Below are 72,089 nucleotides of genomic sequence, written 5' to 3'. Positions count from 1 at the left end.
GCTGATTTAAATGATCCCTACTCATTCTGTGATAAGTTTGACTACATCCCTTATAACTTGAAAGTGATGAAGAGTTTCCACAAATTGAGAGTAGACCTTAAAGAAATAAAAATTGAGTCTACATCAGAAAGGAAAAATGCACAATAATCATTGAAATCTATTTTATCTGAAATAAATCACTCTACTTCTGTTAAATCAGTTAACAAGAAGAAAGTACCCAACACTGCTTGGGTCACTAAACACACCTGAATCTCATTGTGTGCAGGGGAAAGTGAAGAAAGGCATATGGATCATTGACAGTGGATGTTCCTGACATATGACAGGTGATAAGGCCCTGATATAACAGTTTGAGGAGAAAGTTGGCCCTTTGGTGACCTTTGGAGATAACATCAAAGGATTCATAATGGAATATGGCAAGATTGTTTCCGGAAATATTGTCATTGATGATGTAGCATTGGTAGCTGGTCTTGAAGTAAATCTTCTCAGTGTTAGCCAATTTGCAGACAAAGGCTTTGAAGTTTAATTTAACAATGAAGAATGCACCTTTATCAGCAAGAAAACTGGTGAAGTTGCTCTGAAAGGAGCAAAGAAAGGAAGCTTGTTTCTTGCAGACTTGGAATTAATAAATAAGGATGGTATTTGCTGCTTCTACATCAAGGCATCAGAAGAACAAAACAAGCTACGACATAAGAAGCAGTCTCACTTGAATTTCAAGGCAATTAACAACTTAGTCAAAAAGGAGTTAGTGAGAGACATGCCCAAACTGGAATTTACTCAAGTTGAAGTTTATGAAGCTTATAAGAAAGGAAAGATGAAAAGATCTAGTCACAAGTAAAAAATTATGAATTCTATAAGTGCACCCTTGCAACTTATTCACATGGACTTATTTGGGCTAGTGAATGTCTTATCAATTTCAAGGAACAGATATGCACTTGTGATGGTGGATGACTTCTCAAGATACACCTGGGTAGAGTTCATGTACTCTAAAGATGAAACTCCATACATCATAATTGAGCACATCAAGAAGATAGAAAAATAGGCTGAAGATTACAATTGTGTGAAAAGACTGAGAATTGACAATAGAACAGAATTCAGAAATGTTACATTAAGTGAATTCTGCAAAGGCAAAGGCACTGTTCAAGAATACTCAGCTTCCAGAATACCTCAACAAAATGGAGTAGTTGAGAGAAAGAATAGAACATTGGTTGAAGCTGCTAGAACAATGTTGCAAGATGCCAAGTTGCCAACAAGTTTCTGGGAAGAGGCTGTCAACACTGCATGCTATACTCAGAACATTTATCTCATTAACAAGGCACATGGAAAGTCACCCTACTCAATCATGTCTAAGATAAAGCCTACTGTAAAATATCTTCATGTGTTTGGAAGCAAGTGTTACATTTTCAAAGACAACTCTAAATATGTGAGAAAATTTGACTCATAGGTTTTTGAAGCATTTTTTCTAGGATATTCACTGGAAAGAACAACCTACAAAGTTTATGTGATTGATCAAAAGAAGATCATGGAAAGCACATATGTGACCTTTGATGATGACAAGTGTCCAGGCTTGGAATGCCTTGATGATAATGAAGCTGAAGCCCTTGCATTTGAAAACCTCAACATTGATAGTGATTCTGATGGAGAAGATGAAGTTAATGCACAACAGTTGATGAATGTGGAGACTACTGAACAGGAAAATCATGGGAATGGAAGCTCATCTCAAACACCTGAATTTGATAGCACAAACTCAGGGGGAGAAAGAGAAGGAGGATCTACCAGTCATACCAATAATGAAGAAAATGATGAAGGCACAAGTCAACAAACTCACACAAGGAAGTGGGATAGAAGTCACTCTAGAGAAGCAATTATTGGTGATCCTACTACTGGTGTGAGGACTAGAAGTGCAACTACTAATGAGTGCCTACATGCATGTTTTCTGTCTCAAGTAGAACCTAAGAAAATTGATGAAGCTCTACTGGATCCTGACTGGATATCTGCTATGCAGGAAGAGCTGAATCAGTTTGAAAGAAGCAAAGTCTGGAAGTTAGTTCCTGCACCAAAGAATAGAAACATTATTGGAATAAAATAGGTGTTCAGGAATAAAATGGATGAAAATGGTATAGTTACCAGAAATAAAGCAATGTTGGTTGCAAAAGGCTATTCACAAAAAGAAGGGATTGATTATGATGAAACTTTTGCTCCTGTTGCAAGACTTGAAGCTATAAGAATTTTCCTAGAATTTGCTGCACATTCAAACTTTAAAGTGTATCAAATGGATGTCAAAAGTGCCTTTCTAAATGGTGAGCTAGAAGAAGAAGTTTATGTGCAACAGCCTCCTGTCTTTGAGGATCCAAAATTTCCAAATTTTGTGTACAAGTTACTCAAGGCTCTATATGAACTAAAACAGGCACCTAGAGCTTGGTATGACACCCTATCAGATTTCATACTAAAGCATGGTTTTACTAGAAGAACCATAAACAAGACTCTCTTCTACAAGAAACATGGTGAATATATGATCCTAGTTCATATCTATGTGGATGATATCATTTTTGGTTCTACTAATGAGAAGCTTTGCCAAAGATTCTCCAAGCTTATGCAAAGTGAATATGAAATGAGTATGATGGGGGAACTGAGTTACTTCCTTAGACTTCAAGTCAGCCAAAGAAGTGATGGTATCTTCATTAGCCAAACTAAATATGTCAAGGATCTATTGAAAAAGTTTGGAATGGTTGATTGTTCACCTGCATCTACACCTATGTCTACTGCAACAAAGTTGGATGAGGATAAAAGGGCAAGAGTGTAGATATCTCAAGCTATAGAGGGATGATTGGATCATTGCTTTACTTAACAGCAAGTAGACAAGACATCATGTTTGCAACATGTCTATATGCAAGATTTCAAGGCAATCCAAAAGAATCACATTTGATGGATGTAAAGAGGATTTTCAAATACTTGAAGGAACTCTAAAATTGGGATTATGGTATCCTAAGGGAACTGGTTTTAAAATTGTTGGTTACACATATGCAGATTTTGCTGGATGCACGGTTGACAGAAAGAGTACCAGTGGAAGCTGTCAATTTCTTGGACAAAGACTTGTATCCTGGTATAGCAAGAAACAACAATCTGTATCAACTTTTACAATTGAAGCTGAATACATAGCTGCAAGAAGTTGTTGTTCTCAAGTGCTTTGGATTAGAAATCAGCTAAAATATTATGGCCTAGTGTTACACAAAATTCCTATTAAAGATCACTGGAGATAATAATATCATTAGTGTCTCTGATCAAAACATGAAGCAAACCAATGGACATCTGATTTGAGGAGGATATTAATGAACTGTTATTTTAAAGTAATCAGTTAAGCTTGGGGCCAACCCTAAGTAAGTTGTATTGTTATCTTAATCTGTATTTTGTACTTGTAACACTTAAAGTCTGTAAAAATGCAAAGGAGCAGACTGGAGTCTTTTTCCTGAAACAGTATCAAGCCTAAGGATTCTATCTGGAAGAAGATGAAGAAGATCATGCCTCAGAAGAATTGTGAAGAAGCTTGGAGTTGAATAAATCAGTTTGGAGAAAAATATTCTAAGTCAAGATATCTACAAGTCACAGATTTAATGTTATAGAGAAGTCATTCGAGTTGCAGAGAGTACCGACGGATGAGGAACATCCATCGGGATAGTAGTTTGGCTAGCCGACAGATGACTGCTGTTAGGCACATCCGTCGGGATACAATCACTACTCGACGGATGAGCAATATTCACCGGGATAGAAGACATGAATGAATTTGGAGTGGAAAAGTCAGGAAAGCTACTAGAGAACTCAGGAATATATCGAAAAGCCAAATTGAAGAACTGAAGAGTGGAGATATCGACAAGTCATTCCTTCACTAGAGAACTCAGAGTTATTGACAAGTCTACATTCAGTAGAGGACTCTGAGTTATCGATAAGTCAAGTTCTATTAGAGAACTCAGAGATATCGATAAGTCAAAGTGAAAATGTGAAGACTAGAAAAATCGACAATCCTAAGATCTCTTATAGAGAACTGAAGACCTCTACAAGCCAAACTAAACATAGAATACTGGAGAGCTCGATAAGTCAATATACTTTTCGAGATGTCAAGTGTTTTATAAACCTAAACGGGAGATCTCGATGTACAGTCTCAAAGTACAAGATTGCAGATCAGTTCAATATCCAAGATAAACAATCAACAAACAATCCAACAGCTGGATTGACAAGTCTACAAAAAAAAGCAGCTTGAAGAGTGTGCAAGATCAATGGCGAAAATTAACTGACAGAGGAAGATTAATGTAAAAATGGGATGCTAAAATATGCTAAGCCAGAAATGGAAGATCTGCTTTTCTATAAATAGAAATGACAAGTGACAGTTTAGAAAAGCTAATAGCATATTTTATTATCCATTGTGTAAACCAGCAGTTAACTGAGTAATAAAGTTAACACTGGTCCTTAGTCAGTTGTAACAATTTAGATCAAATCTCTTGTATCACTCTCAAGAAGAAGCTGAGCTCTTTAACATTAAAGAGCTTAGAAATTTTGTAGCAAAACAGTCTTAATTTTAATATAAAATTAAGTGAGTTTTAAAGATCTATGTTCTTTATTTTCTGCAAGTTTAAATTCTTCATGAACACTTTTCTCTACAAGATTTAATTTACTTTGTTCAACCATTAACCTTCAAGAAAAGCCTAAAAACAATAAAACACATTCACCCCCCCCTATGTGTGTTATTCATTACCTAACAATGGTAATGCTTCTTTGTTCTCAAAATCCTGTTTAACAGGCTGCCACATTTCTTTTGCAAACACCCGACACATGTGACTATGTTGTCACTATCAACAACTATTTTGAATATGATCATCCGTCGGGATTATGTTGAACATCCGTCGGGAATATGTCGATCATCCGTCGGGAGCCTTGTAGATCATCCGTCGGGAGTCTATCTGTCAATCTCCATTTCACTTATACAGAATTACAAGACATCTCATATTTACAATTAGCCAACCTATTCTGCATATCAATCTAGTAGTCAACATGACTTAGAGAATCCTACAAAATCTACTAGACTAAAACAAGTTATTTGCAGAAATGTGCTACAGTCCTTATTTGTTACATAAGTTACACTCTCGATGGATGTTGAATTGTCATCCGTCGGGACTATAAAGTTCATCCGTCAGGACTATATTAGAACATCCGTCGAGAGTTACAAAATTCACTAAGTTAAATCTACTAAGGTGTTTTGTTTAACTTATCATCAAGTTCACAACATATTTCTAACAGTATATAAATGTAAAGGTGCGCCTGATTACCACTCCCTCTATTTTCAAATAATTATCTTTGACTTTTTAACACACATTTTTATTTAAAAAAATTGTGAATAAAAGTATTGAAATGATATTTTATTCAGTTTTTTAAAAATATATGATCAAAATCCTAAAAGTGTGTGCTAAAAAAATCAAGTGTCAATTATTTGAAACCGGGGGAGTAATAAAGATCGTACGAAGCAAGACTTTTTTCCTTCCCAACACATAAATAAAAATGCAAAATATTCTTAAAATTTATTAAAGAGTATGCTGCAGAGATATGTAAACATATTATCTTGGAGTACCCCCGTGATTCATCAAATATAAGGATATCAGGACTTTTAAAAGCATATGAGATAATCACAAGACTCTTGATGGTAACTTTCCACTGAGTGCATAGTTAGCCCTTTAACAATGTATAATTTAGTAGACTTGTCCTTACAAGATGAGTTTTGAGATATAACAGTCATCCAAGATAATAATGTCTTTTATCTAATGTCATTTAAAATCTTCCAGCCGATTTTTCATATTAAAAATTCAACATAATAAAGTTTTATCGATAAAATATTCATGTGTTCCCAGCCTTCCGGCCAAGTAACAATAGTATAAAACTATCATATGCATTTTGTTGTAGATGAAACACATACATAAATTAGTTTTCTATGTCCGTTTTACCCTCCACATACACATAGATAGCCAAAAAATGATATTTATGCTTTTATTGAGGTACAATATGCATGTAGGCTGTTTTATTAGTACATTAATCATACATATCTATCCCATTTAATATCAACGTAGAAAGATCAATAATATATGTATGTCAGTATGTGTACTTAAAATAGACGTATACAATTCATTTACAAAAATTGTAATATATTATTGATATACGTACATCCGATTTCCCCTATATTCCTTTAAATCTATACGAGTTGTTATATTACTAATAGTACAAAACTTAATCTAATCAATGATTGTAGTCCTATCAAATTACATTCAAGTCATTCAAGCAATTAACTATATCTCCAATAAGCATTGATTAAAGCCCCAATTTATATGCGGGGAAGTCACGCGAGCCGACATAAAAGACCTAATTTTCAATTATCGATCCAGTATGAGAAATTTAGGGGAATGTAAGTCACAGTTTTCATGACGCCCTCAAATCCGGGGTCTACATTTGGGAGTCACTAACCGATAAACAATACTATCTTATGCATAACGAAATGAAATAATAAATATGACCCCTTGCATGGAATTGGATCGATCACATGTTATAGTTTGGAGCGAGCACTACTACAAACCAAATGTTATCGCAACCCATTAGTCTATTTAGTTTTACAAATTATTTAGATTTTATTACAAACCTCTAGACTAGTCAAGCTTCCCAAAATAGTCTACCTGAAAGACACGCCAAACTATTTACAGGCACGCGACTCCTGATCAAAACTGGAACTCAGTCCTGCTGAAAGATCAGAATAATAAACAAGTATGAGCGAAAGAAATTCTCAGCAGGCAATATATAACTTATGCTTGAAACAACAACATCAATATATTTGAAGAATGAAACTGAACAAAAAAATTTCAGTAAAACCAAAAGCTATTATAAGCTTTAATGATAAACAATACTTTTTAATATTTTAGATTGGAATCCTCGAACGACGGTGTGTAGCCGCCGGTGATCAGCCGCGGAGCAACTCCGGTATGCCGAAGCATAGCCAGCTAAAGAAAGGGGTACCCAAGGAACACATTATCCTAGAAAGGTATTATAACCACATATAATACATAGCTCATACTGGACCGCCGCCACGGCCTCTTACGCAACCATCAAATTCATAAAAATATTTTTAATTAAAGGAGTCGAATCAAACGACATCCTTAACAATATAACTCCCTACTTCACATGGTTCGGAGTAACCTCAACAACTGATGGCGAGATAACTAGAATAAATAGTTATTCACTAATCTCACAACAAAGTTCACTGTATAGAGTATACCGGGATAGTATAGTTATTCACTAACTATAAAGTAGCAGATTTGTTCTAGCAGAATGATTACTAGAATAAAAGGATTTCAATAATCCACTGAATGTTTGTATCTAATGCACTACAAGAATATTTATAACCAATTCTAATATTTTGAATATGTTAAATATTAAACTATTTTGGAATTAGAATAGTATATGGATACTTGCATCTGATATAAGAATAAATAAAGCAATTCACTATTCTAAATTTAGAATATGGGAGAAAACTTTCCTGGTATGCACACTAACTCTTCACTATAACCTCACCTTATAACCACTGGCTACCAACTCAGTCTAACACCTGAATGTGCTCCTTACCACTCGATTCTATAAACAAAAATACAATTTCTAATTAACAAAACGAAACTCAATCGATGTAACTATACGTCTCGACGTCTACCCGATCGTTTATATCTAATCATGGTAATTAAAACAGTAAACAAATAGCATGCATATCACATAGCATGTAATCATGTTATTTCTATAACACGTAATCACATAATTCATGTAACACATAAGCCACATCGTCAAAAGATAGGACTCATTACTTTTAAAATTGAAATTAGTTCAAAAATAAGAGTTACGGATCAATATCCAACTCGGAACGACTCGTAAAATAAGAGACCTCTTGATACAAAATAATTTAGGTCTCGAAAGTATTTTTATTGGAAGCGGAATATTTTTCTGAGTCTAGACGCGTTCGTTTCGTATTAAACTGATGAACGGTCTATTTATTACGAATAAAATAAGAATAAATCAATTAATAATAAAAAAATTACTTGATTTTTAAATACCTAAATGTATATTTAAAAAATCAATATAATTTTTTAGGAATTATTTGAATTAATTATAAATAATTATATTTTATTTAACTATATATAAATAAAATTAATTGATTAAATGAATTAATTAATTAATTAAATTCATAAACAATTAATTAAAATAAATAATAAATAATTAAATCAAATTTGGATTTTTGAAAATAATAAAAGAAAATAATTTTTGAAATTTAAAATAATGTAGTGAATTATTTAAAATAATTAACTAAACTAATTTTGGAAATTAAAATCAATTTTTGGGAAAAAATAAATTTTGAAAAAAAATAAAAAGAAATGCAGAAACGGTTTATTAAAACCGTTTTGCAACAGGACAGGTCAAACAAAAGATTAAGTGAAGAAGACGACCGAAATTTTTTGAAGAAATCGCCGGAAATTTTGCAGAATCCGGCGAGTTTCAAAAACTCAAGTAACATCCGATTTAACCCCAAAACAACCCGTTTCTTACATTTTCTCCCCAAAATCCATGCTTGCACATCCAACATCGCAACTACGGCCATATCAGCCCGTAAACATTGTCACAATCACGATTCCGATCAAAACTGAAATCCGGTTCAGTTTTAAATCCATACATGCTTCCCCTTAATTTCACCATTTTTGAATTTGCAATATTGAATGGTATGTCGCATTTTATTGTAATAAGAACATTTATAATATGGTGATTCGGGTGAAATCTTTATTGGTGATACAAATCTCCGAGTATTTTCTTTAGGAGGAGAATTCTTATTATATTCCAAACCTTCATGATTATATGAGGTTTTTGTATGCACCATTTGATCCAACATCTTATTGCCTTTTGTAAATCTTTGAATGACTTTTTCAAGATTTTCATTTTCTTTCTTTAAGGCATCAATCTTGTTGTTAAGGATTCTTTCTTGATTCTTAACTTGAGCTATGAGTTTATAATTTTCTTCTTTTAACCTTAGAGCTTCATTTTTAAGCTCATTGGTTTCTAATAGCTCTTTTTCTTTATTAAGATTGTTTTTATAAGATGTTTCTATATCTTGAACATTTGATTCATTTAGAATCTTTAAGTTCAATAGATCAACGTGAAGTTTACAAATATTATCATTCAATTGTATCTTTTCACGTTCCATCTCTTCGTCTTTGAGAATTAAAGATATATTCTCCGTTTCAAGATTGAGTATGTTTTCTTGAAGTTTATTTACCTCAATCTTGATGAGATGGTTTTGATCTTTTAGAGATGTAATCTCATTCTCATCTTGGACTTTTGAGTCCATCATCCGAGTATATTCTTTATTTTAAGTATGATGAATTTCCTCAATTTTCATCTTCTCGGACCATAACAAATGAAACCTGTGTTCAACATCTTTATATTTATTCTTATAATTTACTACAAGTTCAATTAAATCATGCTTATTCATATCTACGAGAGATAAATTAGATTCATCTAATAAAGATTTAATTGAGACATAGTTAGATGTTACCTCTTGATTTGAAGAGGAGATTTCCGTTGAGGTGGTTTCATCTCCGAGAGCCATCAAGCATAGATTGACCACTTCTTCACTAGCTTCCGGAGCTTCTTCATCTTCACTTAGATCCCAACCATTTTCGGCCACGAGACTTCGTCCCTTTGAAAGTTTAGGACATTCTCTTTTATAATGACCGGGTTGTTTACACTCGAAACACACATCTTGTGTTTCCTCCGGAGATGATTCTTTGGGTTTTGGAGGAGTGTAAACCGGATGGTTTGTAGAGGCATTGGCATTGCTATATGTATTTATATTATGATTGCTTTTGCCTTTATTGTAGCTCGTTGACGGATAATTACTCTTATAATTGGAAGAATAATTTTGAGAGTAATTTGGCCTTCCATTTGAGTTAAAAACTCTTTGTTGATTATTTGATTTTAGGAAGCCCTTTCCGTATCTTTGAGCTTTGCTTTGAAGCACACGACGAAGTTTCTCGTGAGTAGAGCAATTTCACTCTCATCGAGATTTTGGAGTTCCTCGTTTAACTCTTCGTCGTTTTCATCTTCATCAATTAATATGGCCTTTAGAGCCATATTTTCCTTTTTATCCTCCATCTTTGGAGCAACCTTTTCCGGAATATTATTCTTCTTCGTAAACACGAAGATTTCCAAATAGGTTATCAATCTTATACTCATTTAAGTTGTGCATCTCTTTTATAGTAGTGACTTTAACCTTCCAACTAGGAGGTAGAGATTTGAGCACTCTTCTATTCTTTTCATTTTGAATATAATTCTTTCCAAGTTGAGATAACTCATCGATTATACAGGTAAATCTTGTTTCCATATCGATGATATTTTCTCCTTCTTGGAGTTTAAAGTTCTCATATTCTTGGATTAATGTATCCATCCGAGAATCTTTTATATCAGTGGTTCCTTCATAGGTTACCACTAATTTGTTCCATATTTCTTCTGCCGACTTGCAATTATTTACTCTTTTATATTCTTTTTCTGCAAGTGCACTTGTGAGAACCATTTCCGCCTTTGCGGCTATATTCATTGTGGCTTCTTCCTCTAAGTTGTATTCACTAACCTTCTTTTCGACGATGGTGTCATCGATAGTTTTGGTAGGAATGCGAACACCGTCTTCGATAGCCATCCAAACTTTGACTCCTTAAGATCTAGCATAAATGCGAAACCTTGTTTTCCATGTTGCAAAGTTGGTGCCGTCAAATAGAGGAGGTCGTGAGCTAGATAGACCTTCACCACATCCAACGGGATTAATATACGCCATTCCGGATCACTTTTTGTTGTGCCTGTAAATGTAAGGTCCTGTCTGAGGGCTATTTTAAGCTAGAAGGGGGGTTGAATAGCTTAATTACCAATTTTAAAAATTGTTGTGGCGTTTTAAAAATATTTTATCCCTTTTTAAAACTTTATCGAGTGGTTATGCAGTTTATATGTGCGGAAGATAAAGTGCAAGGAAAGAAAATACCACACGGTGATTTTATCCTGGTTCGCGATGATGGCGCACCCTCTAATAGATTCACTCACCCCTATTCCAGTCCCCGAGCTCCTCTCCCGGACTCGGGATTTTCCCTTATAATAAACTCGCTCCTTTAATAGGCGGAGAAGCCTTTACACCCTTTACAAGTATTTATCTTGGTGCGTAACACAAGGGTCACCACCTCAAAATAAATGTATTACCTACACAACTTATCTTAGACAATAACTCCCCGCTATTTCTTCAAAGTTGTTGTAGAGCCTTTGTGTGGACTTGGCTTCCTTAGCTTTTTCCGGTCTTGGGTCTTTCCTCTTCTTCACGGTGTGAAGACTACTAACTCCCAGTTAGTACGTCTAGGACTTGGGTCTTAGAACGAGAATCACCTCACGTCACTTCACCTCACTACAAAACTAACAAGACAATCCATGAAATAAAACAAGTAGGAAAAGATTTGTTTTGAACTAGTATGTTACTGTACTAGCCCACAAGTAGTATAATATCCAAATAAGAATATTAAAACTAATTAGTTATACTTGACTTAAAATACAACAAGATGGTCAAGTATATTTATAATTACTCCTTTGTAGATTTAATAAAGTTATGGAGTAATATGATAAGTCCCTTTTTATATTAAGCACTTATGGCTTATGACTTCTTTAGTATTCTTCTTCTTTCGATTAAGTATTTATGGATCGAAGAATATTTTAATTACAACCTCGGAGTTGTAATTTTACCTTTAAGTATATTAGCTTAAGGTTTTAAGGTATACTTGTATATTGACGATTATACGGTCAGAGTATACTCTTTTAACTTCAAGCACGTTTATAAGATTTATGAGTCTTAGCCAAGATCCAATTAAAAAAGTACAAGTAATTGGCTTAAGATTGTGCTTTCGAAGTTTGGACGAGTAATTACGAGTATTTTATAGATATCATAGTATAACCCCACGGAACACTAAAGATGTTAGAAGGGGCTTATACGATCTGACTCGTAATTGTTTATATACACGATATGTGTTAGCCAAGATCCAATTAAATAGCGTAAATTAATTAGGTAACTCGTGGATTTGATTCGTCCTTAATTTTAACGGATGATTACGAAGCAGTTTATATGGAACAAGCTATAATCCCACGGAACACTAAAGGTGATAGAAGGGATTACACTTTTACTTCGTAATATTTTATATGTACGTTATTAGTTAGACAAGATCCAGTTAAAGAGCGTTAAGTAATTGTCTAACTCGTACGATCCGTTTTAAGATTTGACAAATTACGAAGTGTTTATATGAGACAAGTAATAATCCCCCGGAACACTAGAGATGATAGAAGGGATTACACTTTTACTTCGTAATTATTTTATGAGCACGAATGAATGTTAGCCAAGATCCAATTAAAGTGCAAGAAATAATTGGCTAACTCGTACTTGTGTCAAATATAATCTCCCCTTGGAGATAAAGTACTTTTCTTTTTAGATCTTCTCGTTGGAATGATTTTTTACGAAGATCAAGTACTTATTCGAATTCCGAGTTCGAATCTAAGTTCTCCCTGAGAACTTCCTTTATAAGAGAGCTTTTATTAGAGCTTAAGATGAAGTAGAGAAGTTAAGTATAAAGCTTAAATACAAAGAACTCAAATAAGAAGGTAAAACTAACCACTTTTGACAAACGGTCGGAAAAGTTCGCCGGAAAAATTCGCCGGAGGTTCGGCCGGATTTTGGCTATTGGCCGAACTTGGGCAGCCCTTCGGGTGGCCGGGAAGTGGTAGTGAATGAGCTCACTTGGTGGGATAAAGCTTGGTCGGGTGAAGCTAAGCTTGGGTTTCAAAAACCTTGTATATATGTAAGTATATAGAAGAGAGAGAAGGTTTTTGAGAAGAAGTGTGTGTATAGAATTTGAAAGAGATGAAGAGAGGCACTTCTTGAAAAAATCCCAGCAAGTATTTAGCTCTTTAGCTTGAAGAAAAAGGGTTGGGGTTTATTTATAGGAGAAGTTGGGTGGAATGAATGGTGAAGATTTGAGAAGGAATGGATGGTGGATGGAGTGTATCACATGGATTGATGACATGACAAGTAGGTTGTGTTTCCTTGCAAGTGGGAAGGAAGCACAAGCTAGTACTGATTCAAATCTCAGCTGATATATATATATATATATATATATATATATATATATTAAATATATATTTTCCTTTTCTTTTAATCATTCCTTAATTACTTTAATTAAGGATTAAGCACCATTAATTATGTCTACCAAAAACTCTTAAATAAATACCATAAAAAATATGATAATTACTTAAATAATATAAAATGATGTCCTGCAAGTTTTGGTCAACTTTAGTCAATGGTAGCTAGGTCAAACTTGGTCAACTGTGGGACCAACTGCCTCGATTTTTGTGCCCGGACAAAAAATCTCTGAAAGCTACGAAATTTTTACCATACTTAAAAAATACCATTTAAATGATCCATACCAAATTTCAAGTCATTCTAGCATGTGAAAATATTTTATCTAAAATTGGAACTGTTCTGTCAGCCTTTCTTCCGAGTAAAAATACCATTGGTCTTGAATTAAAGGAGATGGATCTTTTGACCAAAGTTTTGACTTGTATAAATACTTAAAATATATTTCCTAATATATGTGATATATTTTGGTGATAGGAAATGTGTTTGAGTATTTTTTGAATAATTTTCTCCGAGAAATGCTAATTTTACGAAACGAGAGAAAAATACTGTAAGTATACATAATTGAGTTGCAGAACTGGATATTAATATTCCAATCATGAATATTAATAATCTTTGAATAAAAACTCTTTTGATTATATGTAGAGATATATTTTGGAGTGAAGAGTTTAAATATTTTTGATATAGCAAGAGACTTCTAAAGAATATTTCTGATATATTCTTTATTCGAGCTTGTTGCCCATATTCCTGTTGCAACACAGATCTAAGAAATATCATATCTTGATGTTTATTCTTTGATCATATTTTCTTAGATATATATTCCATAAAGATATAGTTTTGATAATTTGCAAGAATGGAATATCTCTTTTATCTGTTTAAAAGACATGATTTTGCTAGTTTGACTTTTTGACTTTGATTTGGATCAATTAAATTCATGTCCTAATGGAGAGGATCTACGTGTTCTTAATTTTATGTTTAATTGTACAAATACCAAAATAAATAATATATCGAAGATATCCTTTCAATCTTCCCCTTTTTGGTATTTGCCAAACAAACATAAAATTATCAGTGTGTGCTTCCCCTTGGTGTATGCATGAATTTTTGAAAAATATTTTTTAAATAAAGCATTTAATTACTTAGAGATTTAGTCTCTTTCTTGAGATCCTGCAAAATACTTTGTTAGATGTATCATACAGTAATAGAACACAGATAGATCATTTGTATAAAAAATAGCAAGTATAAAAGATTAGAATTTTAGGGGTCCAAATTTCTATTTGTTGAAATAGATCACACATTCTCTTCCCCTTTTGTTTGGTATATGCCAAAAAGAGTGGATATATAGGTATGGGGAAGCATGATAATTTGATCATAAATCTAGTCAAGTGCATGCAGTTTGAGCATATAAGGAAGAATTCTATATTGCATGCATGGTATTTTTAATCTATGCATGTATGTAGGAAAATAGTTGATATAGTTTGTGCAAATTAGAATAACTGTGTTTAAGCATGTATGATTTGATTTTAAAAGATATGAAGTGAATGGTAAAACCTCTTTTAAATTTGATTTACCACATATGTATTTTTAGAACAATTTTTATAGAAGATGTGAATTTAGCCATCTAATTGAACTTATATTTGAAAAGTCAGTTTAAGATTGTAGCAAGTTCTTTATTCTTTTGACAACTTGTACTAAGCCGTTTTTATTTTGTTGTACTCTGGAGTATAGCTGAATTAGTACAAACAACAGTCTAAAGGTTTTATATACTGGAGAGCATAATTCAACCACAAATTACAAAGACTATACAAACCGTGTTCTTGGTACAAAGTCTAACACTAATACAATCTATTTTTCCCTATAGACAATTCTAATTTTTAAAAATTCTAACACTAATACAATCTGTCTAATCTAGGTCTGAGTAACAGACTACATAGTGTGGAAATCTAAATACATACTAGGGAAGAATTAAATGTCTAAATTGACCAAAAACAATAATACTTAGAAATCCATATTACTAAAACTTTTACACAGCCAATTACCACAAAGGTGCAGTTGGAATGGTTGGAGACTGGAATATAATATTGCAACCTAGTGTGTGTATGTGAAATAAAATGAGAGGCTGTGAAAAGTATATACCTGTTTTTACCTTATGGATTCCGTCAGATTGCTTGGGAATGCAGGTGGTGTTCCTTGTGACTATTTTCAAGCTTTTGCTGGATGCACAAAACTTAATTTAGCCATTCTTTTCTTCTTGAGTTCATTCTGGGACATGTGATTGTTCCTGCAGGTTAATTAGATGCAGGACAAAAACTACCCTGAGGTAATTTGTTAGTCATAACAGTTCACAGTAGGATATCAAAGATGGAGTATCTATACAGTGTATACATAGTCTGTTCATAATATATGCATCAAATCAGTTCAAGGTTATTAACTATGAACTTCCTGTAGAACAGATAACAACATATACTTTGTTTTAAAAATATAATTCAGAAGTTATTAATTGTCACAAGAGACTGGACTAGACAGATATGAGCATTATTGACCCTTATTCTAACAGTATAAACCAAATTTAGACAAGAGACATAGGGCAGAGCTTACAAATTCCTGCATAAGAAAGATAACAACAGATTTGCAATAAAAAAGCCATGATATATTATCAAAAGTGTTCTCAATAATCAGTGTGGTTCACTGATTAATTAGAACAAAATCCTGAACCTGTTTTAAGTCATTACAAACCAAAGAAGTGCATACACTTCTGAAATTCAAAGATCATAAGATTTAAATATTACAAACCCCAACACAGAATCCTTACAAATTACAACTACATCAGAAAGTTGCAAAATAGGTTCATAACAACAAGTACCAGTACAACATCACATAGTAGACTTCATCAAACAGTAGACTCAACCAGACTTAACCAATCACATTTCCATCAGCATCACAAATATGAACCAAATCAGGCAAGTTATCAATCAATTGACCTCTAGCACCCACATTAACTTCTTCTAAATCATGAATCATAGCAGTGTTTTCATGCATAGGGACTTGAAAAGAAGAGACAATATCATGATCATTCATGTAGGGAGTTCCTAGAGTAGATGCAACCAAATGCTCTAAATATGCAATTCTATGTTTGCAAGAGGCAGTGAGACTCTCTAGTGCTCCTACTTTCTCTTTAATCTCATTACTCTCTTCCTTAACCCTCTTAAGTTCAAGTTTTAGTTCATGAAACATGGTTTTAACAGACTCAAACTTAGACAGAAACACATCTTCCTCTCTAATGAATTGAGGAATAACTGTGGGAGTTGCCTCTTGAGGCTCACAGTGCATCAGGGGCACTTGTGGCCTAATGTGTTCATTAGTGATTTGAGAATCAGCAAGATTAGAAAATGCTTCAGGCATGTTAATGTTGCAAAGTGCAAAGAAAGATGAGATTAGCATACCATAAGGCATATAATCTACAAGATGTGCATTGATCATGTTTAGAAGAATAACATAAGAGATACTGAAGTGGATTTTGTTTGTGCATAAAAGGTACATGAGTTTCATATCAAAGAAATCAAAGTACTTACTTTGATTTGGTTTTGGCATAACATTTGCCCTAATGATTAGAGCAATATGCTGAAAAGTGCCAGTGAAGTGTTTGAAATGAATACCACAGTTAATGTCACATAAAACATCAGGAATGTCAGATTTACAAAAAGTGCCAAGCATTAGTTCAAATTCAGATTTGTTAAAAACAAACAGAGAGAAGATGTCCTCACAAGGCAACTCACACAGATGCAAAGGTAAATGCAGTGCTCTATTAATGTTTTTGTTATCAACACAAATGACCTTTTTGTTGACAGATGTAGTGAAATGCAATATACCATCTACCCCTTTGATGACATTCATGTTACAGTAGAACTCTCCCATGAGGTGTGTGCAATAGTGCTTACCTAAGTTATACATGAGACCATCCCACCTAGCCCTTTTAATTAAGAATTTCACTTCACCCTTCACATCAACACAAGAACCAGGTTGGACATTTTTGATAAGTTCAAGAAACTTTTTGGTGTTTGAAGGGTTTGACAGTTTTGGTGGAGGGGGCTTTGGTGTCTTCATAGAGTTGTTTGTGTTTTGTCTTAGGTTAGCTTTTCTGGTGTATACTTTGGCTTGCAAAGGTTTAGGAGGTCTAGGGTTAGGGGATTTAGGATTTTGATATTTTATGCTTTGATAGAAAGGGATGGTATGGTTTTTATATCCCTTTTTGTATTATCTTGGAGGGAGTTGTCTTTTGTGATGGTGTTTGGGCAAAGAGGTTGGAACAGGTTTGAAGGCAGAGGTCTTATGGTGATGAAACTGATTTTTCTCCATATCTTCAAGAAGATATGGGTTTTCAATCAGTGGTCTTGGTTTAGGGTGAAAAGGGTTAGCATTTGGGTTCATGTTGCAAGTGAAGTGGAATTTATGCAACTAGTGTGTGTGTGTGAATGCAGCACATAGGATATGCAAGTATATATAACCATTTAACACAGATGCAAAGAGAAAAGATTTAAAATTTAAGATTTTTTTAAAATACTGTTCATGAACAGAGAAACACATTTAATGCATGCATGGCTGTGTTATACAAAAATCCAAGTAGGTACCAGGATGATGCATATGAGAGAATGATGTAATGCAGCACATTGACACAGATTCATAAATTATTCCAGCAAGCAAATAGAATATATATTAAAATTTTGTCTTTGTGTCTACTTTAGAAAATAACACAGTACATAAGTACAAATTTTGGAAACTGTGAGACATAAAATTGACATCATAGCTTACTCTACTACACAGGAACTGTACTTGTACTGCAGAAGCATTTAAGGATGAGCTGTGTGTGAAGTGAATCTGTTAGAAGAACTGAATTTTTTAATGCAAATAAGATCTGTTACATTTATTTCTCAAGAAATTATGTTATTGATGAGATGCAACCAAAGGAATGTCATGCACATTAAACACATAACAGAGCATATACAATCAGTTTTCATATAATTCACATAGCATTCAAGGCAATGAAACACTCAGATCATTTTCAACAGATATTACATTTTAAATGCAATAAGTTATAAAAAGTCACCTAATTGTTCTAAGTGGCCATTAATCACAACAGTGATCCAGATACAGGGATGCTCAAGGCTCCCCTGCCAGGTCTTACTGTGAGGGCTGGTGTGTGAGTGTATTAATTTTTTTATTATTACATAAACCAGTCTACAATATACCTTATCTGATTTCTTATAACTGCTTAAGCACAAACAAACACAGAATAGTAAACAGGGTTGCACTATAAGTCCACAGATTATATATATTCAATCAACCATGATGCACAGACTCAGTACACAAGACATTTTTTTATCCAGATTCAATGTATTCAGCTTAAGACTACAATCAGGACATTTTGCACATTCATTTGATCACACAATTAAACAGACTTAACATTTCAATAATCTTAGAGATGGAATACTATTAACTAGTATGATCTCAGATAATTATAATTTAGCATGTAAGTAGCAATAAATAAATAGTCCAAACAACACAGAGTTTTTGATGATATTGCATTTATTTTATCACAGGATTTCATAGCACTTAGAAATGACAGAATGAACACAGATATACACAGTAGAAAGTAGCTCATAGAGGTGATAGCTAAACTGATTTGACATACATGATATATCTTTATTGAACAACTCATATTTTGCAAGTAATCAGATTAGTAGCATAAATACAAGTTTATCACACATCCATACTCTGGATTATTTAGACAAGTTACATTTTGCAGAGTTATTGACACATAATTATTCATACATTTAGCATAGAGAAGCATGACAAAGTCTTTATACATAAACTTCATTCAAGATTTATAACTCAGATGTTGCCAAAGTTTACCTTAAACTGTATAAGATTCTTTTAATCTATTAAAACAGTTAATCCATAATAAGTTTGATTAAACCAACAGATTATGATTTAGTATAGGTTTAACAACAACTTTCCAACAGGTTACCAAACACAGACTTCACAAAAATATCAATTAAATCAGGCTCTGATTGATTAACCATCATATCTAAATAACTTCTCAGTGCTTAACAACTAGAGTTCAGACAAGTCATTTTAGCAATTCTCCGTTTGTTAAGCAGATCAAATCTCATAGTTAAAAATCTAGTTATATATTTATAAGTACACACCATCAGTTAGAACAAGGTACCAATATATATAAACAAACCAAGAATTTGACTGTCAAGCATACAATATTCATGAATCTTATTTCAATTAACCATAGCAACAAAAATACAGTCGAATTCAAATCAACTGAGTTTTTAATACACTTATCAATTCCAATTTGACCATTAACATTAATATAAATGAAAGCATCAATCATAATTCTTATCCAGGGTTCATGTTATAAAGACAAGCAGAATTGAGTTATTAAATCAATTCAACACAAATTTTCAGAGACTTAAACAATATAGTTTAATGGAATTTAAAGAGAAGGTTTTCAAACTGAACTTATAAACAGTCACAAATTCCATATCAACCATATGATTTTGCAATATTCCGAAACTTAATACTTTTAATTCGAGCATACACAGAATAATATCAAATCACACTGGCATCAAACACATCACATATTATTCATATCAAACATTAGATACGATTTAATCAACTTACATTCAACTCAATTTCAATCGAATGACCTCAACCATAGATTCAATAAATTGAGACTGAGATAACCAAGAAAACCTCACCTGAGCCTACAGTCTGGCCTGACTAGTAGGACTTACCTGGTTGACTCAGTCGCGGACTGAGTCAACTTCCGATTCATCCATTTTTCCTCACATGCAGCCGTTGTATCGTAATAACCAGTCTTCTCCTGTCACACAACTTGAAATCGAGTTAGGTTTTTGTTGAATCAATTACTCAAATCAAAAATAATTGAGTGTATATATATATATATAAACTGTCCGATTTGATGATTCTCGTTCGATTTAAGTATAAATCGTCATTTTTTATCATCAGAAATCGATTTGATTTCACCAACCAATCCATGATTTATTAATCGTATACTCTTAACTACGATTATTGTATTATAAGTATTGTATCTGATGAGTTTCATCAAGAATTGAAGATTGAAGAACGAAGAAACTGAATTAGGGTTCTTCGGATGAGAGGCGGAGAGAAGAGGCGAAAGAGAGAGACTCGGAGATTAGGGTTAGACAAGAGCGTGCACTGTTCCAACAGTGTATGTTTTTATATTTTAGGAAATGAACGCACACGATTTGTTAGGGTAAAATATGGATGGTTGGGATTTAAAAATGCAATCAGCATTTGGGCTTAAATAAAAATTGGGCTTAAAACCAAATTGGGTTGGATTTAAATAAAAAATATATGGGCATGGTTAATTTTTAATTTTGGGCTGGATAATTAAGAGATAATTGTAAATATATCTGGATTATATTTATCCTTTAAAAATTTTGATTATTTTAAAATATATAAATATTAAAGAGAGATAAATATATATATATGTACTTAAATAACATATATTTATAGAATCAATTAGATCATATATTTAAGACCAAAATATATATATATATATATATATATTCAGGGTGGTGGTTGGGGATAATAGTCTAAGTTCTTTTTAGACAGGTCCATGAATTGCCGTATAGGAGTACCGTCTCGGGTCTCCTTTCCTTACTTAACTTTCTGTTTCCTTAGTATGCAATGTTTCATCCTTCTCCCATACTTGGGGTTATCTTATACGTTAAAATCCTTGTTTTCCACTTCATTATGTTATGGGCTCGTTCTTTCTTAATGGCAACCTCCCTGACTATCACATTCGGGGTTTGCCCTAAATCTTATTCCTCGAGCTATGGATTTCATCTAAGATCCAGTCCTTAAGCTCTTAAACGTTGGAACCCAAATTCTGTAGGAATACCTCGTTATTCCCTTATGATCGTTCTTGGTATCCATTCATTGACTCTCTTCCTTCATTCATCACTTTTTCTTGGCATAATATGATCTTTTTCGATAATTCGGGTTGTATTGCAATCTCAAACAGTGTTTCGGTACCGGCTCCGGTTACCTTCACTTCTATTTCCATTTTCTCAAAATCTCTTATCAACTCTCCCAAAGACATTTTCATCTTGAGTCTCTCCTTTATACTAAGGGCATTAGCCACCATTTTGGCTTTCCCTGGATGATAAAGAATCTCATGATCGTAATCCTTGATTAGCTCTAACCACCTCCTCTGGCATATGTTGAGCTCTTTCTGCGTGAAAATGCACTAGAGCACTTATGGCTTGTGTAAATCTCGCACTTCTCTCCATACAAGTAGTTCCTCCAATATTTAGGGCAAAACTATTGCCACGAGCCCAAGCTCATGGGTGGGGATATCGAATTTTATATTCCCTTAATTGTCTTGACGCATACGCGATTACCTTGTTGTGCTGTATAAGAAGCACCCTAATTCCTTATGCGAAGCATCACTACAAATCACAAAATCTCCTTTTCCATCCGGCAACGCCAATATAGGAGCCGTCACCAACCTTTTCTTTAGTTCTTAAAAGCTTTTCTCGTATTTCTCTGTCCATTCAAACTTCTCAGTCTTACGAGTAAGCCGCGTTAAAGGGGCTACTATCTTTATAAACTTGAACGAACCTCCGGTAGTGACCGGCCAATCCTACCTCTGGTAGTTTCCCTAACCATGGTCATCAATTCCTCAGTGGTCCTTTATTCATTCTTGTCAGGATCCTCCACGGGATCCTCCTTAGCAACAATCCCTTCTAGGATAACATCCTCAACCGCTACATCCTCAATATGAACATCATCTGGTCCTGCGTTAGGACGCTCTATCGGATCCACAATCCGATCTCCAATTAGTAATAAAACATCATCGCGTTGTTGCTCCTCAACCTCAGGGTTCGGAGTCCCGCTACCATATACGATAACGAACTACGCTTCTATCACGATATTTATAAGGGTTCCCATAAGGGTTTTAACTGTCATTACTACGTTAGGTAGTCCGACTATGAACTTGGCAAGAGTCCTTATTATCTTAGTGAACTAATTATTTTAACGTCACATCATCTCTGAGGTTTATAACGCATAGCTCTGATACCATTTCTGTAACACCCCCAGATCCGGGGACAGGGATCTGGGTTGTCACGAGTTCCATTTCCCTTAACAATACTTAACCTTAACAATCAACTAACTGTTGCGTACTGTGACCCCACAATATACACACACACACACCACAAGTTATAGTCTCAGAGATGAATACCAAAAATAACACAAGTCATTTTACTCCACAATTATAAACCATTTCACCTCAAAAGGGTTTCTGAATAATTTACATATTCTTTGCCATTATTACAATTCATAATATACATAAGTCTGGTTCATCAATAGTTGAAAGCCTAGCCTATTGGTAGTTCCTACCTCAGCTACGGCGGCATCAACGCTTCCAGAAAACCGCGGAACGTTTCCTAACCGCTTGCGAATTGGAAGCTTGGTCCTGTTCATCTTTTCTATCTGTTGTTGTGTGATGAAAGAAGAAAGCAAGGGTGAGCAACAAGCCCACCAAAATAATATGTATAATAATTAACAATATATGAGCATTCTCATAGTACTCATGAAAGTTTTGGTCAAGAAGAAATGAACCAAGTTGATATCTTAACGCGACCAAGTCGCAAAATATTCAGTATATATATACATATATACTTTTCACAATCTTTGAAATCCTCTGACATGTATAATATTGTAACACCCCCAAATCTGGGGTCGGGAATCCGGGTTGTCACGAGTTCCATTTCCCTTAACAACACCCAATCTTAATAAATAATCAACTACTCTGTACTGTGACCCCACCATTAAACACACACACCACAAGTTATAGCCTCAGAGATGAATATCCAAAAATAATCACAAGTCGTTTTATTCCACAATTATATGCCAATGCACCTTAAACAGGTTTCTGAATAAATTTACATTTCTTTGCCATTATTACAATTCATAATATACATAAGTCTGGTACATTATTAGTTGAAAACTTAGCCTATTGGTAATTTCTACCTCAGCTACAGCGTCCTCAACGCTTCCAGAAAGCTGCAGAACGTTTCCTAATCGCTTGCGAATCGGGAGCTTGGACATGTTCATCTTTTCTATCTGTTGTTGTGTGATGAAAGAAGAAAGCAAGGGTGAGCAGCAAGCCCACCAAAATAATATGTATAATGATTAACAATATATGAGCCTTCTCATAGTACTCATGAAAGTCTTGGTCAAAAGAAATGAACCAAGTTGATATCTTAATGCGATGAAGTCACAAAATATTCAGTATATATATACATATATACTTTTCAAAATATGGGAAGTCCTCTTATGGCGCCCTCCAAACCCGGGTCAGAAGTTTGGGGTCCACAACACCTACTCAATATATAAACCTGTATATAAAATATTATTTGCAATGACCATGCTTTACATAACCACGGATCACAACAGGTTATAGTATGAAAACAAGCCACAACCTTAACTTTTATTACAAAGTACCAAATCCCAACTAATTTAATTTACAACTGAAATAAAATTATTCTTACAACCTTGCTATCTCACTACTGCAATAAGCTCTTGCTAGCTCGATCAATCATAATCTGGAATCCTAGCTTGAACATTGAACTGGGAAACCTCGCTATCAACCGTATCCTTCTTAACTGTAGAATACATAAAAAAATTCGCAAGAGTGAGCTAACTAGCTCAGCAAGTCATATTATCAATAACTAAGGTTAAACAATAATAAACGAGGTGATTCAAAGGAATCAAGTTTCTTGTTAAACAACCAATAGAATTGGATATTCATTTTAAGTTTTTTAAAACAAAGGTTAGGCTGTTGATCAGTCACGCACTAACCCCGAGCAGAGCACACAGCACTACTCTAACTACTGGATCCAAGGCACACATTAGCCTAACTTGACCATCGATATGGTCTGACCACGAATCTGGTCCAAACAAAGAAAACTATCCAATTCTAAAGCATTTCAATATGATAAACAAGAGAGTTCAATAAACCGGATCATAATTAATAACAATAAAACATTTGTATAAGAGCATAATAAAAATTCATGGTTACCGAAAGGGTATGTCAAAGTACATAAAAGAAGTGGCCTCCAGCCTGTAGGACAATCGGGTATTAGATGAATAATGTTTTTACAGGGTTTTCATACTTTGATGTCACAAGGTATGGTTGAGTATAAAAGTTTCTGTATGTTTAAAACAATTTTGTTCCAGTGTTTGGTATATGATGGTTATATATTTATGGAGTAGTATCGTATTTGTGTGGTTTAATATTTGATAAATCAACAAGAAATGGTTCACAAAGAATAAGGCTTACGGCTCAATATCAAATGATGTGGCTCAGGTTCAAGGCTGAAGGATTCAAAGTATTTCCAATATAAGACAGAGCTATTTTGAATATTAACAATATGTCACAAGAGAATTTAGAAATATTTGCAACATATCTCGAGAAAGGTTTAGAAGTACTTGCCTTATCATATTCGAATTCAACTTCACTTGTACTCGTCTAACGACCTTATTCAACAACCACTCATCTGCTTCTCATATGTCTCGCCTCTATCCTCTGATCACTTGTTGTATTTTATACATGTCAATTCTATTTTCTGATCACCTGCTTCCCTTTCTTACGCCTTGCTTATTCTGCTAGGCATTATAAATATCTATCAATATTTAACTCATACGATTATATCCGACATACACTTCTATCTACCCTTCGTTTTACCCAAATCCGATTAACGGATTGAAAATTACGCTATAAACAAGTAATTACCGAGCATCTAGACCGACAGTTAACCAACAAGTCACATATAACACATAGAACGTCCCATAATCAATGATATATCATTTATAAAGAAGTCTTGGGTCATAAACAGGCTTTCAGGTATTTAAAATGATTTTTAAAACATTTTTCGGAATTAAAACGGGTTGTTGGATCAATTTTAGAGTAATAAACAGGGTTCGGTTGGCCAATTCTGGCTTCAAAACAATTTTATAATAATTATCGAACCTTGGAAATAATTTAGAATAATATTTTAAAGCTCGAAACTATTTTTCGGAATTTTCTAAATCATTTTTAAATAATTAAATCTAATTAGATAATTAATTAAAATCAATTAATAATTAATTAAATCAATTAATCAATTAATTTCCGAATTAATTGACCAATTAATCAATTAAAAACTAACTGAAATTAATTAACTAACTAATTCAGATTTATTTTTGAATTAAAAATAATTTTTGGAATTAAAATAAATATTTTTGAAATTAAAATAATCATTTTCGGATTTTTTTGAAATTAAAAACAATTTTGAAAATAATTTATAAAAAGAAATCCGAAATTTGTAAGAATGCAAAACAGGAATCCAGAATTTGAAAAATTCTGGAAACTTCAGGTACTGACTTGCAAAAACGCCAAAACAACTTTGATTCAGTAATAATTTGGATCAAAACCGGGTCAAACCGGGTCAGAAATCCGGGTCACCAAGAACAGAAACGGGTCGTGAAGAACCCAGTTTCCGGTGACCGGAAAATCCTCCGGCGAAGCCCCGATTTTGACCAAAACGAAATGGTTTGATGTGATTCGAGTGGGGTTTTCATTCTAAATCACTTCAGGAGTTCAAATCAAGTAACAAATGGACCAAACAATATCTGGAAACGAAAATCCGGCCAAAAGCTTCAAGAACACCGGCGAAACATTCAAGAGATCGATTCGCACAAACCAGGAACCGTTCGTTGCTATACTATATACGAATCGATTCCATATTCAACCAGGAATATATATCTACCATCAAATTTGACAGATAACCCCTAACAAAGATTCCCCTAAATCGAATTGAAAATATTCAAGATACTATAAACCCTAATTTCTAATTTCGAGAATCAAACACAAAATTAAACACGTTATTGAACTCCAAATCAAGCGTATGATATACCAAAATCATCAGGACGAAAAGATCTTTAACATGCAAGCATCAAATCACACAAACAACTTCTCGAACAAAAATTCCTAATTTAAATATCAATAAATTCGAATTAAAATAATTAATTATAGAATCACCTGATGTTTCTAGGTGTGTTTTGATGAAAGATTATGATTCTTGATTTTCAGAGCTTGGATTTGAGTATAAGAGCGTCAAAATCTGATATCGATAACGCCTCCGAATTTGTATTTGATTACGAAGAACAAAATAGAATTATAGTATTTTCTCTGTAAAAATTCTGTAAATACTGTTTGCAAATGATTTCCGGTACAAAATAAAATACGGTAGAGGCTATTTATAATTACGGGAAATTAGTATCCCGTTGGATCATTCCGGATGTAAAATGGTACGTTTATTTATAAAAGCTGATCCAAACGGTACCGATTTTCGAGATAATTATCCAAATCAGTACAATTTGTACTGCGGTCTTGGTCTCAGCGCCTGGTTACACGTATTACGAAGTGATAATTGTGATAGTTTAATAAAAAAGCTCCCGTTTATCGAAAATACGAGTTTTATTGATTTACCGAAACGAATAATGTATCGAAAATGTTGCGCCGGGACCCGCGCAGGACAAACCGTACACCGGATCGAAAAAGTCAAAACATGGAAAATGCTCGGAATATTGCAATTAGGTTAGGAAGGAGTTTTCAGAAGAGTTTCGGGATCTGTAAACGTAAACACGGATGACGTCGGTTAGTTCCCGTTTTTATAAAATAGGTTTTAAATACCCAGAAAAAGATTTTATAAAATCCATATGATTCCTATAAATTCATAAATCAACATAAAAATAATTAGGAGGATATGACAATTATCTATATTTTATTTTGGACATATAAAAATTGAAATACTCAATTAATAATATTTTTAAACATCCAAACACATTTAACACTTAACAAATAATTCACAGAATAGATACTGAATACATATAATAATTATCTATTAGCAAAAATAATTGCACGATATATCCCGGATATTACATCCTTCCCCCCTTAAAAGGATTATATCCTCAGAATCTCCTAAGAAAACAAATGAGGGTACTTTTCTCTCAATACTCGTACTAATTTTATCACTTTATTTCCCAATACTTTCTCTCTTCCCTTTTGAATCTCTATCGGACTCTCTACATATGACAAATCTGCCTGGAGTTTTATTGGCTCCTGCTCTATTACATGCTTGGAGTCTGGATTATACTTCCTAATCATCGATACGTGAAAAACAATGTGAATTTGCTCCATGTGCGGAGGTAACGACAACTCGTAAACTACTTTACCAACGTGCTTTAAAATGTCAAAAGGTCCGTCATATCTTGGGCTCAGTTTTCCTTTCTTTCCAAACCTCGTTAATCCCTTCCACGGTGATACTTTTAGTAATATCAAATTCCCTTCTTCGAATTCCATATCCTTCCTTGATTAATCTACATATTTCCTTTGACAATCTTGTGTTGCTATCAATCTTTTCTAGATAACTTTAATAGCTTCCTTTGTCTGCTACACTAATTTAGGTCCAAGTACTTTGCGTTCTCTTACTTCGTCCCAATACACTGGAGATCTGTATTTACGTCCCTAAAGGGCTTCATAGAGTGGCATCCCAATACTGGCGTGATAACTGTTGTTGTAAACAAATTCTACCAGAGGTAAATGCTCGTCCCAATTTCCTTTAAAGTTAATAGTACACACGTGTAACCTGTCCTCGATTGTCTGGATTGTTCCTTTACTTTGGCCGTCCATCTGCGGGTGGTAAGCCATACTCATATTCAGTCTCGTTCCCAAACATTCTTGAAAACTTTCCCAAAATCTTGAATTAAATCTTGGATCTCGATTGGATACGATGGAAACAGGAATTCCATGACGAACTACAATTTCTTTTAAGTACATATGAATTGCCTTGTCCAGTGAAAATCTTCCATTTATAGACAGAAAATGAGCTGATTTGGTAAATCTATCCATTATAATCCAAATGGTATCGTGATTAGCTTTTGTGCTTGGTAACCTAACTATGCAATCCATGGCGATATGCTCCCACTTTCACTCTGAAACCTCCAATGGCTGTAAAAATCCACTTGGTCTCTGATGCTCTACTTTAACTCCTTGACATATATAACATCTGCTAATCCATTCCGCAATTTCCCTCTTCATATCTGGCCACCAATAATTTTCCTTTAAATCTCTATACATCTTGGTACTCCCTGAATGGATTGAATACCTTGAGTTATGGGCTTTCTGTAAAATTTCATTCTTCAATTCCGTCACTGGTGGAATCCAATTTCTAGAAGAAAACCTAAGAATACCTTGATCATCCTTTTTGCGTGCACAATTCTTCACCTACTAAATGATTTATATCCTGATCCATTACCTCTTCCTAACGTTTCCTTATCTTCTCTAATAATTTCGACTGAAAAGTTATACTTATACATTCTTACTTCTTTTTGGATCATGAACCCTGACTTCCAATTCCAACTTCTAGAGTCCCATAGATAATTCTTATGGTACGGTCTCTATGTTCATTCTCTCTCCTTCTTACTCATCTCTTGCCACTACATTTGCTATTTTCTCGAGAGTTCATACTTCAAACTTTTATGGTCCGTATATATCTCACATTTTTCTCTATACTTATAATATTTCCCAATCTTTCAAAACGAATATTATTTGTTGCTTTTAATTCCCAGTTATGAGTAGGGTACTTCTGCTCATAAGGTTTCGGTTGTTTGGATGCATATACAATAAATTTATTGTTTTACGTCAACACAGATCCTATTCCCTTACGAGAAGTATCACTATAGACTACCAAATCTCCCTGATACTCTCAAAGTGATAAAATAGGTGTTGTAACTATTCTTTCATTTAACTCCGCAAAACTTTCTTCACCCTTCTCTATTTCATATAACCTTCTTGCTTTTCCCGGTTAGCTTCATCCCAACATATTGCAATTTTCAAGAAATCTTGCACAAATTTGTGATAGTAACTGGCCCATGATAAAACTTTTTACTTTTGTTGGTGCTTCTGGTCTTTCTTCATTCATACTATCTTTAAATTTTTCTGCTGAATCCCCTTTTTATCTCCTCCTTACTGACAATACTTCCTGCCATTAAAGTTTTCACCTGGTAAACTTTTTATACCGCTTCCTTCTTCTTTGACTCCTCATCTATCAGTGTATAGGTAGCATGATTCTTCATAAGTAACACAAGTATGTCTTATCCAAATTCCTCCTTTACGATTCTACTCATTCAATTTAAATATCACTGGTATCTCAGTTCGTCCAATTTACATTTCTAGAATTTTATAACAACAATACTAAGTTCTGAGAATTATTTTTGACATGTCCATAAGTTCAATCTTCACTCGGTAATATACCCAGTCTCATATCAATCTTATAAAAATACCTTACTTCGTTCATTTAATTAAACAAATCATTGGTTCGAGATAACAGATATCTGCTCTTTTGAGAGTAATCTTGTTGAGCTTTCGCTAACATATAATCTCACACTTTCATCTTTCTTATTAACAAATCGCTCCAGGGCACTTTAGGGGGTACGCTAGGTCCAATTTCTTTCTCTTCTAATTATCTCCTGCGTTTGCTCTGATAACTCCTTTATTTTATCTGGTGTCATTCTGTGCGGGGCTTTGGACATTGGCTTCATTTCAGGTGCTAAATCAATCATAAACGCATTTTTTTTATCCAAAGGAAATATTGGTAACTCATCTGAAAACATATCTTGAGACTGTAAAATCTTCAAGTTCGGTTTGCTCCTGACTCTTATTTATAATCGCCATAGCACTTATATTTCGGTCACTGTAATCTTAAATCAATCTTAATAAGTTCTTTATTTTCCTTTCTCCTTTAAACTTCTTCATGTTCTCATTTGGCGTCTTCAGAACTATCTTCCCTCACGACGGTCTACCTGATTCACTCCTTAGAATAATGTCAAATCCTCTTATGTCAGATGATATCAATTCTTCACAACTTATTGCCAGAAATATCGATCCCGCCATTGGTACTTACTTATTCAATAATTGAACGTTCTTAACTTGCTAGTCTTTTAGTCATCAACTTATTGATTCGACAAGATAATTCATCTGATTAATAAAACCTTGAGAGATATACGATCAAGTTACTCCCAATACTTTAACGCATAAGGTATCCGCAATAATCTTCCTTGTCATCACATCCATATTCTAAATAACATATCGCAAATTCTCGTTCTCGGAGACGTTTCCCTTATTGAAGTAGATTCCCTTGATTGCTAATGCATTCCTGGCTAGGGCCAGTGATTTGCAATTTTCACCATATGCCCTTGTTTCTTTTCCATGCATGAGAGGTAGATGAAACTTTGCCCGCTGAGTGTATAATACGTTGACTTTTGTTTGGAAGGCTCTTGCAAGGAACAATGGTACAACGAAAGAACTAGAAGGATTCATAGTTTTAATAAACTTAGAGTTAAAAAGAAAGAAGAAGTAATGATTTGAATATGAATGAAACAACCACATTGGTACTTAAGATGGCCAGTCTTTCATACCGTATGGCATACAGCACATGATTAGGTGGCGTCCCACCCGACTCTTCGTCATTCCGACAAAGTGTCTTATCATAACACTGTTTGTCCCAATCAGAAAGCAACACTTGAGGGGAACAATTAACTCTGAAAGGAATGCAAAATCCTCCGTTTTGATATCATCAGAAAGAATTTGTTAAGAACAGGAGTTCACGCATTTTTAGGAATTAAAAAGGAATATACGCTGTAATGTTGAGAACAAGAATGATACCATTGGTCACCATCCACATTGCACTTGTATTCATTTTTCGAGCTTGCTCGATCATTTCTCAATTGTGTCATATAACAACTTTAGAAGTATACTAAAATGCCTCTGTAACTAAGCATTATGATAGATTCTTACTTGTTGAGTCTCGCGTCTGTAACGTCACACCTACACGTATAATACTTTAACAATTCGATCATAATGGCGTTCTTATCAAATAACCTTGAGTTTCCTCTTTTTTAATTTGAAATAACCATGAATCATTTAACATAGCGATCTTTTTATTAATAATATTTTTCTTTTAGAAAAGTCTGAAAATCTTCCCAATCTTCCTCGGTCATGCTCAGGTTTCCGTTAAATCAATGAATTCTTTGAACTCTGATAATTCCAGTAATTGGATGAATAGTTACTCCGTACGCTGGTTCTGTTGTTAATCCTATCAGACAATAATTGCACCCACTTCTTCGTAATCGCAGGTTTTCTCGTTCTCCGAATTAACAATACTGAGTCTGAAACAACATCCTTTTAGATAATTCGGGTCTTTTAACAAACAAGAAACTCAAGTAGTAATCTTGACAACCAAGGTTTAAAACTTATTTTATTCAAAAAGGCTTTTAGAAATTTTGTGAAGAAAATCTTTTTCGAAAACTTGTTAAAAATTTTGAAAATTTTGAAAATCACACCTCTGGCTGTCCTCACTATATGAGTTGGTTGTTGTCCTTCTTATGACCAAATACCAAGTTAAAGAACGATCACTCAAAGGTCCATTCACTTCCATTTATCTCATATCCTTCATTGGGGTCTATTTCTTTCCGTAATCAATGAACACTTCCGCTGTCATTGCACATTATCTTATTCGTAGCTTCACATTAAGGGTCCCATACTGGTAGTACTCCCGTTAACCACTTTGCAATCATTAAGGAAAACAGACTATCCAATAATCAACAAGTCAGCTAATGTCACATCATCTTGTTAAAATATATCTCACATCATTATAACACCATTTTCTAATTTCAAGAAATCTTCAGATCCCTAATCTCCTCTAACTCTCTCTCTTCAACATTTATCTACTCCATTTCACAAGCTAGTCATGAGTGGCCTAATTACTAATAGCTTCTTGTAACCTGATAACAGCCATCCTCCAGAACACTTGAATCTTCTTTCTAAACTCATTCTCACCTTAATTTGTATCACAATACTCACCATTTACTACAGCTATCGCGTCCTTTCTCGCAATTGTTGTTGTTTCATTGGGAAGGTTTTTAAACTGAGGATATAGAATATGGTGTATAGTAAACAGAAAAGATACATTCATAGTCGAATGTTCAAAAGAACAAGAATAAGCAAATGAAGGTTCTTGAATATGTAGTCTCATATCGAGAGACGATAGAATAGCGTTGAATAACTTGGGGAGGCGCAACTATCATAACAGAAGGTAATACCGCTAATACTGATGGAAGAACAAGACGCAAATCGAATCTGGAAGAAGATGACGATCCTTAGAAGGAAAGCTCCAAACGATCAGTTGATGCAGGGAAATCAGGATCTGCCATTGCCGTTGCCTGAATATCACGTCGCTAGTTGAGAATCCCGAATCCCAACACGACCCTAGCCGGAGACTTACTATACAGTCGCACTCAACCTCACGATGACCTATCTTTCCATTTCCTATTCCTAATCCTAACCCTCTACCTAATCCCGACAATCTAGGCTTATTTCAGTGACTTATAACCTGTAGCTCTGATACCAACCTGTGGCGCCCTCCAAACCCGGGTCAGAAGTTTGGGGTCCACAACACCTACTCAATATATAAACCTGTATATAAAATATTATTTGCAATGACCCTGCTTTACATAACCACGGATCACAACAGGTTATAGTATGAAAACAAGCCACAACCTTAACTTTTATTACAAAGTACCAAATCCCAACTAATTTAATTTACAACTGAAATAAAATTATTCTTACAACCTTGCTATCTCACTACTGCAATAAGCTCTTGCTAGCTCGATCAATCATAATCTGGAATCCTAGCTTGAACATTGAACTGGGAAACCTCGCTATCAACCGTATCCTTCTTAACTGTAGAATACATAAAAAAATTCGCAAGAGTGAGCTAACTAGCTCAGCAAGTCATATTATCAATAACTAAGGTTAAACAATAATAAACGAGGTGATTCAAAGGAATCAAGTTTCTTGTTAAACAACCAATAGAATTGGATATTCATTTTAAGTTTTTTAAAACCAAGGTTAGGCTGCTGATCAGTCACGCACTAACCCCGAGCAGAGCACACAGCACTGCTCTAACTACTGGATCCAAGGCACACATTAGCCTAACTTGACCATCGATATGGTCTGACCACGAATCTGGTCCAAACAAAGAAAACTATCCAATTCTAAAGCATTTCAATATGATAAACAAGAGAGTTCAATAAACCGGATCATAATTAATAACAATAAAACATTTGTATAAGAGCATAATAAAAATTCATGGTTACCGAAAGGGTATGTCAAAGTACATAAAAGAAGTGGCCTCCAGCCTGTAGGACAATCGGGTATTAGATGAATAATGTTTTTACAGGGTTTTCATACTTTGATGTCACAAGGTATGGTTGAGTATAAAAGTTTCTGTATGTTTAAAACAATTTTGTTCCAGTGTTTGGTATATGATGGTTATATATTTGTGGAGTAGTATCGTATTTGTGTGGTTTAATATTTGGTAAATCAACAAGAAATGGTTCACAAAGAATAAGGCTTACGGCTCAATATCAAATGATGTGGCTCAGGTTCAAGGCTGAAGGATTCAAAGTATTTCCAATATAAGACAGAGCTATTTTGAATATTAACAATATGTCACAAGAGAATTTAGAAATATTTGCAACATATCTCGAGAAAGGTTTAGAAGTACTTGCCTTATCATAATCGAATTCAACTTCACTTGTACTCGTCTAACGACCTTATTCAACAACCACTCATCTGCTTCTCCTATGTCTCGCCTCTATCCTCTGATCACTTGTTGTATTTTATACATGTCAATTCTATTTTCTGATCACCTGCTTCCCTTTCTTACGCCTTGCTTATTCTGCTAGGCATTATAAATATCTATCAATATTTAACTCATACGATTATATCCGACATACACTTCTATCTACCCTTCGTTTTACCCAAATCCGATTAACGGATTGAAAATTACGCTATAAACAAGTAATTACCGAGCATCTAGACCGACAGTTAACCAACAAGTCACATATAACACATAGAACGTCCCATAATCAATGATATATCATTTATAAAGAAGTCTTGGGTCATAAACAGGCTTTCAGGTATTTAAAATGATTTTTAAAACATTTTTCGGAATTAAAACGGGTTGTTGGATCAATTTTAGAGTAATAAACAGGGTTTGGTTGGCCAATTCTGGCTTCAAAACAATTTTATAATAATTATCGAACCTTGGAAATAATTTAGAATAATATTTTAAAGCTCGAAACTATTTTTCGGAATTTTCTAAATCATTTTTAAATAATTAAATCTAATTAGATAATTAATTAAAATCAATTAATAATTAATTAAATCAATTAATCAATTAATTTCCGAATTAATTGACCAATTAATCAATTAAAAACTAACTGAAATTAATTAACTAACTAATTCAGATTTATTTTTGAATTAAAAATAATTTTTGGAATTAAAATAAATATTTTTGAAATTAAAATAATCATTTTCGGATTTTTTTGAAATTAAAAACAATTTTGAAAATAATTTATAAAAAGAAATCTGAAATTTGTAAGAATGCAAAACAGGAATCCAGAATTTGAAAAATTCTGGAAACTTCAGGTACTGACTTGCAAAAACGCCAAAACAACTTTGATTCAGTAATAATTTGGATCAAAACCGGGTCAGAAATCCGGGTCACCAAGAACAGAAACGGGTCGTGAAGAACCCAGTTTCCGGTGACCGGAAAATCCTCCGGCGAAGCCCCGATTTCGACCAAAACGAAATGGTTTGATGTGATTCGAGTGGGGTTTTCATTCTAAATCACTTCAGGAGTTCAAATCAAGTAACAAATGGACCAAACAATATCTGGAAACGAAAATCCGGCCAAAAGCTTCAAGAACACCGGCGAAACATTCAAGAGATCGATTCACACAAACCAAGAACCGTTCGTTGCTATACTATTTACGAATCGATTCCATATTCAACCAGGAATATATATCTACCATCAAATTTGACAGATAACCCCTAACAAAGATTCCCCTAAATCGAATTGAAAATATTCAAGATACTATAAACCCTAATTTCTAATTTCGAGAATCAAACACAAAATTAAACACGTTATTGAACTCCAAATCAAGCGTATGATATACCAAAATCATCAGGACGAAAAGATCTTTAACATGCAAGCATCAAATCACACAAACAACTTCTCGAACAAAAATTCCTAATTTAAATATCAATAAATTCGAATTAAAACAATTAATTATAGAATCACCTGATGTTTCTGGGTGTGTTTTGATGAAAGATTATGATTCTTGATTTTCAGAGCTTGGATTTGAGTATAAGAGCGTCAAAATCTGATATCGATAACGCCTCCGAATTTGTATTTGATTACGAAGAACAAAATAGAATTATAGTATTTTCTCTGTAAAATTCTGTAAATACTGTTTGCAAATGATTTCCGGTACAAAATAAAATACGGTAGAGGCTATTTATAATTACGGGAAATTAGTATCCCGTTGGATCATTCCGGATGTAAAATGGTACGTTTATTTATAAAAGCTGATCCAAACGGTACCGATTTTCGAGATAATTATCCAAATCAGTACAATTTGTACTGCGGTCTTGGTCTCAGCGCCTGGTTACACGTATTACGAAGTGATAATTGTGATAGTTTAATAAAAAGCTCCCGTTTATCGAAAATACGAGTTTTATTGATTTACCGAAACGAATAATGTATCGAAAATGTTGCGCCGGGACCCGCGCAGGACAAACCGTACGCCGGATCGAAAAAGTCAAAACATGGAAAATGCTCGGAATATTGCAATTAGGTTAGGAAGGAGTTTTCGGAAGAGTTTCAGGATCTGTAAACGTAAGCACGGATGACGTCGGTTAGTTCCCGTTTTTATAAAATAGGTTTTAAATACCCAGAAATAGATTTTATAAAATCCATATGATTCCTATAAATTCATAAATCAACATAAAAATAATTAGGAGGATATGACAATTATTTATATTTTATTTTGGACATATAAAAATTGAAATACCCAATTAATAATATTTTTAAACATCCAAACACATTTAACACTTAACAAATAATTCACAGAATAGATACTGAATACATATAATAATTATCTATTAGCAAAAATAATTGCACGATATATCCCGGATATTACACCTCTTCCATGCATAATACACACAGTGTTCCAGTGTATAACTGTATAAAAATATCGTTGCAAGGTGATCTCATATATCTAACCTTGTCTCAACGTTTTTCTGAAAATCTTTGTCATGCATAAGATAATCATTTACTAGATATAAGTTTAAAATATGAAGTTACAAGATACTTCAATATACTTATATCTTTTCCGAATACTACCTGAACCACCACCGTTCAAGTTATAATTAGTTTCAAAAGTTCATCACACTGATGAGACTACAAGATAAGACTTGAATAGATTCAATCTTTGAAATATTTTGAAGGAAATGAAGTTATGATATACTTCATTAAGTCCCGATATATATATACACCTATATATATATACATACGTTTCCTGAAAACCTCTGTCATGTAAAGTATGAACAGAATTGCAATATCCAATAAATTTGGAAAGGAAGCATAAACCTGATATCTTGCTGATCAGGCAAAGATACCAATAAGTAATCTTTTCTACTAGTAGATGGACGAATTCCCCACTGGTCATCACCCTGGTCGCAATAGGACCTTATGCTGGACTGCCACTCAACCACTTACGCATTTGATGGACTTCCACTGAGCCACTTACACTATCATGGACGCCCACTGAGCCCATGTTGCTTATGCCGACTCGATAGATGGACTTACTTCCCGAACGTTGGGTAAGTAATCAATTTATTTACCAAAACTGCAACCTTGTTGCGAATATAAAATACACCATAGAGCCAGATCCCTCAGGTTTTGAGCGAGTATTTAAATCCCTTTTTTAAAAGAAAGATCTTAAATATAAAAATGAGTTTTGGGATCCGCTCTAACTTTTAAAAATCATTTTGAAGACTCGAAAACACTTTAAAGAGTGTTTGGAGTAATGCTGATTTAATAAAGTAAATCAGTCCCAATATATTAGAAAATATCTGAATATTATTATTTAAATAATATTCCCATAGAGAATAATCTTATAAAAATAATCGAAGTAGAAGTTGTAAGACTTATACTTGAAATGAGTATTAAATAACCAAAGATATACTTATATGAAAGTACTATCTTTATTTGAATAATCGAAAATAAGTTTGATTATCGAAACATTATTCTTTAATAAAATAAAGAATATTATTAAATAATAAGCGGAGTCAAAATACCTCGAATGAATATTATAAATAATATTCATTAAATAAAATAACGGAGTCATACATCCTCAAATGAATATTCAATTAATAATCATTAATAATATAACTGAGTCATAAGCCCTCGAATGAATATTCGAAATAATAATCAATAATAAAATAAAGGAGTCATAAGTCCTCGGATGAATATTCGAAATAATATTCAATACTAAAATAAAGTTATCGAATAAACTTTATTCGATTAATAGTTTTGAAAACTATAACCATATATATATATATAAATATATATATATATATATAAAATCTACTCGGGATCCTCGACTCCCGGTTTTAGAAATTGTTTTCACCTTTGAGTCCCTATACTAAGGGTATATGCAAATTACTGCTATTCTCTAGCATAGGTATTATCAACTGAACCAACAGATATATATGGCAAGAATACGAAACAGGCATGCATATGTACCATATCACATGCTATAATATATCGCAAGAATTTGCTAATAACAAATATGCATTTAACGCAAGATCATGCATATACACATATACATCACAACAACAGTATAACGGACATAAAACTTGCCTGAGCGACTGGGGGTTACGAATGGCTCGGGATGAGTCTGGTAACCTATAAACAACAAGTAAGTTGGAATTAAACCAAAGTCACTTGTAAATCTATACTCTAACCAACTTAGACTCTAACGCTTGTTTTGCGCTTACTGATTCTCTTAAGTCACTCGAGTACCCTCGGCTCCACCATTTTTTTATAATTTAACCATTACAAGTTTTAAGGCGATTACTTCGCGAGTGTCTTACCAACTGCCTAACACTCTTACCATAATTGTTTCATACACTAATTAACCCTTTTTGGTCTTTGACCTATGTTTCAAAGTAAGGCGAGGGGAAAAGTTTCGTTCGCGAAACGCCGTTACTTAAAACGGTCGTTTCTCCTAAACCGTACATCGGAATCAAACGAACTACATATCAAAATGAAGCTCGTAACATGAACTATCTAAACATGGCAATGGTCATAATCTAGCAGGGAGTTCTCGGGTCCAAATGTTATGAACAAAAGCAGTCTAAAGTAAATCGGACATTACGACGGCTATGTTTACGCGATTTCCCAAATTTAAACCAATTCAAACAACCACAATTTCAACTCCAATTCACAACCCAATCAAACCTCCATCTAAACTACATTACAACAGCCCCAAATCAACTCATTATAATCAATTTACTTAATCCCAAAACTTGAATTTAAACTATACTACATTCTTTAACCAACTCTTAAGATTTCAACAAATCAACCACCACCATTCCAACCCAAACTCTTAAACAAACAAGTTTCAAGCTACTCTTTACCCTCACAACCATAATCAACCTAATATACAAATTAAAGCTAGGGTTTGGAGATGATATACCTTCCTTGAAGTGGTGGGAGTAGTTATGAAGCCTTAAGAAGCCTTGAGGAGTATTAGGAATGCTTGGATCTTAAAGGAAAAGTAAGAAAATCAAGTTAAAAACTTTGAAATCACTATTCATTGTCTTCTTCATTGATTTATTAGAGAAGATTGAGAATGAATTAGAGGCTTAAACTCATAAGGTAGCCATAACTATGCATAAGGAAGACTAGAGAATTAACTCACCAATTTAGGAAGCTTGGATCTTGGATTTTGAAAATTCTTGCCTTTGAAATAGTAAAAAGCCGAGAGCAAGCTTTTGTTGAAGAGGAAGAAATGATTTTGTGTTTTGATGAAAATGATTTGTTTGGCTTGGTTGATTTGCTTTTGTTTTTGTTTTAGTTAATTACCTTTTTAGCCTTGAACTTTGTGTGGTTCTAATTCAACCACATCTCCTTCCTTCCCATGTCATGCTTATGTCATGCTATGATGTCATCTTTCCCTATTTGTCCTCTTCTCATTGATTGGGTGACATCATCCTCTCTAATCCCTTTGATTAACTTCCTAATTGTTTGCCTAATGACCGCTGATCTGTTATACGGTTCGCTTAACTTTCGTTTTCGTTTATCGTTTGAGGGATCATACTCGGGATCTTATTACTTAGGTTCCCTTAACCTTTATCAATATATTATATTCCTTTTATGATCATCTCTTATAATCCTTTAATATAAATCCTTCTTATCTTATTACCTTATACTCAATTCTTTTCGTATCTAGTAGATTTCCGGGAAAAATCAAAGTGTTCGGAATTGGATTCTGGTGATCTTTACATACACTTATATACCATGTAGAGTACTAATAAAATCTCAGAATATCCATAACAGAACCCCTACATAGTGTGGCATGAAAAGTTTTCTCATTCAGCATAATCTGAAAAATCACTATTCATAAGGGTTTCAAAAATTTCCAAAAATTGGGGTTATTACAGTCTCCCCTCCTTAAAAGGATTCCGTCCCGGAATCAGATAGAAAATGAATAGGGATACTCTCTTAGCATTGCACTTTCTAACTCTCGAGTAAATTTTCCCACATTGTGGTCCCACCACCAAACTCTGCCTAGTTTGATAATCCTTCTCCTAAGCACTTGTTCCTTTCGTGTCAAATCAACATACTTCTTATGTCCATCTTGGGCTACTACCAGCCGTCCTCTGATTAAATCTATTAAATCCTTGGTCCTTTGGACCACTGCTGGTCCGAGTATCTTGCGCTCTATAACTTCATCCTAACATAAGGGGGATCGACATTGTCTTCCCTTAAAAATCTCATAAGACGACATCTCGATACCTGACATACGATCTATTGTCGTAAGATAACTCAATCCGCGTTAAGGGATCATTCCAATTTCTTTCAAGTCTATTGCACAGACTCTCATTATAGCTTCTAGTATTATAGCTTTTGCTTCTCACTACCCATCCTTTTCCAGTTCGTAGTCGCTACTACCTTCCGTTCCTAATATTATACTGGTTATACTTTTGCTCGTTAGCGTTCTATAACCTTTTAATAACCACGTCAACCTTAGTATCACGAATGTGTTTCCATTCTGAATACTACCACAACTTTATTACTCCTTTTTCAGCTGTTTCTATTTTCCAAAATTTGATCAATCATATAGAAGTAAAGGAATTTGTTGAGAGATCACTATGATCATGAACACTTGTTATATCGCATAGTTAGTACAGAAGGTGGCCAGCCTTTAGTACTTGACAAGCAATTAAACAATAGATGGTATCCTACTAGGCTTCTATCACACAGATAGATAGTCCTTCGGCAATACCTCCCCTTCTGGAAGGGTTGTTCTTCTCAGCTTATATGAAATGAAAAGAAGAGAAAAGAACGAATTGAAGAGAATTGTATATATGAAAAAAAAATATACTGCCACAAATTATCTGGCTTGGAACCTACCTCTGAACTATAGAGGTTTGTCATAGGAGAACAAAACATATGTATATATATATCAACATTAAATATTATCGCATCGCATTTTGCATGCTTAAATATTTACTATTCCATCCATCATTCTATGGACCCATGCTCTTGCTCGAGCTTATACACAATCACCTTCGAAACTCCCTCGACATCGAAAATCGAATCTGGAATCTCATTTTATACATCATCGTTACTAGAATTCTATGCTAGCATCGCAACCTTCCTCGTATAGTAATACGACTCTCTATTGATAAGGAGGAATAAATATTCAATAGGTAAATAATCTACTTAATTAGTCTATTCAATGATAACTTATACATCACCATGACCCGATTAGTGGTACTTAATCTCAACATCCATTCCAATACAACTCTCATGGTTGTAATCGACTCATTACTCGCAGAATCATTGCTGCACTACTATGGTCCACCACTGACTTACTGTCGTCATTCATTTTCCATGAAATCTTAATATCTAACCATACGGAGTCCATATATGTCGTATAAAATTCTTCTGAGGAGGTAACCTAATCACCATTCATGATTCATGAAGAACACTCATGATCCTGACATACATACATGACATGAAGTAGATAAAATTGCAGAAGAGTTTCAGTCAAAGCAACGATAGCAGGTGAATACCATTCTTAATCGTATGCCTTAAATAGAAGACTTAACTCAAGGTTCGTTTAGTCCTTTTTGAAATATGGTCCTGGATTATTCTCAAGATAGTACCTTCTGAGATAGATAGCCCGCTCATGGCGATTACACGAATTAAACCTTTACCAACCACTATTACGGTTGGGTATTGCACAGTCATCAGAAGGAATGTCAATCTTCCAAACCATAATACAACCTGCATAGCTTTAACCATCATCACTGTATTCCTTTGGCACAAGCGCCTATAATTATCCTCTTACCTTTAAAGTGTCGGCCTCCTCTTTGGCCTTTCCTGATAGTAAAATTTCCTTACAGTCAATGTCATTTTAACCATCTCCAAATAAATTTTCTACCGTACTTCAATCACAGCTTATGTGAAGATGTTTTCCTTAAAATCTGATGAGTAAAAAAAAAATTACCATTTTTCCATAAGTTATTGCCTCAGTCTTTAGAGGTTAATCACTGTCATGACTGACTCTCAATCATAATTAGAACATCTTTTATCTTAAGTCCTAATTTCCCTGAACAATTTCGACCATTACTGGTTCGATCCATACCTTCTCGTGGTTTAACACGTGCCTCACTTGGCATCAATATAATTACGTCATATTTCCTTTATCAACATTTCTATTCTTGAAAATTTTGAATTTTACCTTTCTCCTTGTAAAACCTCTAAGGTTATCCTTGAATCGTTCCTCTTGTATTCCCTAGATACAGGGCATATCAAAATACCATTTACTAATACTAAAACTATTGTCTATATACTTCTGAAAAATTTCTCCACTGATTCTTAAAGGTTGTTGTTACCTTAACCCTTTCCAAATCATACTGTCGAAACTCATACTGTCCCTATTAAGGGTGAAATGCCAACCTTTATGCATTCCCCTAGGATTCATTTTAAGTTACCGATGTTTTATCCTTAATTCCACCTTTAAAAGGTACCTGCATCTTTCCATGGATAAATCAAGTCATATATCCCTGATAAGGGTGTCTTATTCAATCATTCCCACCTCGATAGTATATGCCTAATTTCACAATAACATCTGTATACAAAATGAGGTTAATCAAAATGGCCTCCAAAAGATAACAACGGTTATCCGCTTTTCTTGCCTAATCTGGTAACGATAACAAGGATGTTCTGGAAGATATTGGTCGTGTTCAACGTGAACTTCTTCTTAATAATTCCTTATTTACTTTTGTTGTTTATCTCAACAGTCATCTCAATGTTGGGATATCTTTCATACCTGGCGTCTCCCTTTCTGGGTATCAAGCCACCGGTCTTACACTTCACATTCTTGAAGGTCACTTCCTTCATCCAATTTTCCTAATTTCTTACTTCCTTGTCTCCTCAGTCTATCCGCGTCTCATTATTTATCCTTCGAACTATCTCAAGGTTTCCTCGACTCCTCCCAACTTACAGGGGATAAAATATATGTATCTCTTGTTCCTTCAATCATCAACTTTAACTCATGGTGAATCACCCTCATCCTGACGATTATATACTTTTCTATTTCTATTGCTACGAGTCTTTAGGGTTTCCTCATACCCAACTCCCTTATCATTCCTCAAACTCTATTGCCTTTATATTCCTTTCCACTTCAGTTTCTTTTTATTTTCCTTTCTCTTATCATTAATTCATGAACCCACTAATCATTGACTTCAAACATCACATCGTTCTGGGATTCTTGTCATCCGAACGAATCTTGACAACTTTTATGACTTAGATTCATAATTCATCAGACTCGTCTGCCTTTGTTCTAGCTCTAAAGCTTTTACACTATCCCCATAACCTTGGGAAGTACTTTCCTAAAAATAATTGACTGAACTTAAATCAGTTTACTATAATCTCTTGCTCCGTGCCTTCTTTGGCCTTTCACCAGCGAGTGGTCTCTCTCTTAGGAGGGCAAGTGACAAAAATAGTCTTTTGTGATTCGTCAAGCATTCAGAATCTCAAATGAATCCAATATTTCCTTTAGCCAGGCTCTTGCCTCGACTGGGTCAGCTTGTTCCTTGGAACTCTGAGAGCTTAGCGACTTAAAGGTCCTGAAAGAATTTCTCACTGCACTGTCTCCTCAGGGTGGTGGTTGGGGATAATAGTCTAAGTCTTGTCTAGAAAGGTCCATAAATTGTCGTATAGGAGTACCGTCTCGGGTCTCCTTATCTCGCTCGACTTTTGTTTTCTTAGTCTAAATATTTCTTCCTACTCCCCATAATTGGGGTCATCTTTTAAATTTAAACTCCTCATTTTCCACTTTAGTATATTCTGGGTTCCTTATATCTTAATTGCAACCTCCCTGATTATCACATTCAAGGTTTGCCCCTAATCTTATTCCTTGTGGGGGCATATTAGTTGGAAAAATTTTGAGAATCTCTGAATATTTGTCTTACTTACTTTGCTCAAGTCTTTCCTTCGTTCAGTCTTTGCACGATTGCAAATTATGAATTCTCAAGTTCGATAAACTTCATGACACTCTCTTAAGTGTTAATAGAGCAATTAACAATGTGATCTTATCACAAACAAACTGATCTGAACTGAAATTAACGAATATATACATAACCATTTGTTCGAGGGTACAACAACTGAACACATTAAAGAGAATTACATCATTTGATCTGATCGCTCCTATCTCAAAAGTACTACCATAGATAATCATCTAGTCATTAAAACTAATCATCCATAACTTAGGCTAATCCTCCAAAAGCGGTGCTGCATGAAATTCTTGTCAGATTGTTCAGACTCTGCACACTACTATGGATCAAGAAATGCGGGCACGCACGACATCCCTAACCTGCTCCATTAAGGCGGTGATGAGGTCTAGGATAGTTGCAAGTAGAGCTGGATCAATCTGACCCTCAAGATGGCCTCTAGCTGTAACACGAGTGGTAGCCTCAATCCTTTCCATGCTATGAGCTAATCCTGCCGGAAGTACCCCGCCCTCAATCCTTGGTGCAGTAAGTCGATCCAACAGATCACTCCTAACATTACGGGCCTCGGACAGGCCACCCAAAGTCATGTGATAATTGGCGATAAGAGAAGCCTGAGTGGTAGCATCTAGCAATCCATGGGGTGCAGGTGGCGCAGACCCAGGAGATCCAAATGGATAACCAAGCACGGTATCAGGTGACAATGGTGCAGGAGATAAAGGTGGCATTTCCTCAGTAGGTGCTGGGCTCTGTACCGGGGATGGAATAGGAATTGGTGGAACCTCATGGATGTCTACAGGAACCTCTGGAAGAGGGTCTGATACTGGTATAATTGGGGTCGTGGAAGGCCCCACTCCTTCTGCCCTTATTAACCTTTGTGCCCTTGGTAACTCTTCATCCTCTAGTGCCACCCTCGCGGCCATTCTTGCTCTGGTAGTCGCCCTGACTACGGTCATAAATTCCTCAGCGGTCCTCTCTTCATTCTCATTAGGATCCTCCATGAGATCCTCCTCAGCCACAATCCTTTCCAGAATAACATCCTCAACCGCAACATTCTCAATATGAATCTCATCCGGTCCCTCATTAGGGTACTCCATCGGATTCACAATTTGATCTCCAGCTTGTAATAAAACATCCTCATGCTGATGTTCCTGAACCTCAGGGTTCGGTTCTCCGCTGCCCTATACGAGAACGAACTATATTACTATCACGATATTTATAAGGGTTCCCGTAAGGGTTTTAACTGTCAGTACTACATTAGGTAGTCCGACTATGAACTTGGCAAGAGTTCTTATTTATCTTAGTGTACTTATTATCTTAACGTCACTTCATCTCTGCGGTTTATAACGCTTAGCTCTGATACCACTTCTGTAACACCCCCAAATCCAGGGTCGGGGATCTGGGTTGTCACGAGTTCCATTTCCCTTAACAACACCCAATCTTAATAAATAATCAACTACTCTGTACTGTGACCCCACCATTAAACACACACACCACAAGTTATAGCCTCAGAGATGAATATCCAAAAATAATCACAAGTCGTTTTATTCCACAATTATATGCCAATGCACCTTAAACAGGTTTCTGAATAAATTTACATTTCTTTGCCATTATTACAATTCATAATATACATAAGTCTGGTACATTATTAGTTGAAAACTTAGCCTATTGGTAATTTCTACCTCAGCTACAGCTTCCTCAACGCTTCCAGAAAGCTGCGAAACATTTCCTAATCGCTTGCGAATCGGGAGCTTGGTCCTGTTCATCTTTTCTATCTGTTGTTGTGTGATGAAAGAAGAAAGCAAGGGAGAGCAGCAAGCCCACCAAAATAATATGTATAATGATTAACAATATATGAGCCTTCTCATAGTACTCATGAAAGTCTTGGTCAAAAGAAATGAACCAAGTTGATATCTTAATGTGATGAAGTCGAAAAATATTTAGTATATATATATACATATATACTTTTCAAAATATGGGAAGTCCTCTTCCATGCATAATACACACAGAGTTCCAGTGTATAACTGTATAAAAATATCGTTGCAAGGTGATCTCATATATCTAACCTTGTCTCAATGTTTTTCTGAAAGTCTTTGTCATGCATAAGATAATCATTTACTAGATATAAGTTTAAAAGATGAAGTTACAAGATACTCCAATATACTTATATCTTTTCCGAATACTACTTGAATCACCACCGTTCAAGTTATAATTAGTTTCAAAAGTTCATAACACTGATGAGACTACAAGATAAGACTTGAATAGATTCAATCTTTGAAATATTTTGAAGGAAATGAAGTTATGATATACTTCATTAAGTCACGATATATATATATACACCTATATATATACATACGTTTCCTGAAAACCTCTGTCATGTAAAGTATGAACAGAATTGTAATATCCAATAAATTTGGAAAGGAAAGAATTTTGGCATAAACCTGATATCTTGCTGATCAGGCAAAGATACCAATAAGTAACCTTTTCTACTAGTAGATGGACGAATTCCCCACTGGTCATCACCCTGGTCGCAATAGGACCTTATGTTGGACTGCCACTCAGCCACTTACGCATTTGATGGACTCCCACTGAGCCACTTACACTATCATGGACGCCCACTGAGCCCATGTTGCTTATGCCGACTCGATAGATGGACTTACTTCCCGAATGTTGGGTAAGTAATCAATTCATTTACCAAAACTGCAACCTTGTTGCGAATATAAAATATACCATAGAGCCGGATCCCTCAGGTTTTAAGCGAGTATTTAAATCCCCTTTTTAAAAGGAAGATCTTAAATATAAAAATGAGTTTTGGGATCCGCTCTAACTTTTAAAAATCATTTTGAAGACTCGAAAACACTTTAAAGAGTGTTTGGAGTAATGCTGATTTAATGAAGTAAATCAGTCCCAATATATTAGAAAATATCTGAATATTATTATTTAAATAATATTCCCATAGAGAATAATCTTATAAAAATAATCGAAGTAGAAGTTGTAAGACTTATACTTGAAATGAGTATTAAATAACCAAAGATATACTTATATGAAAGTACTATCTTTATTTGAATAATCGAAAATAAGTTTGATTATCAAAACATTATTCTTTAATAAAATAAAGAATATTATTAAATAATAAGCGGAGTCATAATACCTCGAATGAATATTATAAATAATATTCATTAAATAAAATAACGGAGTCATACATCCTCAAATGAATATTCAATTAATAATCATTAATAATATAACCGAGTCATAAGCCCTCGAATGAATATTCGAAATAATATTCAATAATAAAATAAAGGAGTCATAAGTCCTCGGATGAATATTCGAAATAATATTCAATAATAAAATAAAGTTATCGAATAAACTTTATTCGATTAATAGTTTTGAAAACTATAACCATATATATATATATAAATATATATTTAAAATCTACTCGGGATCCTCGACTCCCGGTTTTAGAAATTGTTTTCACCTTTGGGTCCCTATACTAAGGGTATATGCAAATTACTGATATTCTCTAGCATAGGTATTATCAACTGAACCAACAGATATATATGGCAAGAATACGAAACAGGCATGCATATGTACCATATCACATGCTACAATATATCGCAAGAATTTGCTAATAACAAATATGCATTTATCGCAAGATCATGCATATACACATATACATCACAACAACAGTATAACGGATAGAAAACTTGCCTAAGCGACTGGGGGTTACGAATGGCTCGGGACGAGTCTGGTAACCTATAAACAACAAGTAAGTTGGAATTAAACCAAAGTCACTTGTAAATCTATACTCTAACCAACTTAGACTCTAACGCTTGTTTTGCGCTTACTGATTCTCTTAAGTCACTCGAGTACCCTCGGCTCCACCATTTTTTTATAATTTAACCATTACAAGTTTTAAGGCGACTCCTTCGCGAGTGTCTTACCAACTGCCTAACACTCTTACCATAATTGTTTCATACACTAATTAACCCTTTTTGGTCTTTAACCTATGTTTCAAAGTAAGGCGAGGGGAAAAGTTTCGTTCGCGAAACGCCGTTACTTAAAACGGTCGTTTCTCCTAAACCGTAAATCGGAATCAAACGAACTACATATCAAAACGAAGCTCGTAACATGAACTATCTAAACATGGCAATGGTCATAATCTAGCAGGGAGTTCTCGGGTCCAGCAGGGAGTTCTCGGGTCCAAATGTTATGAACAAAAGCAGTCTAAAGTAAATCGGACATTACGACGGCTATGTTTACGCGATTTCCCAAATTTAAACCAATTCAAACAACCACAATTTCAACTCCAATTCACAACCCAATCAAACCTCCATCTAAACTACATTACAACAGCCCCAAATCAACTCATTATAATCAATTTACTTAATCCCAAAACTTGAATTTAAACTATACTACATTCTTTAACCAACTCTTAAGATTTCAACAAATCAACCACCACCATCCCAACCCAAACTCTTAAACAAACAAGTTTCAAGCTACTCTTTACCCTCACAACCATAATCAACCTAATATACAAATTAAATCTAGGGTTTTGAGATGATATACCTTCCTTGAAGTGGTGGGAGTAGCTATGAAGCCTTAAGAAGCCTTGAGGAGTCTTAGGAATGCTTGGATCTTAAAGGAAAAGTAAGAAAATCAAGTTAAAAACTTTGAAATCACTATTCATTGTCTTTTTCATTGATTTATTGGAGAATATTGAGAATGAATTAGAGGCTTAAAATCATAAGGTAGCCATAACTATGCATAAGGAAGACTAGAGAATTAACTCACCAATTTAGGAAGCTTGGATCTTGGATTTTGAAAATTCTTGCCTTTGAAATAGTAAAAAGCCGAGAGCAAGCTTTTGTTGAAGAGGAAGAAATGATTTTGTGTTTTGATGAAAATGATTTGTTTGGCTTGGTTGATTTGGTTTTGTTTTTGTTTTAGTTAATTACCTTTTTAGCCTTGAACTTTGTGTGGTTCTAATTCAACCACATCTCCTTCCTTCCCATGTCATGCTTATGTCATGCTATGATGTCATCTTTCCCTCTTTGTCCTCTTCTCATTGGTTGGGTGACATCATCCTCTCTAATCCCTTTGATTAACTTCCTAATTGTTTGCCTAATGACCGCTGATCTGTTATACGGTTCGCTTAACTTTCGTTTTCGTTTATCGTTTGAGGGATCATACCCGGGATCTTATTTCTTAGGTTCCCTTAACCTTTATCAATATATTATATTCCTTTTATGATCCTCTCTTGTAATCCTTTAATTTAAATCCTTCTTATCTTATTACCTTATACTCAATTCTTTTCGTATCTAGTGGATTTCCGGGAAAAATCAAAGTGTTCGGAATTGGATTCTGGTGATCTTTACATACCCTTATATACCATGTAGAGTACTAATAAAATCTCAGAATATCCATAACAGAACCCCTACATAGTGTGGCATGAAAAGTTTTCTCATTCAGCATAATCTGAAAAATCACTATTCATAAGGGTTTCAAAAATTTCCAAAAATTGGGGTTACTAAAAATATACACAGAGTTCCAGTTTATAACTGTATAAAAATATCGTTGCAAGGTGATCTCATATATCTAACCTTGTCTCAACGTTTTTCTGAAAATCTTTATCATTCATAAGATAATCATTAACTGGATATAAGTTGAAAATATGAAGTTACAAGATACTCCAATATACTTATATCTTTTCCGAATACTACTTGAACCACCACCGTTCAAGGTATAAACGGTTTCGAAAGTTCATCACATAGATGAGACTACAAGATAAGACTTGAATAGATTCAATCCTTGAAATGTTGTTTAAAAGAAATGAAGTTACGAGATACTTCATTTGAGGGAAACATCATTATAACCATTTGACCCTGTCAATGCCTCAGCAATCACCCATCCGTAGCCTTTCGATCGAATGCTCCGGGTAGTGTTGCAGAAATATCCAAACTGGATGATGAACTCATTACGGGAGTTTGCCGCGCCAGGAAGACCACTTACGATGATCAGTCGCAGTAGTGCAACCCCACCATTTTCTACATGTAGAGGAGAACCTGTCGGATTTACTTGTCAATCGAACACTGGACTCCTAAGGAATGGACCGTCTTAGCGGAACTTCCAGGCCATTTGGGCCAATATAATATGGCTGGGCCGACGCCACTCGACCACTTACGCCACTCCTAGTTCAGATGAAATCCATGACTCTGAAACGTAAAGCTTGTCCCTCTTTTCCCCAAGTAGAAACTTGTTGATACGGCTCCACCAAGAAGTCGTATCTAGATGGAAAGGAAAACTCACCGATATTTCCCAGGCGGTGCCTGTTAATGGATTAACTTGTTCTAAGAATTTTACCCGAGTGTTGGGTAAGTAATCAAAAACTCTTTTATCAAAACAGCAACCTTGTTGCGAATATGAAACACACCATAAAGCGGATCCCTCAGGTTTTGAGCGAGTATTTAAATCCCCTTCGAAAGGAGGATCTTAAATATAAAAATGAGTTTTGGGATCCGCCCTAACTTTTAAAATCATTTTGAAGACTCGAAAACATTTTAAAGAATATTTAGAGTAACGCTGATTTAATAAAATAAATCAGTCCCGATATGTTAGAAAGTATCTGAATATTATTATATAAATAATATTCCCATAAGGGTGATCCTTATGAAAATAATCGAGGTAGGAGTTTTAAAACTCATACTTGAAATTAATAATAAATAACCAAAGATATACTTATACGAAAGTATGATCTTTATTTGAATAATCGAAAATAAGTTTGATTATTGAAACATTATTCTTTAATAAAATAAACAATATTATTTAGTAAAAAGCGGAGTCATAAGTCCTCGAATGAATATTCAAAAATAATATTCATTAATAAAAATTAAGTTATCGAATAAACCTTATTCGATTAATAGTTTTGAAAACTATATCTATATATATATAAATATATATAATATACTCGGGAACATCGACTCCCGGTTTTAGAAAATGTTCACCTTTGGGTCCCCTATACTAAGGGTATACGCAATTACCGCTTATCTCTAGCATAGGTATTATGCAACTATAAGCATTGGAATCAACAGATAGATATCAAGATTACGAAACAGACATGCATATATCCCATATCAGCATGCTTCAATATATCGCAAGATTTGCTAATTAACCATCATGCATCTATCACAAGATAATACATATATATATATATACATCACAATAACAGTATAACGGGTAGAAAACTTGCCTGAGTGCTCCCGGATAGACTTAAGCTTAGAGTGGGTCTGATAACCTATGAACAACAACATAAGTCGGAATTAAACCCCGGTCGCTTAAGAAACTAGACTTTAACCAATTGAACCCTAACGTTCGCTTTTGCGCTTAATGATTCACTTAAGTCGCTCAAGTACACTCGGCTCCACCATTTTTAATAAATTAACCATTAAGAATTTTAAGGCGATTCTTTCGCGAGTACCCTACCAACTACCTATTCCACTTTAAATAATTGATTCATACTCCAATTAGTCATTTAAGGGCCTTAACCAAGGTTTCAAAGTAAGGCGAGGGGTAATGGTTCGTTCGCGAAATGCCGTTACTTAAAATGGTCGTTTCTCCTAAACCGTACATCGGATTCAAGCGAACCACATATCAAAATGAAGCTCGTAACATGAACTATCTAATAATGGCAATGGTCAAAACCTAACAGTGAGTTCACGGGTCCTGATGTTAAGAACAAAAGCAGTCTAAGGTAAATCGGGAATTACGACGGCTATGTTTACGCGATTACCAAATTTAAACCATTCCAATCAATTCACAATTCAACCCACAATCACCACTACAACCAAACTTCATCCATTCTTTACTACAACAGCCCCAACAACTCAAGATTTCCAATTTATACTACTTCTCAATCATGAACTAAGAGCTTACTTAAGTTCATTAACTAATAATCAAGATTTACCATTCCAAAAACATTACAAAACCAACCAATCTCAAAATATTCAATAACCATGCTTCTCATGAACTATACTACTCATAACAAGCTCTTAACATTCAATAACTATGCTAGGTTAAGAGATTATACCTTCCTTGTGAGTAGGAGTAAGTAATGAGCTTGGAACAACCTTGGAAAATCCTTACTAAAGCTTTATCTAAGCAAAAACACAAGATCAAAATTTCAAGTTCTTGAAAAACACTATTCACTCTCTTCTTCCATGAATTATTGGAAGAGATTGTGAAGGAATTGGAAGCTTAGATTCATAGGATATCTATATCTATGTACAAGGAACCTTAGATAGTTACCTCACTAATTAACAAGGCTTGGAACTTGGTTTTTGAATTTTCTTCTTCCTTGAAATGGAAAAGGCCGAGAGCTTCTTCATGAAATGGGGAAAGTCAACTTGTGTTTTGTGTTTTTGATTTGTTTTGCTTGGTTGTTTCTTTTTGTTTTGCTTTGCATGGTAAAATATGTGTGGCTTGTAATCAACCAACAATCCCTCTATTTGTCATGCTTATGTCACCATGTCTATGTCATCCATTTGCCACATGTCTCTTCCTTGTGGTTTGATGATGTCACAATCCTTGGCTTCTTGTACAAGCTTGTCTCTTGGTCGCTTATTTGTTTTACGGTTCGCTTAACTTTCGTTCTCGTTTATCGTTTGAGAGATCATACCCGGGATCTTATTACTTGGGTTCCCTTAAACCCTTATTAATAATTTATATTCCTTTTATGATCCTCTTTTATAATCCTTGAATTTAAATCCTTTTAATCATGTTACCTTATACTCAATTCTTTCGGTATCTGGTGGATTTTCGGGAAAAATCAAAGTGTTCGGATTTGGATTCTGACGATCTTTACATACACTTATATACCATATAGAGTACTAATAAGACCTCAGAATATCAATAAAAGAACTGCTACATTGTGTGTCATGAAAAGTTTTCTTATTCAGTATAATCAGCAAAATCACTGTTCATAAGGTTTACAAAAAGTCCAAAATTTTTTGGGGTTATTATACAGGCCGAGGCCCATCTTCTCCCTGAACGTTGGAATACAGAAGGGACATAACGCCCCCTTTTCACTCCCGTCTTTATGGTAAGTAACGGACGAGCAATCATGGCAGAATTGGGTATAAAACCCCTTGAGAAGTAAGACAAAACATACAGATGCTCTCAAACACTCTGCTTTTCTTGTATTCTTTACCCACTTCTACAACCAGATTCTTATTCTCACACCGAAGGTGAATCGGGGGTACAAACCCTCGCATTCTCTTCACTTTCAGATATTAGCCGAAGCCACCTTCAAGGAAGCCGAAGCCTGTTCAAACACCCGAAGAAATCTGGGCGTAACATTTGGCGCCGTCTGTGGGAACTACGAGAGTTACAAGCCGAGATAACGAGAGCATGGCAGAAATAATTGATGAGCATTCACCGCCACCAGGTTTTTCCGACAAGGGACAACCCTCCACCCTAGTGGACGAAGATGGATTCATCATATTGACCCCTGACGAAGAAGCCTTAATCCTAAAGATCCGGGCAGAAAAAGCCGCGGAGAAGGGCAATGCCAAAACTGATCAAGCAGAAAAGGAACCAGAAGCCCGCACGAAGCGAAGAGAGGCTAATGCGTTACGACTGAAGGCCCTGCAGCTTCAAATGGAAGAAATCGAACTGCAAGAAAAGACCCTACGTGAAGCAATGCAGGCCGACGCGCAAGGAAGAATAAATAAGGATAGGAGATCGAAGGGTGCATGATGAAGAAGATGAGTCTGACTCTGATTCGCATTCCCGAAGGAAGAGAACGAAGCAACCCTTCTCATCTGATTCGGACGAGGAGCCCGACGGGTCCCGCCTCAGGCTCACTCGTCTAGAGAAGGCCTTGTTGGCGATAGGAGGGCCGACAGAGAACCGGTCGTGACCCAATAAATTGAGCAGTATCAACCCCCACCGGGCGAAGAAAGGCAATTCCCTAAGATGAGTGAGTTTAGCGAAAAGGGAGACCCTGAAGACCACTGCGAAAAGTATGAGTTACTGATGATTGGGATGGGTCACAATGATATCATGTTGTGCAAAATGTGCAAGACCTATCTGAAGGGGTCAGCTTCGATATGGTATAGATTCCTCAAGCCTAGGTCCATTGGATCCTACGAGCAACTGAAGAGGAAGTTTTTGAAGTACTACTCTCACCTGTGCCGAAAGGTGAAGGACAGTGAAGCCCTGGTCCACTGCAAACAGAGGGAGAACGAGGAGTTGGGGGATTATCTCGCTCGGTTTAAGGAGGAAGCTGGGATGGTTACTAACCTGGACAAGGGCAAAGTAATGGGCTTCTTGACGGCAGGGCTGGACCCCTATAAAGGTAAAAATCTTCGTTCATATCTTTACAATTTCCCCTAGATCCCTGAATGATATATATGTGAGGGGCGAGAACATTCGCCGAAAAATAGAGAGTATTGGGGGGTATAAGGATTCCTGAAGGGATGACCGATTAAAGCGAGTTGACAGATACGAAGGCTCAAGATCAGGCTCCGACCGAAGAGATGGTAGGAAAGAAGGGAGAAAAGAAATGGATCGAGGGGCCGAACGGCTACGAGATAGAGATTCGGCCGTGTTCACCCCTTTGAATGCGCTGATCTCCAAGATTCTCCATGAAATCAAGGGCAAACCCGGATTTGTCCGCCCGGCTAAAATTAAGGTCCCAAACCATAAGAAGAACCCTGATAAATACTGTGATTATCACAAGGACAAGGGGCATAACCCCGATGAGTGCTATCACCTCAAAAGGCTCATTGAGTGTATGATCAAAGACGGCGAACTTAATCAGTTCATCCGAGATCTGAGAGACGGACTTGGGCCGAAGGAGAATCAAGAGGAGAGGGTGGAGGCCGAGGAGCCACAATGAAGGGATAGGATAAGGGGCGAAGTAAAAACTATATTAGGGGGCAGCATCCTAGACAAGGATAGCAAGACAGCCAAGAAAAAATACGCCCGACAAGTGTACAATCTCTACCAGTTCGGTCAGGCAAAGCCCCATATGCCTATGACCTTTAACACTGAAGACTATGAGAATGTCATCCACCCGCACGAGGACGCCCTTATTATAAATCTTATCATCGGGTAGAATAAAATATGGAAGGTGATGGTAGATACTGGGAGTTCGGCCAACATACTGTTCCACAAAACCTACTGCAAGATGAACTTGGCTGGAGAGCAGTTAGAACCCTGCAATGAGGCTCCCCTTTACGCCATTGGAGGACATCCCATTCAGTTTGAGGGAACAATCACTCACCCTGTCCTCCTGGGAAAATTGCCATATGCTGTTGAGAAGCCGGTAAAGTTTTATGTGGTTCGGATAGAGAGCCAATACAATGCCATATTCGGAAGACCCTTTCCGTCGACCTTCGAAGCGGTGGAGTCTATACCCCATCTTAAACTCAAGTTTCCAACCGAAAGAGGGGTATGAGAAATGAGGGGCGATCAAAAAATCTCCAGAATCATAATGTTGAAAGACCTGGAGAAGGATCAAGAATACGAGGGGTCGGATGAAATGGGAAAGAGAAAGCGGGCTGAAGCTGAGCCTAGTGGAAGCCGGGAAATATTGAATATCGAGTTGGAAAAGTTTGGAGCGGATCTCTTGAGCCCGATCACCGAACCCACGGCGGGAACCGAAGAGGTAGAATTGTACGTGGGCCAATTGGAAAAAATGGTTTGGATTGGGAAAAACATGGGGGCAGATCTGAAGAAAAATGTAGTAGCTGTCATCCGGAAATACCATGATGTATTCGCCTGGGTGCCGGAGGACATGCCCGGGTTGGATCCCAAGACGGCTAAGCACTACTTGAATGTGCAACCTGAGGCTAAACCGGTGAAGCAGAAGAAGAGGACATTTGCAGTTGAACGACAGAAGGTTATCGAAGCCGAAGTAGAAAAACTGTTGAAAGCCAAGTTCATCGAGGAAATTGAATACCCTGACTGGATAGCCAATGTGGTGGTTATCAAGAAGTCAAATGGGAAGTGGATGTGTGTGTGGATTATACGGACCTCAATAAGGCATGTTCGAAGGACCACTACCCCTTGCCCAGCATCGATCAGCTGATAGACGCTACGACAGGTTACGAGGTACTTAGTTTTTTGGATGCTTTTTCTGGCTATCATCAAATTGCTATGAATGACAAGGATGTGCCCAAGACAGCGTTCAGAACTCCGAAGGGGACTTATGCTTATATTAAGATGCCCTTCGGACTGAAGAACGCTGGAGCCACATTCCAGCGAATGGTAAAAAAGGTCTTCAAAGAACAGATCGGCCGGAACATGGAAGCATATGTGGATGACATGATTGTAAAATCACTACTCCAAGATCATGCTGAAGACTTGTAAGAGTGCTTCGAGATGCTCCGGAGAAACAACATGAGGATCAACCCGAACAAATATACCTTCAGAGTCTCCAGCGGTAAGTTCCTCGGCTATATGGTCAGCGCCCGGGGGATAGAGGTGAACCCTGAAAAAATTGAAGCAGTTATTGATATGGAAGCCCCTAAATGCATCAGAGACATCCAGAAGCTGAATGGCCGACTCGCCGCCCTTCGGCGTTTCATCTCCCGATCAGCCGAAAAGGCACTCCCTTTCTTCGTCGTGCTTAAGGGATCAAAGAATTTTGAGTGGGGTACCGAGTGTCAAAGGGCGTTCGAAGAAGTGAAAGAATACTTAACCAAGGCACCACACTTGATGCGGTCTGACCCGAAGGAAACTCTCCAGCTTTACCTAGCTGTGTCCGATAGAACCTTAGGGGCAGTGCTTGTGAAAAATTATGAAGGCAATCAACACCCCGTGTTCTACGTGTCCCATATCCTCAAGGATGCAGAGACGAGGTACCCCAATACCGACAAATTTGCATATGGGTTGGTTATGGCCTCCCGAAAATTATGACATTACTTTCAGAGCCGAACGATTCAGGTTGTCACTAGTCAACCCTTGAAGAAGATTTTTACAAGGCCCGAAGCCTCGGGAAGGGTAGTAGCCTGGTCCATCGAACTTGGGGAATTTGATCTTGAGTATGTCCCCAGAACGGAGATCAAGGCCCAAGCTCTGGCTGACTTTATGGTCGAGTGCACGTTCTCCGGGCCGCAGGATCTCGCGTCTGGCGAACAGCTCATTCTGACCCCCATAAAATGGAAACTCTTTGTAGATGGGTCGGTAGCTGGGGAAAAGTGTGGGGCTGGCTTAATTCTCTCCAGCCCCGAAGGGTTTGAGATATGCCAGGCTATAAGATTCGTCTTTCCTCTGACAAACAATGAAGCAGAGTACGAAGCACTCCTCGCAGGGATGGAGCTGGCTCAAAGCCTAGAGGCGAAACACCTAAGGGCCTTCAATGACTCTATACTGGTTGTAAAGCACTTCTCTGGGGAATATGAGCAGAGAGACCCCCGAACGAAAGCTTACGCCACCAAGGTAAAAGATGCTTCTCTGTCATTTGAAACTTTTGAGCTAAGCCAAATTGGCAGGGAGAATAATGGACGGGAAGACGCCCTTTCCAGGCTAGCCTCGGCTGAGACACATAACCTAACTGGTTCCATCTACCTCACCGAAGCCAAGACGCCTTCGATAGAGAAGAAAGAATGTCTGGAGATTCGCCAGGGGAACGATTGGATGACTCCCCTAAGGAACTTTCTGGAGAAGGGTATCCTACCTCCGGACCGAAGGGAAGCGCTAAAGATAAAGTACAGAGCGTCGAACTATACAATCATTAATGGGCGGATGTATCGCCGATCAGTCAGTCAGCCCCTCCTGAGATGCCTAAACACCGAAGAACAACGTCAAGCTCTTGAGGCAGTGCACGAAGAAATTTGCGGTGAGCATCTGGCCGGTCGATCCCTCCCCTTCAAAATCCTTTGCCAGGGATTCTTCTGGCCAACCCTGAGGGCCAATGCCAGCGAGTATGCCAAGAAGTGTGTACAGTGCCAATTGTTCGTCACTGTCCTAAGGCAGCCCCCAGAAGAAATGACTTCCGTTCTAAGTCCCATTTCATTCTCCGTGTGGGCCATGGACATAGTTGGCATTCTCCCAACTAGCACGAAGCAAGCGAAGTATTGCATAATCACCATTAATTACATGACCAAGTGGGTCGAAGCCCGACCTTTGTCGGCCATAACCGAAGAAGCGACAAAAAAGTTCTTCCCAGAACAAATTATTCTCCGATTTGGAATTCCGAAGACTTGCATCTCTGATAATGGGACTCAGTTTATTGGGAACAAATTTTGCAAGTTCCTGCACCACTTCGGAATTGAACAAAGATTTAGCTCAATCGCCCATCCGCCAAGGAATAGGGCAATCGAAGCGGCAAACAAAGTAATCTTTTGAGGGATAAAGAAGAGGCTGGGCGAGGCTAAAGGAAGGTGGGCAGAAGAACTCCCTTGGATCTTGTGGGCCTACCGAACGACCCCTAGGACTTCAACAGGCAAAACTCCTTTCAGAATGGCCTTTGGAACCAAAGCCCTGGTCCCAGTCGAAGTAGGATTAGAATTTTACCAAATTGAGGTCTACAATATAGAAACCAACAGCTTCAGGCTAAGGGCGAACGTGGACTTATTGGAGGAAGAAAGAGAAGCTGCCCACTAAAGGAACATGAAATACTTGCTACAAGCGGCCCAACATTATGACTCCAACATTAAGAGTATGAGACCTAGTCCTGAGGAAGCTGGCTGCTTCTATGCCCACCAAACAAGGAAAACTTCAGCCTAACTGGGAAGGGCCTTACAAGGTGACCGAGATCGTTCACCCAGGAACCTACAAGCTTGAAACACTATCAGGCGAAGCAATCAAAAACACCTGGCATGCCAGTCGCCTTCGAAAGTTTTATCAGTAAGAAATTTCTTTAAAAGTTAAATTTGTACATGAATTTTATATGAGCAGTGTAAGTAGTTCAATCATAAATAAAAATGCACTTTCTGTCATATTTCTTTATTAAGTACCAAATGCGCGGCCGCGGGAGTATTATCTAGGGGCCATCCCGAAGATGATAAACTCTCCGGCCGCCACCTTTGTCTAATTTATGAATGAAACATGTATAGCTAAGAACAGAGGGGAAATCCCATGTAAATCAAACATCCTTCACTCCACCACCATTATTTAATTTGCAATCAAACGGTAAGGATGAACAAAGAACCTTAAGGGGCAATCCTAAGATAATACCTTTTCCTTCGTCCTTATTGTTAGTGATATTAAATTAGTCCGAAGGAAACACTGTCTAGGGGCAATCCCAAAGAAGACATGATCTTTCGGCCTCAATCATGCATTTATTCAAAGCGATGACGTCCTGGTCTAGGGGAGACCTCGAAGAAGACCAGTCCCTCCTCTTTATTAGCCGAAGGAACAGGGATGCTGATCGGGCCACGGGGTCTTGTGTAGTAAGGCAATAAAAATTGCTAAGGCAAATAAGCCAAAGATGCGATTCGTTTTTTTTAAATTGCTAAGGCGAATAAGCCAAATATGCGATTCGTTTTTTTTAAAATTGCTAAGGCGAATAAGCCAAAGATGCGATTCATTTTTTTTAAATTACTAAGGTGAATAAGCCAAAGATGCGACTCGTTTTCTTAAAATTGCTAAGGCGAATAAGCCGAAGATGCGATTCGGTTTATTAAAATTGCTAAGGCAAATGAATAAAGCCGAAGATGCGATTCATTCTTTTAAAATTATTAAGGCAAATAAAGACAAAGATATAGTTCATTTATTAAAATCGTTATGGCAAATGAATAAGGCTAAATACACGGTTAAAATAAAAGAAACAATGCTGATAAAAAGACGAAAGATGCAATAAAATATAAAAACCTGAAGGCTAGTTAAATTACAAAAGCTCGAAGGCAGGAGTATCAATTACAAAAAATGAAATTACAAGCAAAGAAGATGAACGAAGGAAGCCGCTACAAGAGTTGGGTGTGACCATGGAAACACCAACGGCAAACTTCGCCACAAGATCATCTTCAGTCATATCAAGCACCTCGGTTCCGGAAGCTTAGGCCTGGGGGTCTTCATCCGAGAGCTCTTCATCTTCGCCGGAGGAGACAGGAGTGGCTTCAACTGCTGGCCGGCCGATAGGATCCTCCAGGCTGTCACCCAGCAGCTGCTTATAATCCCAGTTCAGGCCATGAGCCTTCTCCAGGACATAGTCAGCGCTGAACTGGAAGCAGCGCTCCTCCGTCCGGTCCAGCTGTTTTTGCTTCTTCTGAAGCTCCTTGTGGGACTTTTTCAGCTAGACGTTCCGGTGGGAGATCCTCCGGTTTGCCTTCTCGAGGGCCTCCTCCAGCCTGTCCCTGTCTCCCTTTAGCACGGTGGCCTGACTGTCCAGGACCTCGTTCTGGGTTTTCACCCTTTTGAGTTCTTCCTCGGCCTCTGTCGCCCTCTTTTCCAGCTCCTTCACATCGGCCATCCGAGTCTCCATGTCCCGAACTTTGTCCTCCACGGCCGCAGCCCAAGGAGCATCCTGCAAAAAAGACAAGGCAGAAGCATTAAATGAAGGAAGAGAAAGGTGTCGAAGCACCAGTGAGTATGTGTGTTCTTATTGCTGGAATTGGTGGCCGTCAAATCCACCCGGCCAGCACGACGGGCGATGGTATAAAACCCCAGGCTTTTCGGGTTCCTCCGGAAGTCGTAATGCCACTAGAATACCTCGGAGTTAGAGTAACTCCAGCATGGAGGTACCTATTCTGGAAGCAGTTACTGTGGATGAACCCATTGGGGTCCATCTGCCCCAAAGCAATGCCTATTTGTTTGAAGAGATGCTTCACGATCTTCAGTGTCGGCACTCGGAAGCCGCACTTGAACACCGCCTCCGAAATCTCGACAGCACAGTCGTCGTACCCCTCGGCACTCTAGGCGTATCGTAAATCCGTTCATTCTCATTGGGGGTGTAGAGCCAGAAGAAGTTCCGAGGGATGTAGAAATCAGAATACATCTGAATTATCCTCTCCTTCAACAGCTCCGACCGGTTGTTCATCGCCGGATAATTCGCCGCCGATCCAAAGAGACCCCGACCCGTTCGCTCGGGGCGAATAGAAGATGTTCCCACCAAAGTGCCAGAACGTGGGTCCCAAGTCTATGGAGGGCGATTCGCTCGATCCATGTCCCTGTATTTGGAAATAGAGAGACATTAGTCCATGTACTCGGGACAAGACAAAGGAAAAATAAAAAATGATAAAAGGCCGAGTACATGTCCTAGCACCGAGCGAACAAAAAAAGAATCTGGAGTCGGCTCCTGAAGGATGTTCTAAAAGGCAAGTTTCCCGAAGGAAGTTCTTGCCCCCAAAAACCCTTCGCCTGCCATCTTTAAACTCTAAACCGCCTATCTGCCCCTGGGTCGGCTCCCGAAGGACGTTCTTAGGCCAAGAACCCCCCAAAGAGAGTTCTTGGCTAAAAAACGCCTCGCATGCCATCTTTAAACCCATGGAAGGCCCCAGAAACTACCAAAACCCTAAAACTACTGAAACCCAGAAAATCCTATTGCCTACCCAGGAGTACCCCATAAAACCAAAAAATCCCAAAAACACAACAACAATATACACTTAAAAAGCCCAGGAAAAAGAAACCACTAGACTCGCATGCAAAACCCGTAAAACTCGAAACTTGCATGGAAATACGAGGAACACTGAGAAAAGAAGAGGGACTTACTAATTTGAAGATGCTCCTGGATTGAAATGGGGTGATCTGGAAAAGTCGAGTTGTTGTTGCCTGTGACTTATGAACTTGACGACGATTGTTGTTGTGGAGAGAAATTGAAAGTGTTGAAAAGGAAAAGAAATGCGCAATGGCCCTTATATAGGCGCCCAAAAAGATTTTAAAAAGGCGATGTTTGGGGGGGTTTTAAAACGGACGTCCCATATTAAAACAGTTGAGATTCAATGGCTGAGATTAATCCATGAAATGACATGCCAACAGCTGTCACTTTAATGCACTACAAGTTTCCACAAGCTTGCCACGTGTACCAACGAAGATCGAGGCGAAACTGAAGCAGTCTCCCTAGGGTTTCTTCGCCCCAATATGGACCTGAATTGATGTCCGTCGGCTCGCCCGAAGGGCCAGCCGAAGGATAGGGACATGTTGACTATGGGCCCAATAAGGCCTACTGAGTGAAGGCCCATCGGATGATCCGACCATTGGGCCGAAGGTCCACCAGACCCATAAGCCGAAGGCCCATCTTCTCCCTGAACGTTGGAATATAGAAGGGATATAACGCCCCCTTTTCACTCCCGCCTTAATGGTAAGTAACGGACGAGCAATCATGGCAGAATTGGGTATAAAACCCCTTGAGAAGTAAGACAAAACAGACAAATGCTCTCAAACACTCTGCTTTTCTTGTATTCTTTACCCACTTCTACAACCGGATTCGTATTCTCATACCGGAGGTGAATCGGGGGTACAAACCCTCGCATTCTCTTCATTTTCAGGTATTAGCCGAAGCCACCTTCAAGGAAGTCGATGCCTGTTCAAACACCCGAAGGAATCTAGGTGTAATACTTCTATTTATATTATAATAGCAGTATAGTGGACAGATGATGTGGCAGGCTTAAAATTATTTTCACTTGATTCTTAGCTAATGGTACAACATTTTTGAATTTTCAGGCGTCTGGAGTTTGCTCGCCTTCGATCCCTGCATGACTTATTTTTTTAACTTCCATGTTTGTTAAGTAAACACATCTCCCGTCTCAAGACAATAGATTACATCTCCAATTTACATATTTGTACGAACAATCTGTCAATATATTAAATGGAAGTTGAGAATGCATCTCATATTTTTCAACATTATAGCAAATTCTATGAGTAAAAAGTGCCGCCTTAGACCTAGTTATGATAAAAATCTTAAACTCCATATTTTAGTTGAATTTTTTCCTCTTTTATTTTCTTTTGAAGGATTTTTGTTGAAGTTTAAATTAAATAATGTTCCATTTTTTAATCCCTAAAAAATCTTTTTTTAGATATATTAAAAAGTAAAATTATATTATGTATTATGGATTGAAGAATTAATCAATATTATAATTAATTATAATGTCTAAAAATAACTTTTTTAGTATTACAATTTACGTCTAAAAATTAAAATTAATTTAAATAAAACCGAGTTAGTAGTATCTAAGAAAAATAAATATTTACTTTTTCACAAGTTTAATGAACAATAAAATGCGAGATCACAGAGTATTTTTTTCAGTTTAATTAATTGATGTGTATTGACGCCTCTAAACTCGCCTCTATCAACCAAAGATTGATTTCATTAGCTTCATTTATTTTTGATGTTTTAGTAAAACACAATTAAAAAAAATTAACTATTAACTTGGTCCATATTTAAAAGTAAATTGCACTCATCCTAATTTCAGTTAAAGCTAAATGATCATTTGTATAGTGAGACTTCAAACCGATTAATGGTAAAAGGGAGAAAAATATTGTACATTATTATTGAAATTACATTTTGTTATATATATTTGAGATGTCATGTCTAATATGTTTCATGTTTAGTTTTTAGATCTTAACAAACAGGAAATATCAGTACTTACTGGAATCAGTACTTAATGGAAGTCGGAATTTAAGGATATCAGAACTTATATTATCAGAAGATAAATATCAGAAGATGGATATCAGAACTTAAGTACGAGAGGACTAACAGTTAAGGAAGAAAGCCGATTTACAGGAAAGAAAATCAAGACTAATACAAAAGAAGATATGCATGGAAAGAGTTAGAGGACTGAAAGAATTGTATAAGATATCTGATTGATATATTTTAGGAGACAAAATTATATTCCATATCAATTAGAAGTTATCTTGTAACTGTGTACTATATAAACAAAGACATAGGTTTACACTATATGTGTTATCATTATCGAGAAGATCATACATTGTAACCTAGCAGCTCTCGTGATATTTGTTCATCACTGAGAGAGAACAGTTCCATTGTAACATAGTTATTATATCGAATATATATGTTTACTGTTACTTGTGTTCGAAATCGATTTGATTATATTCTACACTGTATTCAACCCCCTTCTACAGTGTTGTGTGACCTAACAATTGGTATCAGAGCCTATCTTTTAACATACATACAGTAAAGATCCAAAAAATCATGTCTGAAGAAGCAGAAAATCCAACCAAGCCCACCAAAACTGAAGAAACTTAAAACATTCAAATCTACTGTCGATATGAGACTATTAGGGTTCCCATTCTGAGACTTTCTAAGTATTCCATATGGAAAATGAAGATGGCTATGTTTCCGGAAGCTACTGATCCAGAATACCTTGACAGAATTAATGAAGGACCGCATAAGCCAACCAAGCTCCCTGTTATAGTTGCAGATCAGCCAGCAAAGACCATACCAAAGGATAAAAATGAGTATACAGCTGAAGATATCTCATCCATTGCCAAAGATGCAAAGGTAAGGCATTTGTTGCATAGTGCCATTGATAATGTCATGTCAAACAGGGTAATTAATTGCAAGACTGTAAAGGAGATATGGGATGTCTTGGAGACAAGATGCCAGGGATCTGATGCAATCAAGAAGAACAAGAGGACTATACTCACTCAAGAGTATGAGCACTTTGACTCAAAAGCTGATGAGTCATTAACTGACTTATATGACAGGTTTGTCAAACTCTTGGATGATCTGTCACTGGTGGACAAGGAATATGATCCTGAAGATTCAAATCTAAAATTCCTTTTAGCTCTTCCTGAAAGTTGGGATTTGAAGTCTACTACTATAAGAGACACATATGCTCTTGATGAAACTACTCTTCATGAAATTTATGGTATGCTCAAGACTTATGAACATGAGATGGATCAAAGAAGCAAGAGATATGGGAGAAAGTCAAGGACATTTGCTCTTAAGGCTGAGGAGAAATCCCCCAAAGTGGTTGTCTCAAAGAAAGGCAAATGAAAAGCTCTCATCATAAAGTCTGATTCAGAATCATCAAGTTCTGATGATGATGAATCAGAAACTGAAAGTTTAAATAGATGTTGATGAATAGATGATGAAATTGTGTGCTCTTATGGTGAAGGGTATCACAAAGATAGCCTACAGGAAATTCAGAAGGGGAAAGAAGTTTTTCAAGAAAGGTGGAAGTACTGATAAGAAAGGGTTCAGAAAGTATGAAGGCAAAAGTGCAAAGTCTGACAGAGGAGACAATTCAAATGTCAAATGCTACAATTGTGGTGAAAGAGACCACATATCTCCTGACTGCAAGAAATGAAAGAGTGACAAAGGAAAGGCACTTGTCACAAAGAAGAAAAGCTGGACAGATTCTTCAGATTTTGAAGATGAGGTGAATTATGCTTTAATGGCAAATGCAGATGGCAGCCCTGAAACTGCTGAATTAAAGGTACCTCAAATAACTTATGCCTTTCATACTGATGATATTACTGAGTTGAGATTATATCTTAAAACCATGTTTATTAGCTACAGACATCAAACTTTAACATGTGAAAGATTAAATTCTGAAAATCTTGCTTTTAAGAAAAGGAATGATTATTTAGAAAAGGAGTTAGTTATGTTCCATCAAACTCAGAAAGAAAGAGATGATGCTTTTTATGTTAGAGATGAATTGCTAAAATTGAATAAATCTCTAAAAACTGAGTTAGAAAAAGAAAAAGAGATTATCAGGACTTGGACTAACTCTGGCAGAATAACTCAGAATTTATTAAGTAGTGGAAACTGGAAAGAGGGCTTAGGTTATGGTGATGATAAAAGTGAAAAAGGAACTGAACAAATTGAGCCAATTGTTGTTAAATAAACTGCTAAGCCAAAGGTAAATCCTGTTAAGTTTGTAGCTAAAATTGTAAAGTCTGATTCTAAAAAGATGAAAGAGTCTGTGACAGAAGTTAAGGAGAAGTCAACTTCTGACAAATTAGAACAGGATAAACCAGCTGAAGTCAACATAGGTTTAATGACAAAGAAGCAGCTTAAGCATAAGCTGAAAGAAACAAGGAATGTTAACAAGGTTGAGGCAGCTAGAAAAAATAGGAATGGAAAGGAAGGTGTGAATAAAAGCAATAATTATATGCCTGTTCCTAATGCTCCTAGAAAGAAATGTTATAACTGTGGAAACTCTAACCATCTTGCTTCTTTTTGCAGGAAGAATAAGAATATAAACTCTTTACCTCCTAAGTCTGGAGTTAAGAGTCAGTTCGTTAGGTTTAAGCCACAAAATCCTTGTTTTTATTGTGGAAGTTTATGGCATTCCATTTATACTTGTAAGGAATATCATAGTTTATACTATGATTATTATCAAATAAAACCTTATTTGAAGAAAGTTGCTTTAATTCCTTCTAGTGTAAAGTCTGATGCAAAGTCTGATATAAGTTCTGATAAATAGCATGTTGGCATAACCTCTGATATTAAATCCGCTGCAAATGCTAACAAACTTAAAAAGGCCAAAGGATCCAAGCAAGTCTGGGTCCTTAAAACTAACCATTAGTGGTCTTTGTGATTGCAGGGCAACAGGAAAAACATCCTAGTACTGGATAGTGGATGTTCAGGACATATGACTGGAAATAAAGCCCTGCTTTCAAACTTTGTGGAGAAAGTTGGCCCAGGAGTTTTTTATGGAGATGGCAACATGGGAAAAACTCTGGGATATGGCAGTATTAATCTTGGGAATGTCATCATTGGAACAGTAGCTCTTGTCTCAGGACTTAAACACAATCTGCTGAGTGTGAGTCAAATCTGTGACAGAGGTTATCATGTGGATTTCTTTGAAGAACAATGTGAAGTTGTAAGCAATTCTACATGCAAAGTGGTTCTAAAAGGTTACAGGCATGGTAACATTTATGAAGCCAGGCTTTCAACAAGTTCGGATGGTTCTGCATTATGTCTATTGAGTAAAGCATCAACTGAAGAAAGCTGGAATTGGCACAAAAGACTCTCTCATTTAAACTTCAATAACATAAATGAGCTTGTAAAGAAAGATCTTGTGAAGGACTGCCAAAATCAGTATTTGCTCCTGATGGCGTTTGTGATTCATGTCAAAAGGAAAAACAAAGAAAATCTTCTTTCAAGAACAAAATTGAGTCACCAATTCTTGAGCCTTATCACCTACTGCATGTTGATCTATTTGGTCTAGTCAATGTCATGTCTATTGCAAAGAAGAAATATGCTATGGTTATAGTGGATGAGTTCACTAGATACACTTGGGTGTACTTCTTGCACAAGAAGAATGAAACTGCATTTACTCTAACTGATCATGTCAGACAGCTGGATAAGTTGGTCAAAGATTCTGTTAAAATTATAAGAACTGATAATGGAACTGAGTTCAAGAATTTAATCATGGAAGAGTTCTGCAAAGAGCATAGAATCAAATAGGAATTTTCTACACCTGGAACACCACAGTAAAATGGAGTTGTAGAAAGAAAGAACAGAACTCTCATTGAAGCTGCACGAACTATGCTTGATGAAGCAAAGTTGTCAACCTACTTTTGGGATGAAGCTGTGCAGACTACTTGTTTTACACAGAATACAACACTCATAAACAAGCAAGGAAAAATACCATATGAGATGGTGAAGAAAAAGAAGCCAAATCTGAAATACTTTCATGTATTTGGTTGCAAGTGTTTTGTTCTTAAGACTCATACTGAGCAGCTATCAAAATTTGATCTAAAAGCTGATGAAGGAATTTTTGTTAGATATCCACTTTCCACAAAAGCCTTCAGAGTCTATAATTTAAGAACAAGGGTTGTCATGGAATCTATCAATGTATCTTTTGATGATAAGAAGATTACTGGACTTGAAGATTTCAATGATCACGATCAGCTGAGATTTGAAAATGAAGACTTAAACTCTGATCCTGTAAGTACTGATGTCATTGAATCTGTGGTAACAACTCCAAAGGAAAATGCACCTGTCCAGGGGGAGCAAGCTGAAGATACTACCACATCTCAAGACTCTCAAGAAGCATCAGAACCTGTCACTGACTCTTCAAGTTCAGATTCATCTAGCTCTGATGAGCCAAATTCTGATAATTCTGGAAGCTCTGATACTTCAAATCCTGAAGGATCCAAGTCAAATTCTGAATTCTCAGAGAGCATAACTACAGGGGGAGCATCAAAAAAATGATGGTGGAGACAGCATGGATCATGGGGGAGGATCCAGTTCCAGAAGTCAACTTCAATCTGCAAGGAAGTGGACCAAATCACATACACCTGACTTAATTATTGGAGATTCTGAAGCAGGTGTCAGAACTAGAACTGCAACATCAAATAAATGTCTCTATCATTCTTTTCTATCTCAGACTGAACCAAAGAAAGTGGAAGAAGCTCTTCAAGATGCTGATTGGGTGCAATCAATGCAGGAAGAGTTAAATGAATTTAAAAGAAATAAAGTCTGGACCCTAGTGCCAAGACCAAAGAACAGATCAGTTGTTGGCACAAAATGGGTGTTCAGAAACAAAACTGACAGTGATGGCATAATTACAAGGAATAAAGCAAGGCTGGTTGCTAAAGGCTACTCTCAACAGGAGGGTGTTGATTATGATGAAACGTTTGCACGAGTTGCTAGATTAGAAGCCATAAGAATCTTTTTGGCTTATGCTGCTCATAAAAATTTTAAAGTCTTTCAAATGGATGTGAAAAGTCTATGTTGAACAACCTCCAGGATTTTTAGATTCAAAATTTCCAAATCATGTCTACAGGCTTGACAAAGCACTTTATGGCCTTAAGCAAGCTCCTAGAGCATGGTATGAGACTTTAGCTCAATTTCTTCTGGAAAGTGGATTTCACAGAGGTACAATTGATAAAACACTGTTCTACCTCAACCATGGAAATGACTTACTTTTTGTACAGATATATGTTGATGATATCATATTTAATTCTACAAATGCCAAACTCTGTGAGAGGTTTGCAAAGCTAATGCAGTCAAGATATCAAATGAGTATGATGGAAGAACTTAGTTATTTCCTGGGCCTTCAAGTCAAGCAAAATGAAGAAGGTACTTTTATCTGTCAATCCAAGTACACCAGAAATTTATTGAAGAAATTTAGAATACAAGATTGTTCAACTGCATCCACTCTCATGGCCACTGTAACCAAGTTAGATAAAGATACTAGCTCACCGGTAAATATTACTAACTACAGAGGTATGATTGGTTCTTTACTCTATTTAACTACAAGTAGACCTGATATCATGTATGCTACATGTCTTTGTGCAAGATTTCAGGCTGATCCAAGAGAACCTCATTTAATAGCTGTGAAGAGAATTTTCAAGTACCTTAAGGGTACAGCTGATCTGGGATTGTGGTATCCTAGAGAATCAGATTTTAAGCTAATAGGTTACTCAAATGCAGATTTCGCAGGATGCAAAATAGATAGGAAAATCCCTAGTGGAAGTTGCCAATTTCTTGGAGGCAGATTGGTTTCTTGGTTTAGCAAGAAACAGAAGTCAATTTCCACATTAACTGCAGAAGAAAAATATATTGCTACAGGAAGCTGTTGTGCACAGATTCTTTGGATGAAGAATCGGTTACTGGATTATGGGTTAGAATTTTCTAAAATCCCTATTTACTGTGATAATGAAAGTGTTATTTCTATGACTGGTAATCCAGTTCAACACTCAATGACAAAGCACATCAGCATTAGGTACCATTTCATAAGGGAACATGTGATGGAAGGTATAGTGGAATTGTATTTTATTCCAACAGATCAACAACTAGCAGATATCTTTACAAAACCACTATGTGAAGCTACCTTTACAAGACTGGTAAATGAACTTGGAATGGTTTCAGGTTCTTTCTCTAAATCTGCTTAGTTTTTGTTCTCATGCATCAGACTTTATGATCAGTGTTTACAGATTATCTTATCTTCATGAAATATGTTCTTTAATTGAAATTCATTAAATACTGATTGTTATCTGATGTGGATCTTTAAACTCTGATAGTGTTTTGAATGTTCTGTGACTATTCAATCCAATGAGGATAACTGTGCTAGATGCTGACCTAGTAGTCTTTAACATACTAGAAATCCCATGTTTGAATTAGTTGTTTATGTGGAAACTCATTAACACAAGCAAATTCTGATTTTGAGCTTAGTCAAGTTTACTTTATGTATCTTATTACTAGGTCACAAACTAGATTCTTACTTCTTATATGTCAGATTCTGATTTCAGTAAATCTTAAGAATGAACTAAATGCTGATAAGCCTCACTTATCAAAAGAAAAGAAAAGAAAAGGAAATAAAAGTCAGGTACTCCTTTGAGTTCTAGAGTAAATATGTGGAAGGGAAGACCCAAGTGCATTGCTGGTATTAAGTAATATGCATTAGAAAAGCAACTAAATTTTCTTGGTGACTTTTCACATTCTCTGAAAACTGGAGAAATACTATGACAACAACATAAATTCTGATAAGCAGTAGTGACTCACTTACACTGAGAAGCCACTGTAAAAAGGAATTTCAAAAGATGCATAAAATGAGCACAAACAGTTGAGGTGGACTCTTACATAAATTTTTTCTATAGTAGACTTCATGATTGATGACAAATTTTAAGCATTTTTTTTAGTTATGCCTTATTTCTAAGATATACTAAAGTTTATCAGACTTTAATCTTTATCTGATATTCTGCTGACTGCACACACTTTCACTCCATATGAATGATGAAAATTATTGTGGTGATTAAGTTGTTTTTGACAAACAGTTAAGAGTCATTTGCATAAATTCTGAGAACAAGTTCTGATATAAGTTCTGATGATTAAACTCTGAAGAAAACAAGTCAGTATTTGTATGAAGAATCACAGAAAAAGATATTCACATTTTGAGTTCAGAAGCCATATTCTGATGACTGTTAAAATCTGATCTAAATTTAAGTTCTGATATTAAATCCTGATGGAATTCTTGATGCTTATGTGGCATTATTCTTTACTTGACTTATTTGTGGTAAAAACTGAAACAGTCATATTTAAATCAGAATATATTTGGGTAAGATAAAAATAGTCATAATCATTATGGGTTAGTGGTAAATGTGTTTTGTCATGAAAAACTGCATGTGCACGGTAATTATTGCTTATTTTACGTGCCCATTAACTCCTGCTTTAACTTTTTACTGACTGTTCACACGTTGCCAGGTGTAAAGTTTATCCCATGCTTCAAAATTATAACTGTTGAATGGAGGGAGTATATATATGGGAGTTAAAAGATTTTCTAATCTTTTACTTACTTTTTTATTCTTAATCTCTTTTATTCTCTCTCTCTCTCTAATATTCTCTAAAGCGTTTTCTCTCAGGACTATCTTGTAATTTTTGCATGTAATCTATAAATTTCATGAAATGTACTCATTTGATATATTAATGGAATTTCCCTTAATTGTTAGATTTAGTCTCTGTTTCTCTCATATTATGTGACTATGCATGTTCTAATTGTAATTTGTTAATCTTTACTTCATCTATTTGAAATTTATCCTTTGATGAATGTTTTGATTAAAATTATGGTCAATAATAAATTGTGATGATGAGGAAACAGTTGAAGCACGGGTTCATGCATCAGAACCTGTGATAGTTGGAGCTGAGAATGTTACTTCTCAAAAAGAAACTGCAGCTCAAAGTTCTGATACTTTGAAAAAGAAATCAGTAAGTTCTGAAGCTTCTAAAGCAACTCCTTCACTCGCAAGGAGACTAAAGAAAATGAGGGCATAAAGGTACAAGGCCAAGCCTATATCTGAGGATTCAACTGAAGCTGAGGAAGGGGATCAGGAATCTCTGATCTCATCAGAACCCGTGGTAATTGAAGCTCTGCCATTCCCTACTCAAGCTCAGGATACTGTGTCAACACCTCATGTCTCTCCTATTAAAGCTATAGATGATACTAAAGAACAAACTAGGACTTCTGAAATAGATATTCATAATTTGAATATACCAAATGTTCTTTATCTGGAAGCTCCATCTAAAGAAGCTCAGCAATCTCCAACTTATTTTCCAATTTTAAATGCTGAGATACCATCTACATCAACCACACCAGCTCTGGAGATAAATTCTGATGTTTAGAATTTAAATGAAGCTATTCCTGA

The 72,089-nt window shown here is 36.0% G+C and overlaps 2 protein-coding genes across 2 annotated transcripts; both read left to right on the top strand.

Annotated features, from left to right (window-relative positions):
* The first annotated feature begins 54,059 nt into the window (after positions 1-54,059).
* LOC141674474 (uncharacterized) lies at positions 54,060-54,984 on the top strand. Its single transcript, XM_074481178.1, has 2 exons — positions 54,060-54,441; positions 54,608-54,984. The coding sequence occupies exons 1-2, from the start codon at positions 54,060-54,062 to the stop codon at positions 54,982-54,984; spliced, it is 759 nt and encodes a 252-aa protein (XP_074337279.1).
* A 2,195-nt stretch (positions 54,985-57,179) lies between these two features.
* Positions 57,180-58,439, top strand: LOC141674473 (uncharacterized). Its single transcript, XM_074481176.1, has one exon. The coding sequence runs from the start codon at positions 57,180-57,182 to the stop codon at positions 58,437-58,439; it is 1,260 nt and encodes a 419-aa protein (XP_074337277.1).
* Positions 58,440-72,089: the final 13,650 nt, after the last annotated feature.

The sequence above is a fragment of the Apium graveolens genome, chromosome 7 (genome assembly GCF_009905375.1).
Source record: "Apium graveolens cultivar Ventura chromosome 7, ASM990537v1, whole genome shotgun sequence".
Classification (NCBI taxonomy): Eukaryota; Viridiplantae; Streptophyta; class Magnoliopsida; order Apiales; family Apiaceae; genus Apium; species Apium graveolens.
Note: the sequence above shows the minus strand (reverse complement) of the source record. Positions and strands in the feature narration are given on the sequence as shown.

Excerpts from the sequence above, each read along its gene's own strand:
- LOC141674473 (XM_074481176.1), top strand. The coding sequence starts at position 57,180 with ATGGTCGAGTGCACGTTCTCCGGGCCGCAGGATCTCGCGTCTGGCGAA.
- LOC141674474 (XM_074481178.1), top strand. The coding sequence starts at position 54,060 with ATGAGTGAGTTTAGCGAAAAGGGAGACCCTGAAGACCACTGCGAAAAG. Across the intron at positions 54,442-54,607 it reads AGGGCTGGACCCCTATAAAG|GCTCCGACCGAAGAGATGGT; the intron begins GTAAAAATCTTC and ends GCTCAAGATCAG.